The 60,948-nt window shown below is 38.8% G+C and overlaps 1 protein-coding gene across 1 annotated transcript; it reads left to right on the plus strand.

Moving 5' to 3' along the window:
* Positions 1 to 2,672: 2,672 nt before the first annotated feature.
* Positions 2,673 to 60,612, plus strand: TBX20 (T-box transcription factor 20). Its single transcript, XM_045864434.2, has 8 exons — positions 2,673 to 3,311; positions 6,637 to 6,889; positions 7,926 to 8,090; positions 12,277 to 12,385; positions 16,285 to 16,443; positions 25,084 to 25,160; positions 54,043 to 54,155; positions 55,605 to 60,612. The coding sequence occupies exons 1-8, from the start codon at positions 3,185 to 3,187 to the stop codon at positions 55,943 to 55,945; spliced, it is 1,344 nt and encodes a 447-aa protein (XP_045720390.1). The 5' UTR covers positions 2,673 to 3,184; the 3' UTR covers positions 55,946 to 60,612.
* Positions 60,613 to 60,948: the final 336 nt, after the last annotated feature.

The following is a 60,948-nucleotide window of genomic DNA, read 5'->3' on the forward strand; positions in this document are numbered from 1 at the left end:
TCAAGATTCAAAGCCTTCTACAAGTCCGATTGCACGTTCCCGTATCCGAAAGCAGCCCCCGCCCGCCTGTCGTCAGCCTGAGCAGAGCCTGGAGGGAAGTGTTAATGTGATTGCTTTGTTCCAACCCCTGTGGTCGCTCTACCTGTAACCCGCGCTAACACTGAGATTTTGAAGGGACCTCAGAACTTCAGCGCTCTCGGCTTCAGGACGGCTTCGAATCACCCTCTGACCGCATCTCTCTGCCAAGCACCGGTTCCCCGTTTTTATAGCACCATATTGACTTGCAAAGGCAATAAATCTAAGAGAGGGGACGGGGTGCCCCCCCCCCGATAATTATATTGTAGTATACATTTTACTGCCACGGTTTCAACACCAACAAGATACATAGCTTGTTAGGGATCCCCAAACGGCTCACCTCTCGCGCCCGGATTTGTTTAAAGTGGCCTTTTCAATTCCTCTGGTTTGCCTCCTGCCTCCGCGCGCTCATTTAGCTTTTTGTGCTTTCTGTTTTACCTTTAATACGATGAATAGTCGGAGTTTTGCCCACAAGAGACTCAGAACTGGGCTACCGCCGAGGCAATTGGAAAAGGAAGCGGAAGCTGATTGGGGGCAATCAGCTTTCCCCTCGCTGGGCCAATTTTTCTAAAAATGTCCCTGTCATGAAATTATTCAAATTCCATTCTAAACCATTGGGATAATTACGAAAAGAAACGATGTTTCCTCTGTGTAGAAAAGTAATGGTAAGTTTTTAAAAATTGCGGTATAATTCTGTAAGTTTTTGAAAACTAAAACCAGCAAAAAGATCTTCACCACCCATTTGAAGCATATATTAAGCTCTGGACCAACCATGACATCACCCTCACTCCGATAAAAAGTTAAAAACAAACAAAAACCCCTCTTATCAGAAATCTCCCTTTCTGAGACAGGAAAGGAACCAGTATGTGCCTTACATTCAAGAGGGAAATGTCACTGTTGCATTGAGATGGGGTATGTGCTGGGGGACGAAGTGGTCTTCAACAACAACAACGGAGGGTCTGGGTTGTCCAAAAACAGCAAAAGACTAAAGGCTCGAGAATGGAAAACAGATCCTTAGGCACACCTGGTTGGCTTAGCCTCTGTTCTTCCTGAGGTTTAATCTGAGAGCCCTCTGCTCTCAGCCGGTGTTAGCTCTATTATCAATCTCCCGAGAACAGCCCAGGCGCAGCTGCAGGGCCATCGTGTGACCAAGACAGTGGCCTGGAGTGCCGGTCTGGCGCTCTGGGGTCTGCCTCTAGCCGGCTGGGCCGACTGGAGAGATGTGCCCCTGCCAAGCCCTACCTGGTGTTTCCTTCTCAAAAGCAAATGGAGATACGCTACAGGAACGTGCAAAACCCTTCCAGCAATAAAGCCTATGATTTTACGAATTTCCCCAAATATTTGCACGTATACACTTTGTACCTGGAGACTGATAGCAGAATGCGTTTTTTTAGTCACTGCATGCAGCACCTTGTTAGAAACTATCGATACACATTGGCCAAAGTGGCTTAAATCACGACTCTCCCAGATGTCATTACTTCACTTTCATAAAAGTTCTCAACTTTTTAGCCTTTTCCCATAAGTTTATTTCAGGAGACTGGGGGGCAGGGGGTGCAGGGAAGGGAGAAAAGGGCTGGTGGGAAATGGAAGTTATTTTCTCTTTCTTTAAAATTTTAAGACCCACCAAGAGGCTCCTAATCGCCAGACCGACTGGCTGGAAAGGAGCGCAAATATTTACATGCACAACTTGAGTGTGTGTGTGTCAGCCTGAGTTTACATGGCTCCAAGTGAAGCGGATTACCCTGCGAATTCGGAGAATTTGAGTTATTCAAGCTGAACAGGGCCAACAGGACGACCCCCATAAGGCCGTGGGAAGTCCTGGTCGCAGCCTAGTTTGCGAAGGCAGAAGAGCCCTTGTCTACCAAGCTCAGGCGCTGTAAATCTCGCACTCCCCCACTGCGTGTCGCGTGGTCCCCGCAGGGTGCCGCGCCCCCCGCCCCGCGCCTTCCCTTCGTGGGGGCCCCGCTCTGCGGAGTCCCTTTCGGCAACAGGAACCCCGCATAAGTGGCGCACTGCTGTGCAGCAGAAGTTGTGTCTCTCCAGTCCCCCGACAAGCAAACAGATTTTGGAGCCCAAGGAAGGAGGGGACCAGCCCTGGGAGCTGTCCCGCGAAGAGGATCTGGCCCGTTAGGTGCTGGCTCTGTGGCGCCGGTTTCCGCTCTACTTAGAGCTTACTTTCTTTTGGAACTTTGAGCGCGGGGAAGAAAAATAACGGAAGAAGCAGGAACTCCCCCAGGCTACCTCCGGTCTAGGTTCCCGCACTGGGCCACTCCCAGAATCCCGCGTCCTAGCCGCTTCAAAAATACCCGCTCCCGACCGCGCGCACGTCCCTTCCGCCCTGGGGCTTCGAGACCAGGCTAGGGGCGTCCGCCGCAGCTTGGTGGTGACACTTTTTTCCGAACGCGCGCCAGGTCCGCGGCCGGTAGCGGCGCGAGGCCGTGCGGGCACCACGCCCGGGGCGCGCCCTCCCTGCCCAGCCCGCGGCCCCGCCCCCGGCGGCGGAATCAGGAAGCGGTGACGTGAGGCGGCGCTGACTGGCTGCGGGCCGCCGGGATAGCTGCCGCCAGCAAATTAAGGCGCAGGGCTGCGAGCGCCGGGGCGCAGTGTCCTCCGCGCCGCGCCGTGCTCGGCACGCCTGCGCTCGCGCTCCCTGACGTCCGCCCCCTGGCAGCGGCGCCCCACCGGTCGCCACCTTCCTGCAGCTTGGGCCGCTCCGGCTGTTCCCAGCGCGTGGAGGGAGGAAGGACGCAGAGGGGGTGCGGCAGGACCCCTGGGCTTTGGGCGTCCGATGCTCGTCTCCACCTTCCGGCCGCTCAGCCCGTGGTTCTGCGGAGCGCCCCGGTGTTCGCGCACCCGGCTGAGCCCGCTGCTGGTCCTCTCCTGTCCTCTCCGGCTAGTTGGAAGTCTCTGGGGCTGGAGGGCTTTGCGGTGAGGGACAGAGGCCAGTGTGGAGCTCTTGGGAGGTTGGGGCTGACTCATCTGGAGTTGCCGACTCCGCTGAGACTGCACTTGGAAACTTTGCGCTGTGTGTCGGGTTTTGTCTCCCTTGGGGAAGCTGGACGGCAGTTCGGCAGGCCCCGTCCGTGGCCAGGACCGCGCGCTGGGGGCCATGGAGTTCACGGCGTCGCCGAAGCCACAGCTCTCCTCCCGGGCCAACGCCTTCTCCATCGCCGCGCTCATGTCGAGCGGCGGCTCCAAGGAGAAGGAGGCCACCGAGAACACCATCAAGCCTCTGGGTAAGTCCTGAATGTCTGCCGTGGGCAGGGGCGGGGCTGCAGCGCTTCCGTCTGGCCCTCCGTCCCCTGCCTGCGGGAGGCTCGAGAGGGTGGCCGCCTTTCCCTGCTGGTGGCGCCTTCTGATCCTCAGGCCAGGGGCCCGGCGCTAGGCGTTGAAGACTCTTTCCTTTTCCTCCCAAATTTTCTTTGGGGACTTCACGGATAGCCGGTTTCGCGTCTCCTCTATGCGCTAGCCACTTTCCCTACCTATTCGTCTAGAATCCCCATGTCAAGTCGTACGTATGAGAGTGTGTGTAACTTTTTTGGGATAAAAACAGTCAGGGATAAATAATAATTAACCCCTTTTAAGACTCAACAGAATTTACCAAGCGTGTACACCTGCGTGTGCATTTGATGCCAAGGAGACTAAGCGACTTCACAAGGAACTAGTTGAATTTTGTTTTTCCTCTGACTTCAATCGATTAAACAGAACCAGCTCCTTAAAACCACCGTCAAGTGCTGTAGAATAAGCCAGTTCTCCCCACATGAACGATTTTCTTCACGGAAGCTCCAGACTTATCAATGAGGCATCGTTTTGTAGCTGCCATCATTTTCAGTGGAGGTTGGCAAAAACATTAGCCAGTAACCATTTTCCAAATTCCTCAACTTTTAGCTATACTGTTTATTTAACAACCTTTACCATTTATAGAAGACACGAGGCTCAGAGTAAAGGGAAAATAAGGATTATGTTCCCCGAGCACAAGTGAACTGTGTGGGAAAGAAACTGCTGGACTTGAATGTTTCAGAGTCCCTTTATAATTGACAGAGAAAGAAGTGTTATCATCACCTCTTGGGTCCCCGGGAAATAATTATTCCACATCCTGATCATCTGATAGCCCTAAAACGGTGAGAAACATCAAATAGCAAACTTAGGTAATATTTCTTTTTTAACTCTCCCCAGTGTTTTCTTTTTTTTCTCCCTGTCCTTTCCAATACTTTAACATCTCACATCTGAAACAACAATCCTAGTATGAAAGACAAAGTGTTAGAGATGAAAAAGAAGAGGGCCGGGCAGAGAGAAAAGAAACAGCTAAAATCCCGGGAGCAGCTTAGAACCAAGGAAAGGGAAACCGGAAGATCTCCAGAAAATATAATGTAAAAAATTCTCCCCTCCAAGGTTTTCACTCCCTTTCCCTGGTTCTTCCCACCTGCCCTCCTGTCGAAATCTAAGCCTGCCGAAAAAATATGGGAACAGCCAATGAAACAAAAACCCCAACTGTTTACAGAAATATTAGCCACTAGTTTCAGAGTTATATTTGTGAAACTGCCCAATGTTATCACTCCTATTTAGAGGGCCTCTGAATTCTTTATAAACACCCCCATCACAGTTTGGTAGCTAGCAGGAAAAGAGCACTTGGGGTTAAAATTCCTGTCAGAATTACAGGCAGCAGACTGGAAAACATGCCATTTCCAGCTCATGTCAGTATTGCTTTCTTTTCTGTTTCTTTTCCTGAGAATACTCACCTTCTATCTAAATTCTAAACTATAAAGCCATCCCCTCTCCCCCACCACAAACACACACAAGTCTGTAAAATGAGCATCCCTCCCCTGGGTTTTTGAGACAGGCTCTGAAAGAACCAGAAGGCATTCTTGTCCTTTCCCCAGGCCAGTTCAACAGAGCACAATAAGCCAAGGACTCCCGCAAGAGAAACACCTAGAGGTTCTGTTAAGAGAGAATGTGGTACTTGGAACATGAGAGCTGTTGAAGGAGCTGTGGGGTGGGGACTCGAAAGTGTCTCCTGCTTGCCCATTTAAACACACTAAATCTATTTAGAAGAACTGCCTTAGATCACTAGAACATTTCTTTAAAAAAAATTTTTTTTATTGAGATACAATTGACATATAACACTGTGTTAGAGCAATTCTGTATCATTTTCTTCCTCCTTCACTTTCCAACCCTGACAGTCTTTAGTCTGGGGCTTAGGGACTTGCCTTTTTCAATTGTCAGAAAATAAGAAAATTTCTGAGGCTACTTGTTGATTCCCTATAAAGACCTTATGTGAATGTGTTTCTGAAAATACTCGTTGCAAATAAGATTGTGCCGTGGCATACTTCTCTGTCTTTGAATTTGAAAATATAAGGCTAAGATAATTAATTTGGTCATCCTTAATTTAAAATGTTACAATGAGTTGGATTATTATTGTAAGAGAAGAAAAGGTAAAAAAAAATTCCGTTTCCTGCTTGCCTGCCCCAAGTCAAGGAGAAATATGGGAAATAAAATACTTTATATGATATACAGCATTTATATGTATATACCTACATTTAGAACTTGTTTCAATTCCTTGAGGGCACTCAGAACAGAGTTGTTTAGAGATCAGTTTCACATTGCAGATTCAAGTAGTTTCTTTTTTAAGGGATGCAAGATAATTGGGACAATTACAGAAGTCCCCCTGTATTCCATCAAAGTGACTGGTGTAGTCCTGGGCCCTTATCAGCTGTGGAGGAGAATGTTTGGTTCATAGGCAGTGGTATTCCAGCTTGATGGTGGATGGCGTTCTTCCTACTTTAATACTCTGCTAGCCTGGGGTCGAGGTTGTTTTCCTTACTTCCAGGACTTTTTTGAGAGAAAAATACACACACTGCCCTCAAGTAGTTGTTTCACACCGGTTCCCAAAATGGCCTGGGGAGCTCACTTGATATGTTAGAGTCTTTCATAAGATGTCAGGCTGGGAGGGATATTGTAAAAATGCACTCATATCAAAGCCTAGAAAACGGAGAGCCAGGTAGAGAAGTAAAGTAACTTAATTTTTTTGTTTTAACCACATCCCCACTTTTCTCCACTTCCCCTCCCCTTTTTCATTTTTTTCTCATGGAGGGAAGGCTCCGGATGGAAGGGAAAGTTTCTTTCAAAGTAAGGAAGGTGCTCATCTCTTCATTCCCTTGGTCTCCCTGGAGAAAAATCTCGCCTGGTTGTCAGAGAGGCAGGACTGGCACCAGATCCCACAAGCAAAGTCTGGAACTTGGGAGGGAAAACAAAAGGAATATTTGCTTTTCATCTTTCTTGATCACCTCCTTTCCCTTTATCAGCTCCTTATATTTTTCATCCCCAAAGTGGCTTTCATAATGGTGGTAATAAGCTATTAGTTCTAGAACTCATTTGGTTTAGTATGTCACTATATCGCGGGAGATAATACATATATATTGATGGGTTATCACTGCCTTCCTGGAGTTTCTGACCTTAACTTTTCCAAAGTCAAGTCCAGAACCTGTTTTAGTTGTGTTTTTCTCCTTCCTGTGTCTTTGCTTGACAGTGTTAGCTGTCATCCTCCATTCTCTTTGCCCACAGAACAATTTGTTGAGAAGTCATCGTGTGCCCAGCCCCTGGGCGAACTGACCAGCCTGGATGCTCACGGGGAGTTTGGTGGCGGGGGCAGCAGTAGCCCAGCCTCCTCCTCTCTGTGTACTGAGCCGCTGATCCCCACCACCCCCATCATCCCCAGTGAGGAAATGGCCAAAATTGCCTGCAGCCTGGAGACCAAGGAGCTCTGGGACAAATTCCACGAGCTGGGAACAGAGATGATCATCACCAAGTCGGGCAGGTAGCGGGGGTCTTGGTGTGTGAGGAGTGGGGCGGTGAAAAGAGCGCCCTGGGTGGCCTAGGGTGTTCCCAGGAACTGGGTGAAACCCCATTAATCCAGAGCACTGAGAGGAAGCTTCGCTTAATGAGGGCTTCTTTCCCCTGACTTGCTTTTGGAAAGAACTGCTAAGACAGACGTCTAAGCATTTGCTTTCTCGCGATCTGGCCATGAAAAACCCAACTTGGCCTTGATGAGAGGGGTGCAGGGACCAGTAATCTTGGGACGCTGCAATCTGAGAGGGCTTTGGGCTGCAGGGTTGGCATCTGGAGGGAAGAGGGAACTCATGCTGGGAGTACAGGGCGGGCTGCTAGGTACTTGGAGGGAGGCAGGTAGCTTCCCTTTTATTGGTCTCAATTTGCAAAAGCCGCCAGCTCCCATTAAAAACCAAAACTAAAACCTGTGCCGAAGAATGAAATTTGAAACGACCACACTCTGTGTAGGATAGAGTGCTGGTGCTGCAGGCCCCCTGATGCTGTAGCTGGCACCAGGGCCGGAAACCCCGGGGGTGCAGGCGGCTCCCCAGGCCTGGGGCAAAGATTCTAAAGGTGGCCAATGGCAGCCCTGGTCACTCCAGCTCTCTGGACCCTGGGAAATACCCCCAGGGTCTCCGGAAACCCAACCCTGCCCTAGATTTCTGTGGCTGGGACAGAGTTTTCTCTCTGCCACCCTAGGGGCTGGGCGACTTGGTCTGCTCCAGACACTTTGGTCTGGGAGCCTAACAGGCTTGATAATGTAACCTAAAGTTTTCCCTAATCACAGACCTTTGGGTATTAGAAAACAAAACAAAACTTTTCACCTAGCAATGAGGACACTGGAAAAGGTGACGCCTAAAATTATTTCTGCTTGGGAGAAGGAAGATCTCCGAATTCACATCTCTGTGGAAACAAAAAAGGGCTTGGGGGCCGGGTAGGGAGGGGAGTAGGACCTCCCTCTTTAATTCGGTGGGCTCTTTTGGCAGTATGAGCTGTGGCCGATTCTCTTTGTTTCCCTGTGTCAGGAGGATGTTTCCCACCATCCGAGTGTCATTTTCGGGTGTGGATCCTGAGGCCAAGTACATAGTCCTGATGGACATCGTACCCGTGGACAACAAGAGGTACCGCTATGCCTACCACCGGTCTTCCTGGCTGGTGGCTGGCAAGGCAGACCCGCCGCTGCCGGCCAGGTTTGTGCCTCCAGATTTTCGGGCAGAGCAAAACGCGTTTTAACCCTGAGAGCAGAATGTCTCTGGTTGGTTGCATTTTAAGCAGATCTGTTTGCACAGTGGTGGGCTCTGGTAGAAAGCATTCCAAGCCCAGATGCTCCAGGACTGACTCTACAAAATATCTGAGAAAGGCAGAGTTTGCAGAGACAGAATGTTGTCTTTAATTTTATATTTCTCGTAATTCATTTCCACGCTTTCCTAATTTCAGTTAGAATATTCATTAGAAATCTGGACCCATTTCATAGGGCACCCATCATTTCTAGTTGGCTATTTAATACCAGACTGAATACACCTAATGCTGAAGTGGTTGCCCTAAAAATCCTTTTTAGAAGAGTGCATTTTAGTAAAGTGGTTGCTTATAGTAAATATTTTTAAGTAATATGGTTATATCTGCACACAATAAAGGTCATTTTGGTGAAATGTGGTTGTTTTTGACCAATAAAGGACTCAGACATTTTAAGTAAGAAAAGCTAACTTTTGGGTGCCTGGGTGGTTCAGTCGTTAAGCGTCTGCCTTTGGCTCAAGTCATGATCTCAGGGTCCTGGGATGGAGTCCCACATCAGGCTTCCTGCTGAGCAGGAAGCCTGCTTCTCCCTCTCCCACTCTTCCTGCTTCTTTTCCCTCTCTTGCTGTGTCTCTCTCTGTCAAATAAATAAAATCTTAAAAAAAAAAGGAAAGCTAATTTTTTTCCCCCTTCTCCATAGTAAGTTCAGTAGATGCACGTAATTCAATATCAGGTTAATATTCTTTTACATGAAACATTACTCAGTATATTAGGGATCATATATGTTTATTATTATGCTATTCATTGGTAATAATGTTTTTCAAGGAGAACCCTGTTTAAAAAATCACATGCTGTTTTTTTATTGTTGCTGCTTTACCCAAATTAGCCTTCTAGGGGGAAAAGGCATGTATTAGTTTATGCAAAAAGTAGTAGCTGAAGTTATAGGAACCTAACTACGTACTTTAATACAAACAAAGGATATTAGTAGACTTTACATTTAGGGTCCTAAAACCAAGACTTACTATTTTTGAGTTGTTTTATGACTATCTAATTTTTCTAATTGGTTAGAAATTCATATCAGAATTAAGAATTTATTTACACAGATTTAGGAACTTTGATGGTTGGTTCTTTGTTAAGTATCTAGTCTGGAGTTTTAGTCAAGGCACAGAACCAACACAGACAATTTACACATACTAGTTCAGATGGAATATTACGCTTACTTAGTCATTAATCACATTACTGAGCTTACAGTATGCTAAATACACTGGAGAAGAGATTAAAAAACTCTCAGAGTTTTCCATTCCCACAAGAGACTAGGAAGGACATCTTCCCAACCCTTCCAAATCAGCATATTAAATAACAAATAACCAGACTAAGAACTTTTTAAAAGATGTTATACCTTTTTTTTTAATTGAGCAAGATTCACCAGTTTCTAGTAGTTTATAATTAGTATTCTTTACTATTTATTATTAAATAGCTGATTCACATTACTCTGAAGCTTCCTTCCAAACTTTCCAAAATCTTTTTAAATGAGAGAGAGAGAGAGGTATTTTAGCAGATTCCTAACCATTTTTACAAGCAAATCCTTCCCCGCCCCCCCCTTCCCCGAGGTCTTTCCTTTAAGAAGTTAATCGCTCTTATTTAGCATACGTTTTCTTCCTATTGAAGGTATGGGGAACTGGTGCTGGCCAGCAGGACTTTGGAAATATGAAATGCCTTGTTTATGTTACTAATCTCTTCTGGTTGTAGAAGGAAAGCGCGTACCAATACACTATCTTAACTGAAGCATGTTTAAGCTGGAATTTTAAGTCCTGGGGGACTTGAGAGAGGAGGGGCTTCCTGTATGCTTTTTCATTCATCTTACTTCAGTTTATTTATATTGATATTAGATAAAAATGTTTAGTGTGTTATAGGATAGAAATATGCTAGATAATTTAAGCAAATGTCCTTTATTGTTATTAAAAAATAGTGCTACGGTTTTTTTTGTTTTTTTTTTTTAAAGATTTTATTTATTTATTTATTTGAGAGAGAGAATGAGAGAGAGAGAGCACATGAGAGGGGGGAGGGTCAGAGGGAGAAGCAGACTCCCTGCCGAGCAGGGAGCCCGATGCGGGACTCGATCCCGGGACTCCAGGATCATGACCTGAGCCGAAGGCAGTCGCTTAACCGACTGAGCCACCCAGGCGTCCCAGTGCTACGTTTCATAGCTCCATAAGGGGAAGGTGAGGAATATGGGAGGTGATCATTTTTGTATTGATGGTGGAAATTCCTTGTGGTTCTTGTTGAAACATTTATTTCAGATGGAAGTTTACCAGTCAGTTGTTCCTAATCAGAAGAAATAATACTTGACAATATCATTTGATCTCAACAATGGGCAAGACATTATCTAAGATAATGTTGTGTTTTCATATAGAACATTTCGTTGTCTTTAAAGTAACTGATATTTAAATGTTAGACTTTATTAATGTGATTCCACATGTTGAATTGATAGAGAGGGAACATTTCATGAGCTTCTAGGAGTTTAAATATTTTTGAAACTTTTTTGGCGGAGTAGGTAGGATGTGCTGGTCAGTAAAACCATTGCATGTGTGAAGTTTTAGCCTTAGAGGGGTGTACTTGAAATGGTATTATGGTTGTGTCATCAAGGAATACTTGAATTGAAAGGCACTTTTGAGCAGTCCTCCAAAACAAACAGGCAGACAAACCCACACCTAAAGCCTTTAAAGTTCTTCTATGGGTCTAGTGAGAATTTCTAGTGCCTTTTTTGTGCTCTGCTTCTGGTGGGCTTTAGCCTGTCAGCATGGGCACCTAATTCTTAGTCCTCTGTGTGACAAAGCATGGCACAGCCTTCTTGGTTTTTTTCCATAAGTACTGCAGGGAAAGGTTTTGTGACTTCTCCCCTGACTTTGCCCAAACCATAATATTTATGTTTAATTAAAATTATAAGGAATCTGGGGCGCCTGGGTGGCTCAGTTGGTTAAGCGACTGCTTTCGGCTCAGGTCATGATCCTGGAGTCCCTGGATCGAGTCCCGCATCCAGCTCCGTGCTCGGCAGGGAGCCTGCTTCTCCCTCTGACCCTCCCCCCTCTCATGTGCTCTCTCTCTCTCATTCTCTCTGTCTCAAATAAATAAATAAAATCTTTAAAAAAAATTATAAGGAATCTATATAAAATTGAGATATAAATAACCTGTTAAATGGATAAAAGGATTTGTCCTATTAAATCAGGGGTATTTCCTTCTCTTTCACGAGTTCTGTAATCTCCCCTGACTTCAGAAAAGCTTATGTCGAGTGGATACTAGGATTAGAATTTACAAAGTGTTGTACTTTGTGTAAACCATCCCTGGTAGAACAGATGGCCTGCATTTAACTGTGAATGAGGAAAAGATTGCCTCGTACGTAGCAGCTGATCAATAAATGATAAATACTTGATAAATATATTTTTCCCATCAAAGGTTCCCCCCTCCAAAAACTGTTTATGAATAAATGCACTGAATAATTTGAGGTTTATCCAGCTTATTTTCACTGTCATTTAGTGGGCACTTAACTAGATGAAAGTAATAGTATTTAAGGTAGTGGAAGGAGCAACAGACTGTGATCTGTGGACTATTAAAAGTTAGCCACATTGCTGTATTAAAATTACTTTGTCTTGTATTTATAAACTTCAAACTGAGTCATCCTCAAGTGTAAATGAATGAATTCTCTAAAATTGTTTCCTCTTCAGTTCTTTATGCCTTCATTGCTTTTTAGCAGTATTTATACTAGGAGCTATACAATTAGTATAAGCTAGTCTGTCTTTTGAAAATACTACAACAGTAATAAAATTTTGTATTTTATGGAAGCAGACCAATAGTTGATTAGATAGATGGAAAAATATGCACCTTTTTAAAAATGGCTTGCTGAGCAGACAATAGAAAATTTACTAGGTATTACCCCTTTTAGATCATCGGTACATGAAGAAACGTATTTAGATGTTTTAGAGTTATTTTGATACTGTTAGATTATTAAATTTGAGATTATCTAGGGCAAATAAAATTCACCATTTATATGAGGTTTTTGTGTTCCTTTAGAATCAGAGTATTTTATAACCCACAGAGAACAGAGTTTTAAAAGATGTCTCAATAACATTCTCATAATTTTCTTAGGTTGTACGTACACCCAGACTCTCCTTTTACTGGTGAGCAGCTACTCAAACAGATGGTGTCTTTTGAAAAGGTGAAACTCACCAACAATGAACTGGATCAGCATGGCCATGTAAGTACAGTGCCTTGGATTATGTGGATTCCCTGGGATGGAATGGAGAAGTCACTCAGAACTTCCTCCCTCTCAATCTCTTCTTCCCCTCCCTTTCCCCATCCCATCTTCCATCTCTCAGTTATTCTGTGAGAACATTCATGTGCTGTTCAGGGAACCCTGACTGCTCTTCTTAAGAGGCCACTTACAGGGATGCCATATGCCATTTCTATGCAAGAGGGTCTGGGACCTTCGTTCGGCACTATGAATTTCCTAAGACTGCAACTACTTTACTACCTGCACCAGCTAGACAAAGGGAATGTGCATTCCGGAGGCTATGATAGTTCTTAGGTGAAACATCTGATTTCTGTCAGTGGTATATTAGATAACACAGCGTAAAGGAAATGGGGCTAACATCTCCTATGGGGATTTCCCAAAGTGTGTTTTGTAGAGCCTGTTCATGTGAGACGCAATAGAACAAAAGGGTTTTATGTCCAAATAAATTTGGGGAAGTGCTCTTTACTCATTATCTACCCCTATTGTAGAGAGTCTTATGAATAGTAAAGCACAGAGAAGTCTTGAAATTAAAAACAAAACAATTTGATTTTTTGTCATAAGGAGTTCATCAAAATATGGAAAAAGAGAAATTGGAATTCTGAGCCCATATCAATAATTAATAGCACAAATAGCCATTGACACAGGCCTTTACACATTTGATAAGACTGCTTTGTAAGGAACTATGATGTTATTCCATGCTCTAAAAGAAAGATTTACATAAAAATTGTTTTAGATTTTATACTAAGAATACTTGAGGCTTGCATACTTCTTTTTGATAAGGAGAGGACTATTTCTTTCTTTTTTCGCCTTGATTTGCCAGAAAACACATTGGCATTTCATTGGTTGCTTCCCTTGGCTTAGATATTTTGATACAATTATTCTCTGTCTTACCCCTTTATTAAGACTCTTGTTACTTAAGGTTTTCATTCTTATTGGATCTGTGCAATTTAGTAGTTTCAGAACTCTTCTCAAAAAGGGTGGTTATAAGTAGATATAAATTAGAGAGTTCTAGCCAGTGGTTTCAAATGGTTTGAGTGAAATTGGAACCAAATAAATCACTTTGGGCATTGCCACCACCCATTTGCCCACCTATGACCAAATCAGAGTAACCAGGTTAGCTCATGACTGGTGGTAGTGTTGCAGTGTTGCAAATAGGTTAATAGGTTTCTGTTATTTTATGTATTGGAAAAGATAATTGACTTTTATCTTTAAGAATGTTGGGATAATTGTCTTTTTCTGCTTTTTTAAAGAGATGTTTTCATTGATAGATTTTTTTTTTTTTCTGATTAAAAATGGTGAAGTATCTGGGAGACATTTTCTGCAGGCCAGATCATTCCTAATGTCATTCATATTAAAATTTCTTGAGTCCACTGAAATCTTTTCACTGAAATGAATTTTTTTATGGTTGTGATATTTTCCATATGTGAAGCTTTTATTTATTTATTTTTAATTTTATTTTTTAAATCATTGAGGAAAGTCTTGGAATAGTTGTATGTGTGTTTTTTTTAAAGATTTTATTTATTTATTTGAGAGAGAGAGAGCAAGAGAGAGAGCACAAGCAGGGGGAATAGCAGAGGGGGAGGGAGAAGCACACTCCCTGCTGATCAGGGAGCTGGACACGAGTCTCCATCCCAGGACCCTGAGATCATGACCTGAGCCGAAGGCAGATGCTTAATGGACTGAACCACCCAGGTGCCCTTATGTGAAGCTTTTAGAAGCACTATTTGGGTCTTTCCAGAAAGATTTGAAAATTCATTTTGAGATCAGCTGTCCAGAATTAATATGTTTTCCTTTTAATATCAACTTCGTGGGTGAACATAGCACCAAGCTGTATTTTAGGAGCTCTGAGTTCTCATCTGATTATGCCAAGATTAGACCTTGACAGATTATTTAGTCTTAGATGGTTGTTAATATCCATTTTAGCTTTAAAATTTTATTATTTAATATAACCTTTTGTCACCATAAGTAATGTGTTCTGAAAACTACAAGAAAAGATTTTTAGATCCTGTGTCATTCAGCCAAGTTCTTTGAATTAGTTTTGAAGAAGCCTTTCTTATAGATGCATTTTTCATTTTATAACAGGAAAATTCTTTACTTCAGGGAATTTATTTCTTCAGTAAAGCAAAGTTGACATTTCTATGTAGTATTCCTTAGCCTCATGAGGTCTTGAGCAGAGAGTCAAGGAGCCCTGGGGGCTGAGATTCAGTCTGAGGTTTGAGTCTCTCTGGTACCTTTTCCTGAAGGAAATTGACCTTGGGATGGTGTACGTAGGGAAGAAGGGATATTATTTAAAGCTTAGGGCTTTTTCCATTGTGTGTGTGTGTGCGTGTGTGTGTGAAAATTCTTTCTAACTTGTTAGTACAACATATAATGAATGCCCAGGTTTTTTCTTATATCATTGTTAGATATAAGATATATAAATATATCTTAGATATAAGATAGATATAAGTTAGATGTTGTCACTTTGAGTTTATTCCAGTTTTATGAGTGAGCATAAATATCTTGAACTCCCTGAAATAAACACATTATATAAAGAGATGACTTTTTTTTTTTTTTTTAAGTCTATTTCAGCTCATTTGAAACTCATTTGTTTTAGTGATTCCTATTCAGGTTTGCGACCATAAAAGGATGGCATGTTCAAAATTCAGTACCAGCTAATGCCCTGTAACTTTAAGTTGGCTTTCGTCTCAGCACAGGGAGAGACTGATTCTATATTAATCATCCCACAGTGACTAGTATTTAACTCTGTTAAAGTCAACTAGCCAAAACGCTCATCTACCACACCCATGGTAGCCAAGAAAACAGGGGCACTGTCAGTTGCAACAACACTGCATGCCATTGACCCTGCTCCTGCCTCAGTATGTATCACATGCCTCCCCTGAGAGCCAGGCTCTCTGCGAGGCCCTTGGGATGAAGGGCATGCAGTGTGAGCCCAGGAAAGACATACCCAATTTTGTAGATTTAGGTAGCTGTCTGAGTGGCAGGGGGGAAGATGTGGAAAAACTTTTATATCTGAAAGTAAATTTTGTTGCTCAGATTTCGTAATGGCAAATCAAAAGACACATGAAAAATACTGCCTTGTTAACCAAAGTACGCTCATGATTTCTAAGTATTGGGCAACTTTTACTAGCTGTGCAATGGAAGATGGTCATCACTCTCATTCATATTTGGTTTATAACTGGAAGCCAGGGATCAATGAAGCTGTCAGAAATAATAACAATAATAATAATGTTCATGTTTACTGAGCACTTCCTATTTGCTATGTAATTTATAAGGGCTACATCATCTAATCCTTCCTACAACTCTGTGAGGTATGTTTTTGCATTTGAGAAAACAAGGTTGGAGAGGTGAGATCAGTTGGCTCAAGATGAAGGAACTAGAAAGTAACAGGTTTAGCGCTCTAACTGAGGTCCAATACCACACAGCCTTTCTTAATTCTTTGTATCCCTCCCCCCCACAACCATAAATAGCAATCTGTCCTCCTAGAATGTGTAAGTTCTTACTTTAGAAAATTTGGACCATATATCCTTTGGTCTAACCAGACTAACAAAAAATACTTTAAAGACTTGATTTAAAAAACAAAAATCAACATCCTTCAGATGACTTTCCCCCCATCATTTTAGAAAGGACCGTTGAAACAACCTGTATTGTGTACAATTGTTTTGATAAAATGTGATTTCACAACCATGGCTCTGCAGCAACTTATGAAAAGGATTTGCCTTGTGAATGGAAAGGGTATATCCTAATCTTAAAACTTGAATTCGAAGCTGAGATCTTGTGGTTCTTTCTTTGCCTCATTGAACTTTGGCCTGTTTAGCAATATGAATACTTAAAATTCAGTACTTCCCATCTCTTCATCATAGATAATTTTGAACTCAATGCACAAGTACCAGCCACGGGTGCACATCATTAAGAAGAAAGACCACACAGCCTCGTTGCTCAATCTGAAGTCTGAAGAATTCAGAACATTCATCTTCCCAGAGACCGTTTTCACAGCAGTCACTGCCTACCAGAATCAACTGGTGAGTTCAACATTCACCATTCATTTCCTACATAAGGAAAAGATTTAGGAGCTTCTTTGATTTTCTTGGAGAGAAGGGCTATCCCAGTACTCAAAATCGAAGTTCACTTTGGTGAGTGCTATTGAGTATCAGCCGCAGAACCTCTAAGCATGTTGAGTGACCATGGCTCAAGGTTATTAAGGTCTGTATTATACCATCTTTTCTAGAATCTTTATACTCTTGGTCAGTTGTTCATTGCCCACTGTCCCACCCAGATCTGCCGCATCTGACTTCTCAAATTTTCTTTTTGAGAAAATCACCTGCTTCTTTTTCTCCTTCTGGTAGAGCCTCATGATGTATATAACCATACACTCATTGCTTCACAAAATTTAGAGATTCAGTTTTTCTGTGAAATTAACACACATATTCCAGCCAACTACCCAGACTACTGATACTTCAGAAATTTTGTGAAGCTTATTCAGCTGTAATTTAAGGTAATTCTAGTAGAAGGATTTTTTAAATGCCTCTTTAGATAATAAACTATAGCATGTAAGCAGTGTGTATTTAATCAACTTCAAGATATCTAATTTATAATATTGAGTTTTATAGTTTCTACTTTTTGATATATATCACATTTCAAGTTTATGCATTTCTTCATCCATAAGGTTTAATCCAACTCAATTAATAACTATCAAAGTCTTACTGAGGGCTGGGTGCTGGTCAGTACTTCCCCATATATTTTATTCTTTCATGGTCAGCATAACCTTGAAGACTGGGGGTAATAGGAATATTCTGTAGTGAGGAAGCTGAAGCAAAGAGAGGATAGTAACTTTTCACAGTCAGGAAGGACCAGAAATAGAATTCCTCTGATATACTTCAGTAAAAGGAACTCATTCAGGGGCGCCTGGCTGGCTCAGTCGGTTAAGCGTCTGCCTTCGGCTCAGGTCATGATCCCAGGGTCCTGGGATCGAGCCCCGCATCGGGCTCCCGGCTCAGAGGGAAGCCTGCTTCTCCCTCTCCTGCTCCACCTGCTTGTGTTCCCTCTCTCGCTGTGTCTCTCTCTGTCATATAAATAAATAAAAAATCTTAAAAAAAAAACAAACCAAGATATTAAAAAAAAAAAAAAAAGGAACTCATTCAGTTTACTTGGCAAATTTGGTTGTTTGTGGCCCCTCTAGGTCTTTGTAGCTTGCCTTTATTTGGTTAGTTTTAAGGTAGCCAGGACTATTGCCCTCTTCTTGTTTTGACATTGTTATATTTTGGGTTCTGAATGAGTAATTGTAAGGTGACACCTGATGGTTCAGAGGCCAGAGTGGGATAGGTCAGCCAGAGGAGATATGGTGTTGTGTCTCTTGAGAAAAGTAAGAAGGTGAAGCTGAGAGCCCAGGTAGCCCTACACAAATGAGGAAATAGGAGCCCAGGGAAGGAATGTGAGCAAGAGGCAGGAGTGGATGTGTGTCTGTAAGGCATAAGCACCTATAATTTCTGTATGACTTGGAGTAGATTTTACTTCACCACTGCTGTTTTCCTTACCTGTTAACTGGAGCTAAGAACTGCCCAGAACATCTTGGGCATTCCTGTGAGGATCACATGTGGTGCTGTGTGTAAACATGCTTTTGGAAACTGTCAGGCACCCTATAAATAAGGCATATGGCGACTATCGGACTGTCTCTGGAGTGTTCAAAGTGACAAAAGTGTCACTTTTTTGGATTTTAAAATGTTAGTGGCACATTTTTTTAATGAGCTAAATGAAGGCACAAATCATACTAATCATCTTAAAGTAAAAGCAAAGTATTAAAACTTTTTGGTTGTCGGGCGCCTGGGTGGCTCATTTGGTTAAGCACCTGCCTTCGGCTCAGGTCATGATCCTGGAGTCCCGGGATCGAGTCCTGCATGGGGCTCCCTGCTCAGCAGGGAGTCTGCTTCTCCCTCTGACCCTCCCTCCCTCATGCTCTCTCTCTCTCATTCTCTGTCTCTCTCTCAAATAAATAAATAAAATATTTAAAAAAAAAAAATTTTTTTTTTGGTTGTCTCTAAGGCAACAACACAAGAGTAGAAACTTTCAGAGAATGACCAAGCTAAAAAGTTGGGTGTAGATTGAAGCCTACAGGGGTGTAAAACCCTAATACTGTTTCACTGAGAATCTGAAACATTGACACCAACTATCCCAGTTTTTATTTGAGGACACATGTAATACAGATATAGATTCAGAGAACATTCCTAAAACATTCATTTTACATGATTTGAATTTATAGCTTTTATACTAAACGACATTAGATTTGTACTTCTACAAGAAGTCTGCTGATGTTTGAGAATAAACCAGAAACTTGTCATGTGAAAATTTCATTGCTTTTATCAAAATTCTCTGTAAAGAAAACCAAAGCAAGAATAGGTAAATTGTTTTTTTTTTTTTTTTTTTTTAATGAAAATTACAGACTGAAGAAAATTAAAGGAAAGTTTCTAAGAAACTTTAGATTTAGTTTTATAGGTGAAAGAGCAGTCCTGGATAAACCTTGGCAGGACCTCTCAGGTCATGGTACACTGGAATAGGAAGTTTTATCTACATAATTGTGATAATAGCTAATATTTGTGTACTTACTATGTGCTGGGAACCATTTAAAGTGAATTGTCTTAATTAATCTTCACAAGGATATTATAAAATAGGAACAAACAGTATTTGTTTGTTACATTTACAGCTGGGAAAATTGAGGCATGGGGTTAAATAACTCATCCAAGGTGACCTTCCTGGACCTCACCTGCCCTATTTCTCTGTGTATGTAGTTTTCTCCTTCCCTGAATCATTTGAAACTAAGCAGCATACATCATGATACTTTACCTGTCAATACTTCTACAAGTATATACTGGCAATAAGAATATTATTTTTGTAAGCACAATGTCTTTTTCACAGCTAAGAAAATTAATAAGAGTTATTCCTTAATATCTTCTAAAATTCAGTTTCATATTAATATTTCCAGGAGGGACCAACAACCTTTCCCCCCTTTGAACTAGGATCCAACTTACATGCATGGCTTGGGTTTATTACTTTTAATTTAGAAAAAAACTATCTACATTTTTTCTGAATATCTCATTTAATTCTGACACTAGTCTCCCGAAGAAGGCCCTGGGAGCCCGATTTTGTAGATGAAAAAGCAGGTTCAGAGTGGTTAATACATATGCCCAAGGTCACGAATCTGGTAAGTGACAGAACCATCTTCTGGGTCTTAAAGCCTCCTTTGGCAGCCTCATGGGAACTAGACTGCAGGCCCAAGGAAGTGACCACTGACAGTGTCAAGGTTTGGAAAATGAATTTGAAAATGTTGCTAAATTGAAACAGACTACGATACTAATAAACACACATCCTAATATTAGTTGTTCTTCTTGCAAATGTTTATTTCTAATTGAGATTATAAATGGGCTCAAAATCTAGTTACCAGTTCCTAGCTCTCATTCACTGCATCATTAAGTATAAAGATTAATAGGATTAGTATATCATTTCATTGCTAAATAACCTACAGTAGAAGTGATTAGATTCAGAAGTAATTTTTCTCAATAGGTCCTGCTGTGTCTGAATTTATTTCTTTACATCCACCTTTAAACCATAATTTCCATGCATATGTGTATATATATATATTTGAAATTCAGGTAATAGTCAAAGATTTCGTTTGGTATACTAATAAGCCAGTTTTTGCAAATGGTTTAAAACCTCATAAGACCAATCAAAATTCATGTTCAATAAACATATGTGAGATGAATAGATCAATTTGGGGGTTAGTATTTTCTTAGTCTTAAGCAATTTTCTAAACTTATCCTTGATTCTTTCTCAAGCCTCCCCACATCTACCACTTTTTCACAGCTGTAACCTTACTTGTGTACTATTTTCCTATAGCAGATATATAATAAAATAAATATACAGGAAATAAACATGTACTTAGCGTATTAGAATTTTTCCATGTGCAAAGAACAGAAAGAGAGGAAGATTTAAAAGTTCACATTTAGGATCACCTTCGTATCTCTTAAACTTTGGACAGGACTGTTATTTTTATATCTATTAAAACCCAATTCAGTTTCCAACAGACTTTGTGAAAAAGCTTCTCATTTATTGTGGCTGGTAGTTTTATTTGTGAGTAATGAAAATGGGGCATATTTTGCTATTTCTCTCTCTCTCTTTTTTTTTTTTTGCAAGGAAGTGATTGCATTTCTTTACATTATTAGATAAAACCTAAATACATTACACTTTCAACAAACTATCTTATAATTTCAGATTTAAAGGTCATGCATTGTTTCTGAGCGGGCCGACCATTGCTGTAGAGTTGAAGTGTAGGTCAGGTTTCATTTTTAAATGCCTTTGGACAGATCTTTTCCTGATAATTGGAGACATGGGCTCTGGGGGCCAATTTCACCCTGTGGCTGGGCACCCCAGCTGGGTCCAGAGTTCAGCGGTATCACATGGAATAACGACCACTGGGCGAGGCCCCCCCTCCTCGGTGCCACTGGCAGTGTCAAAATCTCTCTGGTTTTGCATACACTTGTGACCTATAGATGAAGGAGATGTTAAGAGTGAGTTTTCTGGCTAAGAAATGCATTATGTCCTATATTATTGAGCTAACAGGTGAAAAAACAGTGGCCGTGTTTTGGCCTGAATTAGTCAGTTATTTGCATATACACAAGACTGCAGGATTTCTTAATCACGCAGAGCTGCCCTGTAACGCTTTTTCCTCACAAAATGAAAAAAGTTGCTACTTTTACATGTTGCTTTTGAGTTACAAGCTGTACCTGTAGTTTCATATATATATATTTTTAACCATATTATATTGGGTAGTTGGCTACTTTGGGGATCCTTTTGCAGTTTCACCGTTGACATGGCTGATATTGTTCAACAGCGTTACACATAGTGGCAGGGATTCTGTATTAGGGTCCAGCTGAGATCACTGTCTGTAACTTGGGTCCTTTCTCTCATCAATTCGCAAATGTAGAACTTTTTCAGTTATCCCAAATAGTATAAAGGGATATAAAACTGTATCTTCAGAAATGAATTTCTTTCTCTGTTACTACCAGTTTTCATTGAAATATCCATGGAATAAAATCTATGCCTGACCTTTTAAAAATGCATGATTACCTGGAATGTTAAAATCTTGCTATTTAAAAATTATTTTATTTTAAAATTAGAAAGCAAAATGAAATGTTATTTAGGTAAACTCAGGAAGTTTTGCTAGTCCATAACTGGTAAAAAGATGAAATCCTATTTCTCATTGCTTGTCCTTGAAGCAAACTTCAACAAACATTTCTGGGGGTGCTTACTGCTGACACCCCAGAAAACTCAGAGACTAGTGATAGCACAGTGAGCATGGTGGGTACATTAAGAAGTTCAACTCACAGTCCTTGTGCTGCTAATCAGTACTCCATAAAACCTGTTCGAAATTGTAGTGTTACTCCAGGGCCCCCCTACAATTTTAGTAATTAGACATCCATTCATCTTTATTTCCTTTAACTTCCAAAAGCAGTTATTTTCTCTGGAATTAGATAAAGTGGTCTATGGAGAAAGTCTTAAGCTCCATTTCTAATTAGCACACTAAAGTCAAATCATTGCTGTAACTAACTGGTGAATCTAGGTGTATGAGAGTACCTCATTCTACTCTCGAAACTTTGCTATAGTTTGAAGTTATATCAAGATGTGAAGAAAAAGAAAAAAAGTTACCAGTGATCTGCCTGGGTATTATGAAAAAGAGACTAAAAAGAAACTGGAAATAGAAAATTCTAATAATGAAAGAAAATTCCAAAGACATCTGAAAACTTGTTGAATGTAATTCACTTCTTCAGAGTTATGGCAGTAATGGTAAATATGGTGACATACTGCTTGAACAACACACACTTGCTGGGAGTATTTATTCTCTATGACAATCGTCATATTCTGAACCTATAGTCTTTACCTTTTGGAAATAATGAAGAAAAGCAAATACAGTTTTCACAGGGGCCAAGTAGATCAAAAGTCCTTTAAGTCCTTTAATCATTACAACAGAGAGATAATACTTTCTATTCTTTTAATTTGTAAAGACTCAAACAAAATGATACAGTTCACGTCTTAGAGGAGTGGCTGTAAAAGGACTTCTTTCAAAATTACTTTTTCCATCAGATATCTGCCACTGTCTTTTTTTTTTTTTTTTTTAAGATTTTATTTATTTGACAGAGAGAGACACAGCGAGAGAGGGAACAAGCAGGGGGAGTGGGAGAGGGAGAAGGAGAAGCAGGCTTCCCGCCGAGCAGGGAGCCCGATGCGGGGCTCGATCCCAGGATCCTGGGATCATGACCTGAGCTGAAGGCAGATGCTTAACAACTGAGCCACCCAGGCATCCCTCTGTCACTGTCTCCATGCAATTTTATCTATTCACTTCTACATTTTATCTATGCACTTTTACATTTTATTAATTAGCTTATAGGAATTGAGCTTGAAAGAAGACTTATTGTTCTACCTCAGTTTCAGTTTGAAATTTTCATCTGGGTTTGCTTCACGCTTAAATCACTAACACTGTAGTGGATGTGGTGTCACCCTCTTTAGTGGCATGTAAATCACCTTCAGTTCTGGTAAGCTCTGTGTCCCTCTGCTTGTGCCTTGCAGTTTGAAGCTCCATCAGGGCAGGGCCCACGTGTTCTTTATCTCTGCACCATCCAACACTTGGCATAGTGCATGATAAGTAATCCGTCCTCATTAAATATTTGTCAATGAATTAATTTGAAAGCACTTTCATGAGCCTAAAGCGCTTCAGAAATATAAGGCATTTTAACTTTTAATTATTCAGTAGAAAGAGATGCAGCTCCTGTCTGAGGATTTAAAAATCTAGTTGGTGTTTTATAATCTTAGGACATACTAATTGCTTGTGCTTTAGAAGATGCTTACGGTTTATTTGAGACAAATAAAAATTTTCTCCTGCATCCTGAAAATGGACCTGCAGAACTAAATCGTAGTCTGAAAGATGGCTGAAACAGACTTCACCCTTGAGAAATCCACGGCTATGACCGTGGTGGCAGTGTGCTAGAGAAGGTTCTCTACAGACTCTGGATGGCCACACTTTAGAGGTAACCTCTGAAGTTCCTGTGTATTTCTTTATATGCAAATTTAAATTAGCTGTTGTTATTCACTAAGAACAGTTTTCTTCCTTCCTTCCTTGTTTATCATGTCCACTAACTAAGCTGAAAAGGAAATTAGTAATTTTTTTTTTTTTTTGGCTGCACTAGAGTGAAAAGGCTAACAATGAGCATTTGTGAGACACTGTCATGCATTCTTAGAAATTAAAACTATCAAATAATCAATCTTATAACTGGTCAGTGTTCATGACAGAAAAGGGGGGTCTCTGGATAGGATAGTGTGGGAAGTTCTATTTTAAGTGAGATGAGTAGCTTCTTTGCAGCTTGTACATTGGTTAGCTCATATTTAGAAAATTTGAGAAGGGAAATAATGCCTTTCTTTTGTAATGAAAAAGGCAATTCTTTAGGTGTTAATGATTTAAAATGAATAGCAGAAACACTCTGATCAGAGAAAACGTTGTGTTTTGGTGAGAAAGTATTTCAGGCAATCTATGGTTGTGTTTAGTGCTTATGAGGAGGACATGCCTCAACTTTATAAACTTTTCTCCAGGCTAAGACTATTTTGTGCATCTCTCTCTAAAGATTAGTGTGGGTTCTTGTTCTGAGGCCAGTGAGCTAGGACTCTTTTTTAAAGGTGTCTGTGGTTCTAATTCAGATAGTGACTACCTGTGTCTTGGTCCTTCTGGGTTCTTTTTGGCTCTAATCAGGAATTTTACAAGTCTCGAGTATCTTTTATTCAGTGTTTATTTTTTGCTTCATAACCTAATGTCTCTTTCTTTGGAGGCACAGCGCATATGATTTAATGGATCTTTTTACATTAATACTGTGGGAATTATGGACTAGCACATCTTACATACTTAATCCTTCAGACTATGATTCTTATTAGGGAATATTTTCTTTTATATAAGCACAGAGTCTATAAATAGCATTGTGTGGGAGGATAACAAAAGACTGGTTGATTCTAATTTGGTCAGATGGAAGGGGAGCAGGGGTAAATTTATATTTTGAAAGCTTTATATCATGTATTTATGTCATGTATTTCAGTACAATATTGAACATGAAGCTATTATTGTCCATTTTATCTTCTTCTCCATTATGTTATATATATATATATATATATATATGCCCATAGGATTCACAAATGATACTGCCAAGTCAGCAGGAGGCAACATTTTTGTTTGTATTCCCCATTACCTACCAGTGCTGGTCTGCTAGACAGTTCTCCCATTCTCGGGGCAACCCTAGCCTTTCACTGCTCTCTTAAATTCTTCACCTTGCAGCGACACTGTTTACAAAGGCCCCCCTCCCTAATTGTCTCTATCCATTGACCTTCGGGCTGTTTTCTAGGACCAGCCAGTCCTCAAATCCCTCATCTCTGAAGCCCTCCCTGACCAACTGTCCCACTGGCTTGTGAATCATCCCTCCTGTGAACTTCTCTTTCGCTTTCCACCCTTCTCACGACCCTGACAGACATTAAGTATTCTTGGGGCGGCATGGAAAATGAACAAACTCTTTATTTCTGATTTTGCTTCCTTGACCTCGGAAATGATATTGTTCTGTTACCCATTCATTCCTTTGCAGATAACCAAGCTGAAAATAGATAGCAACCCTTTTGCCAAAGGATTCCGGGACTCCTCCAGGCTCACTGACATTGAGAGGTAATGAGAATTTTCTGTTTACTTTTTTGTCCAGATAAGATAAAGAGAAGAGTGAGTTTGTAAGAACACACTCCTTTCAACGCCCAAATGCCATAACCCTACTGTAGATAGTCTCCGATCCCCCCAGCCCACCTTCCCTTCCACCTTGAAGCCCTGTAGACATGCAGCTGCTTAAGCTCTGACAGCTGCTGCACCTGCATCTGTTCCGCGCTGTTTCCGAGGAAGTGGTTTCTTTGGTCAGGACATTGACTCAACTGTAAAAAAGTAGGGTTTCTTCCTTATCAAAGATTCAGTCCTTTTGATGATATTAAGCTGCATCTCTTAGGTGGCAATCTGCAGAGAAATGGAATCTTGATAGTCTTAGCCTTCTGAAGTGGACATATTAGCGAGCCTGAAGAATGTGAGTAGTTTGGAACTCTGAAGCAAGGAGATGTCATTTAATTCAAGGCACATATTTTACATATGGCATAGACTACTCATATTTAATAAGAGAGACATCAGGTCTCAGGACCTTTAAGAACACAAGTGACAATCACGGGCCTGTAACTTACTCCACTTTTTACTTAATTAAAATGGTTTACACAGTGTGAGATCATCTTCATGGTGAGTAATGACTACGTTGAGATCCAGAGCTTGCCCATAGGAATGTCAAAAAAATGATGTGTTTTTTAGGGAGAAGATTTTTCAACCTAACAGATTATATGTATCTCTTACACATACTATGGAACTTTCTGTACTTCTTTTTTGTGTGAGAACATTTAAGTTCTACTTTCTTGGCAGATTTCAATTATACAATAGTGTTATCAACTCTAGTCAATATGTTATACATTAGATCTTTAGACCTTATTCATCTTCTGTACTTCTTCTTTTATGTGGCCCAGAGTCTTTCTTTGACAGGTGGTGTACCCTAGCCACCAGAACCTCTGGTGTATTTTACCTCCAGGTCTTTGTGTGATTTCCTCCCCACCAACTGCTATACATTTCTGTCACACTCTTAGTTACCTAACACATAGTCACATCTCCTGACCTCGGCACTTCTCTCCAGCCTTCCTGGAAGTGCAGTTGAAGGGGTCATTGCATATTTTAGCAATATCTATCTAATCCTTCCTTCAGCCCTCCCAAGTAGCAGAGCACAGTGGGTTTTGATTTGGAGGAAAAGATATAGAGGCTCAGTGAGGAGGCAGAGAAGCCAGCAGGAGAGGCTGAAAGTGGAGCAGGTGCTGTGGGATTCAAGTAGAAGAGAGAAATTAAGTCACTGGAGAGCTTGACAAGTGGTTAAGGGGGCTGAGATCAGGGAAGGAAACTTGAGCTTGTGGTTGGAAGTCGATTGCAGACTGCAGAGAGACACCAAATGGATAGCTCTCCAATGAGGTGGGACATAGGCAAGCAGATAGGCCTTGAGACCCAAGGCAGTGAGAATGTGGCATCAGCAGTGTGGGTGACAAATAAGTCCATTTACAAAGGCTGCTTTCATTCAGCGATGACCTTTTTCATCTCTTATTTCTGGAGAGCCAGAAGCAGTGACTCCCAACTGGATGTATACAGGTGGGATTAGAAGTGAACTTCTTCATTTCAGTCAGGTAGCAGATAAGAATGAAGACAGTGGCTCAGTGGGACAGCAGTGGTGTGTTTTTATAGTGTGTACCTTATCTTCTATCTCAGATCAGGAGGTGAGCATGATATACCGGGAGACAAACTCATGGGTTAGAGTCCCAGCTCTGCCTTGTACTGGCTGAGTGATCCTGGAGTAGTCTCCCAGCCTCTGTTTCCTTATCTAGAAGATGGGAAAAATAACCCTGCTCCTTCAAAAGTTTATTATGAGAGCCAAGTAAGGTGACATTTATGAAACACTTTATAAATCTAAAAATGTGAAATAATTATTATTTTTTGCCCCATCTAAGTGTACTTCTAATAGTCTTAATAAACTACTCCTAGAGTAAAAATAGCCCCTTATTTGCACGTGTGCTCACGAGATACGAGTCCCCAGGCTGACTGCCCTTTAGAACAGCAGATTTGATAATGCATGCAGGCACATTTTCCACTTATTGAATAAACATCCTGATGTGGGGAGCACTCACACGTCCATGAAACTGAGTAGCTTTCAATGGTCTGAGGGCGAAGAGAGCATCTTCTGTGACCAGCTGAAAGTTTGCAGGATGACCTAACTAGTGTGAAATTGGCCAAGGTTTTGGATTTCATTTCCAGGTATTTAAGTCTGAATTTTCCCTAAACAGCCTTTGGGGATGGGTCAAATCAGATCAATTGATCTTTAGAGACCTAAAGAAATTAAATTAGTCTGGAGTCAGTTACTGCACTAAACCATCTAGTAATTGAATTGCTCCTTGTAACTGATTGAAAACAGCCCTATCTGTAACAATATAGGGGACTTTTCCTTATAAGAGATCTGAGACAAAAACACATCTTTTTATGACATGATGACAGAAATTACACTTTTCTAACCTAATTGAATGTGATGTTATAAATACGCGACCTTAATGATTTCAAGTTTCCTGTTCTAGATTTACAACTTTGGTGTGGGACACCCAAACAAAAATGCTTTTGGGACTGGATCTGTTTGCCTTACACCTCCAAACTCAGTGTTTTATTTCTTCTACAATTGCACAAGCTTTTGGGATACCGTATAAGGCATTACAGTTTTCCTGCTCTCATTTTAATGGGTTCTGTTCAGACACTTGAATGTCTCCCATGCTCCGTGTGTAGCCTTACTCTTCAGTGACAGCATCTCCTTCATTTGTAAAAGGAAAACCATCTCATTAGCAAACGTAGAAAGCATTTTCATCAGATGCTTTGCACATATACCTATAATGGACAGCTTAGAAGCAAACCAAAAGCCCAAAGGAATTTCTTAATATCACCGAATTCATAATTATTTAGTTCAGAGAACGAATTACCTACTGGTCTGTCAGATAATAATAAACAGACTGTTAGTTGGTGTTTCTTTTTTTGGTGGGGGGAGGGAGGGCACTTTGTACAGTAAGGGAAAGCACAGTGTTACTTTTGAGAAAGGACAAATAACTAGGAGGGTTTTTTAATGATTTCTTCAAAATTTTCTTTTGTTAGGTTTTTTTTTTTTTTCTTCCCCAGAGAGAGTTCATGCTCATTGCAGAAAAATCTAACAAGTAAGAAAAAGAGCATAAATAAGTAACAAATCTCATTCACTCAGAGATAACCACTGGCAAAGACTTACATATTCTTCCAGGTACTTTCTTATGCATGTACAAACATTTACTTCCTTTAAGGTTTACACACATATATTTTTAATCATTTCCCCTTAATATCAATAGATATATGACTATAGTATACTTTTTAATGGCTGCCCAATTTTCCACTGTGTCCGATCACTTATTTGACCAATCCTATATATTAGTTATTTAGGTTTCCCACTTTTCATTATTACAAACAGTGCTAGGAGGAAAATATATATCTTAACTCATGCTCTTCATTATTACCATAGGATAAATACTAACAAATAAAAATGCTGGATCTAGGGATATACTTTTTTATTTTTATTTTATTTTATTTTTTTGGTGCAAAATGGTGGTTTTATTAAAGCATGAGGACAGGACCCGGGGGCAGAAGGGGATATACTTTTTTTATTCATAATGTTGTTTTTATTGTTAAAAATTTGGGAAAGACCTAAATATTCACTAATAGAAAAATGGTTTAATAAATGTGTATGGCCATGCAATGGAATTTTAAAAAATCATGGTAACGTATGCAACATAATTTACCATTTTAATCATTTTTAAGTAAACAGTTCAGTGGGGTTAAGTATATTCACAGTGTTGTACAACCATCACCATTTTACATTTCCGGAATGTTTCCATCATCCTAAATAGAAAACTTGTACTCATTAAACAGTAACTCCCTATTCCTCCTCCCCCAGCCCCTGGTAATGTCTGTTCTACTTTCTGTCTCTATGAATTTGTCTAGTTTAGATACTTCATATAAAGGGAAAGATAATACATGTTTTTAAGGTTTTTCATACAAACTGCCAAGTTTCCCTCAAGAATGATTGTCCATGGCATGGTCAAGAATACCCATTTCTTGTACCCTTGTCAAACATAATCACCATCTTTTCATCTTTGCCAATTTGATAGGTGAAAATGTGTACTTTTTCTTTTGTAAATTGGCCTGTTTATGTCATTAGCTCTTTTTTTTTTCTTTTGGATTGTTTATCTTTTCTTTTATTGATCCATATAAGCTACTTATATTAGTATTTTTATTGTTTATTTATATTGGAACCATTTTGTCAGTTTGAAATTAGCTTTTTATGTATGTTTTTGATAAACAGAATATTTTATCACCAAATCTGTTTTACTTTATGATTTCTATCTTAAGAAGAGGTTCCCGGCGCACCTGGGTGGCTCAGTCATTAAGCGTCTGCCTTCAGCTCAGGTCATGATCCCAGGGTCCTGGGGTCGAGCCCCACATCGGGCTCCCTGCTCCACGGGGAAGCCTGCTTCTCCCTCTCCTACTCCCCCTGCTTGTGTTTGCTCTCTCGCTCTGTCTCTCCCTGTCAAATAAATAAAAACAAAATCTTAAAAAAAAAAAAAAAAAAAGAGGTTCCCTACTCCAAAACTCTATAAATATGTAAATATTCAAGTACAGATTTCTGTCACTTTACTGCTTTCTAATTTTTCATTTAAAAACTCATACAGTATTTATTTTGGTATGAGATATAAAATAGACATGTCACTGTATATTTTTTTTATTTTAAATTTTTAAAATTTTATTATGTTAATCCCCATACATTACCTCCTTAGTTTTTGATGTAGTGTTCCATGATTCATTGTTTGTGTATAACACCTAGTGCTCCATTCAGTACGTGCCCTCTTTAATACCCATCACCAGGCTAACCCATCCCCCCACCCTCCTCCCCTCTAGAACCCTCAGTTTGTTTCTCAGAGTCCATAGTCTCTCATGGTTGGTCTCCCCTCCGATTTCCGCCCCTTCATTTTTCCTTTCCTACTGTCTTCTTTTCTTTTTTTAACCTATAATGTATTATTTGTTTCAGAGTGATAGACATTGGGGAGCGTATGTGCTATGCTGAGCGCTGTGAATTGTGTGAGACTGTTGAATCACAGACCTGTACCTCTGAAACTGTATATTTTTTATAAGTGGTTCCAATACCATGTATGTACTAGCATATTCCTTTCCTATTTATTTATAATTCCCCCTATCATATACTAAGTTTTTGTCTGTGGTAGTTTTGTAGTCTCTTTATTGATCTTCCAGTATTGTATTAATTTTTGTAAATTGATAAAATATATAAATATTTGATGATACTTAGATATCTGATATGGCAAACCCCAAACCTTTTTACTTGTTATTTTCAAATTTTCTTGATATTCTTTGACATTTATGCTTCCAGCCTTTGGAATCATTTTGTCAAGTCTTCCCAAAAAAGTCATTGAAATTTTGACTGGGCTTAGGTTCAATTTATACAGTAATTTGGGGGAGAAAATTGGTATCTTTATAGTATTGGAACTTCCTTCTAGGAATATGTCATGTTTGTCCTTTTATTGAAATGTCTTCTTATGTTCTTTAGAAGTTTTGATATTTTCAAGTTTGTAAGTCCTGCCCATATTTTCTTGGGCTCATAGCTAAGTCTACTAGAGCTACACTGTCCAATTTAATAAATAGCCACTGCCCACAGATGGCTAGTGAGGACCTGAAATGTGGCTTTTCCGCACTGAGATGTGCTGTTAAGTACAAAAAAACAAACCCCATGATTTTGAAGAATGAAAATATCTCAAGAATAGTTTTAAAATATTTTTAGATGTAAAAATAATATTTTGGACATATGTTGGGTTAAGTATATTAAAATTAATTTCACCTATTTTTTTTAAAATGTGACATCTAGACTATTTAAAATTACATATATGGCTCACACTACCTTTGTATTGAATAGTACTATACTAGAGAGTTTTTGGGAGGAGAGAGCTTGCTTTTGAAAGTAGAATTTTTAATTAGAAATCTACCTAGTTTAGTCTATAAAAAGCTATTGATTTCTATATGTCTTTGGCATACTGCCATTTTACTGAACTTCAAAAGAATAGTTTTAGTAGTTTTTCCTTTTAGTCTCTTGAGTTATCCAGTTAGATTGCTATATAATTTGCAAAAAATGATAATTTTATCTTTTTCTTTCTAATAGCTATGCTTTTAAAAATGTCTTTTCCTTGTTTTATTACACTGACTTAAAATTTTCCAGGATGCTATTGAAAAGTAATGATGATAGTTGGCATTTTTCTCTTGTTCTTGACTTACTTAACAATGCCTCTAATGTTTGGTCATCATATATGATTTTCACCGGCTATGGGTTTCAGGAGGATATTCTTTATCATATTGAGGCAATACCCTTCTATGCCTAAAGAATTTTTTGTTATCCTGAATATTAGTTGAATTTATATTTAATGCTCTTTTAACATCTGAGACAATTTTAATTATTTTTCTACTTTAAAATAATAATATTAATTATACTCATAGTGTCTATGTTGAACTATCCATTTATTCCTGGAATAAATCCTGTCTGGATTTTATCTGGTTTTCTTATAATACATTGCTGGATTTAATTTATTTGTATTTTATTTAAGACTTTTTATCAATCTTTGTAACAGATTTGACATTGTTTATTCTTTCCTTTTCTGTCAGTTTTTGGTATCAGGTTTCTGCTAGTTTGTTCAAATGAATTGAAATATGTTCCTTCTTTTTATTGTCTGGATCAGTTTAAATAGCAAGGAAGTGATTTTACAGTCTTGCCCATAAATTCATGTGGGTGCAGTACTCTTATGGGGAAGACTTATTTAACTACTTAAGTTCCATAGTGTTTCAGTAAATATATATTAACTTCTATCCCATTTAATGCTTTTTGTCTTGGATTCTACTTTGCCTAGTCTTATATTGCTATGCATTTTCAATTCTTGCTTTATTTGCCTTTTAATTTTTAAAAATCTCCGTCACTACAGCAGTATACCCCCCTCTCTCTTGCATCATCAAATATCCTGACATTTCTTTCATGAAGGTAAAAACAACCTTCTCTTGATCCCACTTGTCTCTTCAATTACTACTCTTTCAGTTTTTCTGCTCCTTCTCAAAGTAAAGCTGCTTAAGAGTTGTGTGTATTCTCTTCCCTTTGTCTTTCCTACCCTGCCTTTCAGACTTTCACTCCCTTTGCCACCATTCCACCCTTGTCCAGGTCACCGGTGACCTCTGCATTTTTAAATCCAATGGTCAGTCTCAGTCCTCATCCTCCTTGGCCTGTCAGTCAGGTTTGACACTGCTGTTTATTCTCTCCTAGTTTCCACCTGGCTTCCAAGACCTCTCACTCTTCTGGTTTTTATTCTACTCCATTGGCCGTTCTTTCCTCCCCTACGCTGGTTGGTTCTTCCTCTTGTCCTCCATCTTTAGACAGTGATGTGTTCTGGGCCTTGGTCCTGGGACCTCTTTTTCTCAGTCTGTACCTACTACCTGGGTAATTTGACCCAGTTTCATGCCATTATATGCTAATCACTATCAGATTTACATCTCTGCTTCTGGCCTCTCAGAGTCAAAGATCTGACTGGCTATTTCTTTTACTCTTCCCTCTCCCCTCGGGTACCTCAGATTTCACATATCTGGAACAGGGATGCCCAATCATACTCTTCCACATCTGCTCTTCCCTTACTCTTCCCATTAGTGCTGCGGACTGCTGCATCCTTCCCATTGCTCTGGCCAAAAGGCTGGCAGTCACCCTTGGCTCCTCTTTTTCTTTCATTTTCCACATCCATACAGTCAGCTAATCCTTCAAACTGTTCAGAGGAATCCAACTACTTCTTATCATCTCCACTGGTACCACCCTTATCTGCGATACTATCATCTCTTTCCTAGATGGTTACATTAATTTCCTAATTGATATTTCTACCTCTACTCTTACTGCCCTTAAATCCATTTCGAGTACACCAGTCAGAATGATCTTGTCAAAGAAAGGAAGTTGGACCGCATCACTCTTGCTCAGAGCTCTCAAATGACTCACCTTCTCAATGATGGTAAAATCCCAGTTCAGACATGGCTTGAAAGGACCTGTGGAATCCGACCCCAGCCTTCTCAGGTCTGTCTCCGAACTCTTGTACCTTTCTTTCTCTTGCCCACTTTGCTCTCAGCATACCCAGGCCCATGTTCGCCTTAGGGCCTTTATACTTACTTTTACCCTCTGCCAGGAATGTGCTGCCCTCAAATCTGAATGGGTCTGAGGCTTTGTCTGTTTTTTTTAAACATTTATTTGAGAGAGAGAGCATGCATGAGAGTGCACGAGTGGGAGGAGGGGTAGAGGGAGAGGGAGAAGCAGACTCCCCGCTGAGCAGGGAGCCCGATGTGGGACTCGATCCCAGGACCCTGGGATCACGACCTGAGCCGAAGGCAGACGCCTAACGACTGAGCCACCCAGGCGCCCTTTGTGTTTGGTTTCCTACTATATCCCTAGATAATAGAATAGTGGCTGGTAAATAGTAAACACTCACATTATTTGTTGAGTAAATAATGATGTGTATCCACAGAGTATCTTAAAAGCCATAGTTTTTTTTTTTTTTTTAAGACTTTATTTCTTCATTTGACAGAGAGACAGCAAGAGAGGGAATGCAAGCAGAGGGAGTGGGAGAGGGAGAAGCAGGCTTCCCACTGAGCAGGGAGCCCGATGTGGGGCTCGATCCCGGGATCCTGGGATCATGACCTGAGCTGAAGGCAGACGCTTAACGACTGAGCCACCCAGGTGCCCTTAAAACCCATAGTTTCAAAGATACTCTGTAACTACAGAGTATCTGTAGTTTTAAAAATTTTGTCTGACGGTCTTTGTGTTTTAATAGAGAAGTGTAATCCATCTCCCAGTATTGTAATAACTGATATGTTTGGTATTTCTGCTCTCTGTTTAATTCAGCTATTTACTTTACATTTTATTTTCTCTTCTTGTCTTTTGTTATATTTATCAAGTTTTTGTCAGGCAATGGGCTGTATGCTTTACACACTTGATTTTAGTCACTCATCGAAATAATCCTATAATAAAGAACCATTATTGTCCCTGTTTGGTAGAAGAGATAGCAAAGTTTAGAGGGACTGATACTTTATTCACACAATTTGTGTGTGAGATGAGCCTCACACCCACTTTAGTTTGTCTGAAACCAAAGTCCTTTCTCTAATGTTGTATTTTTTTAATAATTATGCTTTCAAACTCTAAAAGACATAATTGTAAAATTGATATCTCTGTTATTGTCAGAAACTATACACTTTCTTTTCTTGTAAAATAGGAGATATTTAGTATATGATTCTTCTTTCTACTATCCTTCCTTCAACCCTTAATTTTGGTTTAAATAATTTGGGATTTTAAATCCAGATTTTTATTCATGTATCTTCTTTATCTTTTTCAAAATTCTTTTGTAAGGATCACAGTGCATCAACTATAATCTTTTAGATTGAATTCTAGTCTTTCATTGTATACTGCTCATTTCTCGAGTCTCTCCAATGTTTGGAATTGTGTTCTGACTTTACTCTCAGTTATTGGTAAATGTTAAGTAATTGGCCAGGGGAGGCTATATGGCTCCTTTTCTTTATGAATTCTTGCTTATCCAAGAGGATCTGCTGCCATTATGGTCACAGTCTTTTCCCTCAGAACTCTTTCAGCTGTCCTTTGCCACCTGGCTTTTAAATACTGTGGAATAGAAGTGGGTGCCATAGCCTTCCCTTTTTTGGAAACTTACCTTTTTTCTGCCTGGATAGAATGCTTTTAGAAAATTTTCTTTGAAATTGAGAAATTGTGCCAGTATCTGTCCAGTTGTAGATTTGTGAAAATTAGTATTGCCTCTTTAAATGCTTTAAATTGAAAACTCAAGTTGTTTTTCAGCTCAGGCAAATTTTCTTCTCATTCTTTATCGCCTTCTCTTTTTGCTTCTAAGTGGTCTGCTCTACTCAGACCTTCTAAAACTCCTTTTATACATATGTGGCATCTCCTGAATCTATTCCCTGTTTCTCTTATCTATTCAATAATTTTCATCTCCTTAACTTCTTACTCTGGTGTTGGGACAATTTCTTGTGTAAGACTTCTAACTTGTTGATTTTGTTTCCTGTGGCATCCAGTGTTCTGGGTACCGACTTCCTTTAGGATGTGGTGATTATTACTTTGTCATTTCTGAGTATACTTTCCCATCCAGATGGTTTCCTTTTCATGCCTGTTAGTGAGTACCTGCTTTGTTAATACAGGATATTAAATCTTGCTGCAAATTTGAAAATATAAATTAGAGACTTAAAATCTCTCTCTCTGTTTCTTGAAACAAGTCTGTTTCCAAAGACAACACTTGTTCTGCTTTTTAAAATTAGTTTTCTTCTGGGGCGCCTGGGTGGCTCAGTCGGTTAAGCGGCTGCCTTTGGCTCAGGTCATGATCCTGGGGTCCTGGGATCGAGACCCACGTCCGGCTCCCTGCTCAGCAGAGAGCCTGCTCCCTCTCCCTCTGCCTGCCACTCTGCCTACTTGTGCTCTCTCTCTCTATCTCTCTGCCGAATAAATAAATAAAATCTTAAAAAATAAATAAATACATAAAATTAGTTTTCTTCTTTTGAATTGCTGAATGTTTTGTTAATGTCCAATTACTTTTCCCCAGGTCATCTATAGAATGGGATGTCTGTTTGCTTAGTGTTCGAAGTTGAGATTAATTTTGAATAAAAGCATGTGGATCTTTGTTAAATCTTTCAGGTGCAGACCCAAGAGTGGGGTGATAATTTAAATTTATTATAATTTGCCACTGTGGAAATATAATGACTCTGTTCGGGGTCGGGAGTTGTGGCAGGTGGGTGGACATAGTCTTGGAAAGGGAGTTTTCATTGTGCAGTGACCAACCTCCTCTCTCAGTTGGCCTCAGTGAAATCAGCTCCACCACACTTCCTTCCAGCCAGGCAGAGCAGCCTTGCAGCCCTGCTCCAGAGCTAGCCATAGTCCTGGACCCACAGCCTTCAGTATACCATAACCACTCTGTGCTGGCTGAGAGCACTGTGGTGGGATTCCTTAGTCCTCGCCTCCAGCGGCGTGAGAATCTGCTCCCAGTCAGCGACTCAAAGACCTGCCTTTATTATTAATCTCCACTGCTCCATGGTGGGGTTTAGGTAAAGTTTTGATGGAGGCCTTTTCATTTATTCCCTCCCCAGCTAGCTTTCTCCCTTGTACAGTGATGACTGGGCACACTGCTTGATGCTTCCCTCACTCCTCTCCTGTTTGTGGCTAAAATATCTAAGTGTGCTATTGGAATTCTACCTGATTTCCTGAGTTTCTCTTGTTTTCTCAGTCATGTCACTGGGACAGAGAATTCAATACATAGGCTTATCTCACCTTATTCATTCAGGATTTGTACTGAAAGTCTCAATAAAATAAGTTTAAAATCCCCTGGCATTGAATAAAACTTTCAAACACATGAAATTTGGACACAAGCCCAGTAGGAATCAGGTCTTTTTGCTCAGAGCTCAAAGCCACTCTATTAATTTAGATGAGGAGGGAAACTCCAGGAAAGTTGCAAATCTAATATTCTGGGAATTGATAGAAGTTTTATCTGCATCAAGCCATGGAGCAGCAAATGTTTTGGCAACTTTGCTAAAGAGGTTCATAGTTTATGGATAATTTCTAGATCTTTCATAATGACGTACGGTGTTAAAAAGAAAGTAGTGTTTGGTTCTAACACCGCTCTTAGCTGGCTTGTGGAGTTTCTGAGGCTGTAAGGTGGTGGGGAGCAGCGCAGGGCCAGTGGGGCCCATCTCTAAGGTAAGTAGCTTAGAGCAGGGGTGGCAAACTGCTGGCTGCTGCCTGTTTGGTAGAGTCCACGAGGTAAGAATGGTCTTTTACATTTTTAAATGGTTGAAAAAAAATATAAAAGTAACGCTTTGTGACATACAAAAATAATATGAAATTAAATTTTATTGTCTATAAATAGGGTTTTATTGGATGACAGGCACGTTTTTTCAATTCATGTATTGCACGTGGCTGTTTTCCTGCTAGAGTGACAGAGCGGAGTGTATCTGGCGGAGACCATAAAACATGTGAAGCTTTAAACATTTACTGTCTGGCCTTTTTAGAAGAAGTTTGCTGATTCCTGGCCAAGAGCTTGAAGGGGCCATGGAAATACTTAACAGCAAGGAAAACTCCAACCCAGCAATTTTACGTCCACAGGATGATTTTTTTCCTCTTTCTGGGTTAAAATGAAGAAACTCAGAATTTCATTTTGAGCTTGTTGACAAAGCTGGCGAGAAGTGATCTCTGCCAACACCTTATCCTTCCTGTCTTTTCAGTGGTAGTTGAGGCATCCTCATAGGGTCATTTCAGCACCTGTAGTTCAAGCCAAAGAAAGATGACAGAGTAGGGCAACAAAGTAACAACCCAGACATGCATACAACCCAGACTGCAGATCTCAATTATCTATGTTACTTTTATCCATTTTCTAATCTTGTACCTTAACTGTGATGAATAATTGGAAAACAGGCTGTAATTTTTTTTTTTTCTCTCTGAGCACTAGGAACTTTCAGGGTCTTCAGAGAACAATATGAAAGGATTTGGGGAAAGCAGGTGTTCTAACTCCTAAAACATCATCTGGTTTATTATGAGGGAATTAGAAAATACTTTTTCTAGTATTTTTCAGATTTGCATTTTAAAATGGCAAAGTAACATACTTGAAATGCATAAGAAGCAGGTACTCAAATTTCAAATAAGTAAAATGTGAGCCACCACCTCTCCACCTAAGCTTTCAGTTTGAAGGGGGTGTGCGTGTGCGTGCGTACTTTGAAGATAAAATCCAAAAGGAGTTCAAATGAACACTTTCCATTTAAATTCAGGGCTTTTATGCAACCTCTTAGACCTTACAGCTGTGTATCTCTTCTCTCAGGCTGAGAATGCAGCCCTCACTAATACGGGGAATGATAGACTGTTCTGTCATTACTCATTTGCTTTATCTCACAGTGCAAGATCCACAGCAATCTCACGATACGTGAATCACATACCCCCAACAATGTGGCAACTAAAAATAGCTGAAAATCTTTTTGTGGTTCTTTTTGTCCTTAGTGTAGATTCTACTACGGTGTTCGTTTTTAGTTCATTTAGTTTCTTTTTCCTTAGTTCATTACTAAAGTATTCTAAAGTCATTTGGAAGCATTTCTCTATGTAGTTATGCTTATTACCCAGTGATATACATTTAGGTTCATCTGTTTTATTGTGTTTTTTGGGTTTTTTTACATTAAAAAATGTAATTTTCTTACATGACTATTTAATAAATTATTTACGTGGTTTCAAGACAGATCTACAGAACATGGCTTATTCAGAGATGTCAAGATTCTCTCCTAATCCCCTCCACCCTAGGTCTTCCTTCTCCTAGAAGTAACCATTTTAAAAAAAGGACTGTTTATCCTTCCAGTATGTTTTTTGATATAAGCAGATACATATTTATATATTCTTTTCCTCTTTATCTTAAATGTTAACACACTCTATACATTTTCTACCTCATTTTTTTTCACATGACAGTGTACATTAATATTATGTGTTGTACATATATACTATGTAAGTATAAAATATATATAATATATATGTAATGTACATATTAATATGTTTGAATTCAGTTGTTCCATTGTTTTGTTTTGTTATATTTAAATAGATAAATAAGTCTTTTATGTAATCTCTTACTATGTGGTCTATCTTATTAGCAACCTTTTTTTGTACTATTATTTTTTGGTATCTAGCAAGGTTTGTACTCTTACTCTGTTTTCCTTTACACTAATGTCTTTTAAAAACTCCTAGTCCCCCGTTTCTAATTTTCTGTAAGTCCCCTCCTATGAGCAGAATTGAAATTAACTAGTAACTTCTCCCCCCCCACTTTTCCTGTTTTTAAGCATTTGAAGACATAACCCTTTAATCTCAGTTAATAAATACAGATGACCGACAATCTTATTCTACTTATCACTTCCCTTCCCATCCTCCTCCCATTCTTGAGAATTGTACTTGATTTACCTTGTCAGAGTATAGACTCATCACACAGGTACTCTTTATTTTTTTTTAAAGATTTTATTTATTTATTTGACAGAGACAGCGATAGACAGTGAGAGAGGGAATACAAGCAGGGGGAGTGGGAGAGGGAGAAGCAGACTCTCCGCTGAGCAGGGAGCCCGATGAGGGGCTCCATCCCAGGACCCCAAGATGGTGACCTGAGCTGAAGGCAGACACTTAACCGACTGAACCACCCAGGCACCCCTACATGTACTTTCTTATCACCATGGTTTAATCTTAGTTTTTCAAGTAAATATAGATTTAATGGCCACTGATGCATCCTATGTCATTGTCTCCCTAGTCATTTTGGTTTTCTGAAGCTCATTTTCTGCTAGATGCCTCAAGAAAGCTTGTGGGGCCAATATTCCTTGCCTTTTGCCTGAACATGACAGCTTGGGCTTTTATTTGCAAAAGTCAGTTTGACTTGATAGGCAATCCTTGCCTCACATTTTCTTTCCTGCCATATCTTAACTATGTTGTTATTGTGTCCTGATGTAAAGTGTGGCTGTCACTCTCTGATGGCATCCTAATATTCTTTCCTATTTAAGTGATGTAGTCTTTTATCTGGAATGACCAAAAGATTTCCTTGTTTTTCCTTTGTTCTTATTGTCCTTGATCAAAGGACCAAGGGCGATCCCTAGTTCCCAGAAGAGGATTACCTGGACTTGTTGTGTCCCTGTTTCCTTCACTCATAGGTGTCATTAAGGGATGGAAAGAAGGTGGCATCAGTCCTCTGAAATGTTACTCATTTGCTCCCCTTGTACCTCGTGCTTCCTTATAATGAGTAGTTGTTGGAGTACAAACTAAGTCTCTCCCTACACTAAAGTCTAGTAAGCTTCCCAGTGGAATCATTTTTGAATTATCAGAAGCTCTGCTGATAACTTTAGAGGCAGAGAGGTGGAAATTCATGGGTGCAGTGGAATGTGAGGATTATGTGGATTTTCCTTCTCTACATCATGGGTCTCCTCCAGACACCTGGCACTTGCATCATTTTGATGGACTCCGTGGTAGAGCAGAATGGATGGCATGCTCAGTACTCTCTCCAGATGTCTGATAGTACAGGTATTTCTTTAAAAATTCTCCTCTACCTTTGTTTTTTTTTATATTAATATGTTCAATTAGGCAATATATAGTACATCATTAGTTTTTGATGTAGTGTTCAACAATTCATTAGTTGCATATAACACCCAGTACTCATCACAACACGTGCCCTCCTTAATACCCATCACCCAGTTACCCCGTCCCCCCACCCCCCTCCCTTCTGTAACCCTCAGTTTGTTTCTGGAATCCAGAGTCTCTCATCGTTTGTCTCCCTCTCTGATTTCCTCCCATTCAGTTTTCCCTCCCTTCCCCTGTGGTCCTCTGTGCTATTCCTTATGTTCCACATATGAGTAAACCATATGATAATTGTCTTTCTCTGCTTGACTTATTTCACTTAGCGTAATCCCCTCCAGTTCCATCTGTGTTGATGCAAATGGTAGGTATTCATCCTTTCTGATAGCTGAGTAATAATCCATTGTATAAATGAACCACATCTTCTTTATCCATTCGTCTGTTGAAGGACATCTCATTGGACATAGTAGTTATCTTTTTCTTGAGGTTTGGTCTAGAGTGAGACTTCTTTGTGCACTTAGCTCATCTTTCCTCTCCATCTTCACTTTCCCCTTCTCAGGGTATCTGCTGATAATGTGGCCTTTCTTCTAAGCATTTGGGCTAGCTTTGGAAAAAAGAAAACTAACATTCAGGGCTCCTGAAGTCATGCATTTCGTGAAGTAGTTAGTCGAGCCTAATAATTGTTGCCCAGATAGCCAACAACATAAATTCTCATATCACTCTTACATCCTATCTTTGGAGATAGGTATAACCAGCAGAATAGATTTAGGCAAAGGAGAGAAGTATGTATATTGGGAGGAGGGGACTATACTAGCTGAAAAAATAAGTAGATTAAACTTCCACCCAGTGAATAGAGAAATAGTAAATAGTTATGGGTCATAAAGTTTGCTAATTCCCTTAATGTTTCATGATTACAGTGATACTTGAGCATTACGGAGACTCTTACAAAGTAGATTATGCAGTGTCTGTAATGATGTAAAACTGAAATATAATTTCAATGAAGTCTGCTAAAACCAAACTAAACCAAACCAAACCAAAAACTGTTCCTTGACTATTAAAGGCAGTGACTATATAAGAGGCAAGCTACTTGCAAATACACATACTAAAGATAGCAAATGGCAAAAGCTAATAATGACAGTCTCTGCCCTTTGGAGCTGCCCCTGCTCCCAGTGACCCACAGTGTTCCCCTGGGACCCACTTTGTGTGACAGGAGCCACAGAGCAGGCCAGGGCTTCTGCGATAGGGGAGGACAGAAGACCTCTGTATCACCTCTGCTTGGAGGGACATACCCCAGGAACGTGATGTTGCTCAGAATGAAGAGACAGAAATCAAAGTGTTAAAAACTGAATTTTATCTCTGAGATTATTGAGCAACATATAATACTCCAATCTTGTATAAATGAAAATGACTTTATTTTTAATTATTGGCATATAGTTCCTTCTTAAGTACAGATTAAAGCATAAGAAAAATATTTTAAATTATATTGTTCATACTGAAGTGTGCCTTGACATTTTGCGGTTAAACTTCCAAAAAAAACACTGAAGCCACGCTTTCTAGGGAGTATGTATTTTGAGGCTGGAATGACTTGGGGAGCCATCCAATTTATCTGTCATTATACCATTGAAGCAACGAGGACCCAGAGACTGTAAGTGATTTGCTCAGGTCACAGTTAGTAAATGTGGGGGTTAGAACCCAGGGTTCTTTACAACTAGTACTGGACTTTTTCAAAATAGCTATTTTTAATTTATCCTTTTTATATATTTAAGGATTCATAAATCATTAGCACCATATGAATCTTAGAGATTATCTAATCCAGCCCACCAGCTGCCTACCACACCCTCATTTTATAGAAGAAATCAAAACCCAGATCCAGATAAGGAATCCGATCACACAGCTTCTTAGGAAAGAAACACTTTTTTAAATCATCTCTAAAGAAGAGACTTAGAATAAGAGCCTGCATGCATAAAAGGAAAGCAATTTTGTTTAGTAACTGGATTAAAGTCTGCTTTTAAATAAAATCTATTAGTTGAATAAAGTAAAATAATCTGTTGATAACAATCTCAAAAAGGAAGGGATGGCTTTTAACAGAATTAATTTTTTTTCAATTTACAGTCACTGCAATATTCCTTTAACTAGCAAGCTGTGTTTCTGCACTAAAAATGTTAACTCATTTATTCACAGCTTATAAGAGGAAGCATTTATTTTACAAAGTAGTGTTAAACAAACCAGTAAGTCAGGTAGGTAGAGTAGCAGAGTTATTCATAATTGGCTTATACTTGTAAATTGTCCTCCTCCTTTTTTTTTCTCCTGCTTGTGTCTTTCTGTGTATGAAGGACATTTGTTCCCTACCTCACAATTTACTAAAGTTTATTTAGAGGCTGAGCAATCTGTACTTTGCTTGAGAGCTTTCTTCTAGTTGCCACAGCTCTAAGACTTAGAAACTAAACATAGTAGCTCCCCCCACCCCCAGTGGTCCAGTTTACTTATTTAAATTGCTAATGATAATAGAAAACCAGAAATACATATTACTACTGAAAAGAAAAACCAGTAGGATTAAGTGAAATAAATAATAATAAACTGAAGTCTAAAAGCTTCTAAAAAAATTAGTTATTTTGCTTTTCCAAAATGGATTGTATTATATATTTCAGTTTTCAAATTAAAATTAATGATTTATAATACATCTCAAGTTGTATTATCTAAAGTTTTCATTTATTAAGTACTTTGTGGAAGCTACACATATTGATATATTGTCTTCCAGTAATTTATAACATTATCTGCATAAATCTTTGGGAAAATATTGTGACAAGGAGTTATTTACAAAGGCCCAGGAGGACGACGTAAACTTGAACAAATTGATGAGCAAGAACAACTTTAAATATTTTGTTTCATATAAATTAGAATTGATTTTAATGGATTTGACATTTTCTCCCTAAACAGTTTTTTTCCAGGCCTGTATTTAGGAGAGAAAGTTAGAATGTAAATTGAAATCCTATTTAATTTTCTCCCTGTCATGCATAGTGTAGGATAGTTTAAATGAAGCCTGGCAAGTTAGAGTGACTGGAAGTCCTAATTTCATCTAAAATGGTCATGATTCTGTAACCAGCTTTAGGAACACATGATCTTGATACTCAATGATAACAGCAAGAATTTAATTTTATCTATAAACATTTATTGAATGGCTTATTATATCCCAGGTACCAATATACACTCTCCGTGTGTATTAATTCATTGAATCTTAATAATTGCCTTAAGAGCTAGACCCTATTAATATTCTCATTTTACAGATGAGAAAACTGAGGCATGGAGAAGTGAAGTAATTTGCCCACAGGCACACAACTCTCAAGTGGCAGAGCTAGGATTCAAGCTAGGCAGGTGCCAGCAAACAGACTTGTAACCATGACACTAGGGCAGTGGTTCTCCAGGTGTGGTCTCTGTGTCAGCAGCATCGGCATGCCCTTGAAACACCCAGGAGGTCACGTTCTCAGGCCATACCTCAGACCTACTGAATCAGAAACTCAAGGGGGGGGCTCCCCAGTCTATGTTTTGACAAGTCCACCATCAGGTAATTCTGATGCACGCTGTCCTCGTCTGTTTGGGCTGCTATAATAATAATGCCACAGACTGAGTGGCTTAAACCATACACCTTTATTGCTCACGGTTCTGGAAGCTGGCAGAGTCTGTGTTTGATAAGGGCCTGCTTCCTGGCTCATCTCAGTGTGTCCTCACATGGATGGAAAGCAGAAGGCCAAAGCAAGCTCTCCTGTCTCCTTTTATAAGGGCACTAATCCCATGTAGTAGCGCTCCACCCTCAAGACCTAATTGTCTACCAAAGGCCCTGCCTCCTGCTTGCATCCCTTTGGGAGTTAAGATGTCAACATGTGAATTTTGTGGGAGACACAGACATTCAGTCCATAACACACACTAAAGCTTGAGAATCACTGCCTAGCTTAAGTATTGTCCCCTCCTTGTTCAAAGGCCAACAGCATAGTGGTAGAGACAGTCATGTCAACACGTGATTGTGATCAATCTAGTAAGTACAATGAAAGAGGAATGTATTAGGTATAGTGGTGCAAAGGAAAAAGGAGAAAAGGAAGGTTTTGCTTTTTGAACGCTGAGAAATTTGCCCTCTGGTTTCAGAGACAGACAAACCAGCGATCAGTTCCAATACTGATAGAGTGTGTTGGTTTTGCTTATCTAGAGTTTGAACAGTGACTTCAAACAGGTATGAACATTTTGGCAGGATCAACAGAATCATTGTAGCTACTCTTTATCTTGCCCACCTTCTGGCTATGATAGTATCTCTCACATGTATATTATTCTTGAAATTGATGGTTACATAGTAGTCAAAGAGATCTTTTAAAAATACCTAAGGTAATAATGTCCTAACGTACTTTTTTTTGCCTAGCAAAATAATTTAGTATTTAGATATTTAGAAAGGCCGATAATGGTACTTTAGTAAATAATTTAGTATTAGATATTTAGAAAGGCTGATAATGGTACTTCAGTAATGGTACCCATTTTATTTATCTGTTAAATCCAAAGGAAGCCTACTAAAGCTATAGTCTCTTGCTTTGGGATATTAGAGAATTGAGCATTGCAAGATACTGTCATAGCTTGTGATACCTAAATTACTTAACCCATTAGGTGAGTCATCCCTTAATTTTCAGGGTACAATATTTTAGAAGTCCTTGCAATAGGGCTTCTAGGCTAAACAAATTCTTTGCACTTTTCATTCTGCTAGAAACAGGGATTAGACACAAAGTAAACAATGTGGGCTGTCTACTCTTTGCAAATCTTCAAAGAGATGGCCCTGATATTGCACCACTGTTTTCAATCACTTAAAAGGCAATAATTCAATTATGCCATCCTTTATATAAGAACTGCCATTGCTTTCAGTTCACTTTCAGGCCTGACACAAGTAAATCACTTTGATAAAATCCTTTTTTTCTCCCTCTTAGAGACGAGAATAAGTAATGATACCAGTGATCTTACCAAGGACAAAATGAATATAATGTACTTCTTATAGAAAAGCAAGATATTTCAGAAGGCAGTGATTCATTCTGTTATTTGGGAAATGATTTATCTGGGTGTGTATGTGAAAGATGTTTAAGTGATTTTATATAAGGGTACTTTTAGAGAAGTAAATACTATATTTTGGTTTTGAGCAGTTTATGTGCATAGTATCGGAAGAGGAATATACCTCAGAAATAGATCATCCAAAATGGGCTCATTGATAGCCCTTCTTTTATAACTATACAAAGAGAAAATGTTTCCTAGAGTATTTGAAGCAAGTTCCTTTCTCATGTGAAAATAACCATCTAAGTTCATTTTAAATATTAACAGTATGACACATACTCAGACTAAAAAGGACATCAGCTTGGTATGTTACAGTTTTCATATTAGTAAGGGTTGCCAAGCTTGCTTGACTTTTTTCTTAATGACCTGAGTTACCCACAAAGACAGTCACTCTCTAATATTGTAGTGAATTAAGTCCTTGAGGAAGTGACATCTGCTGTTAAGGCTGTGGGGGGTCCAACATCACCAGAGTGTGGGCATATAAAGGTTAAAGTATGGGGCAGTTGGCAAATTGATTAATTAGCATCCATATCATGCCAAATTATCCTTTCCATTAAGTTTTGCGTTTAATATATTTACTATGCCTCTTAGTATATAATAAAGTATTTTCATTTCAACAAGTCTAAATCAAAGGATTCAACAAGTCTGTTCAAGAGATTTTTAAAAATAAGTTACACTTTTAAACAAGTGATATGGATTTGCTTAAGCTTAACATTTTATGTTTTATGATAGGTATAATTTTATAGGAGAACTGCAAATAACACTGTAGTCAAATTCTCTGCTGACTTTAGTATTCTATCACTGAGAAAAAACTTCCTGTTTAGATCTCATTATTCTGTATTAGGATTATTCAGATGGGTAGAATAAATTGGAGACAAATATAATCTAAGAGAATAAAATATTTTTACCTGCTTTAGATATACTTTTATAGGTTACTAAGTACCTCCTACATGCCAGACTCTGTTTTGGCCAGTTCAAATGCCTTATCATAGTTAATCCTCACAGTTACAGTTCTTATCACTAGTCCCTGCTTTATTTTTATTTTTCCATAGCACTGTTATCATCATCTAATATGCTTCATATTTTTCTTAATGTCTCTCTCTCTCTTTTCCTTCTAGCCTACTCCCCTGTTAGACAGGGATTTTTATGTTTTGTTTATTGCTATATCCATAATTCCTAGAATAGTGCCTTGTTCATAATAAGTACTCAGTAAATATTTTTGGATGAATTAATGGCCCTGTGAGGCTGTTATTATGCTCCTCAATGTATAGATGAAGACAGATTAAGGAAGTAACAGAACTAGAATGTGAAAATGGTTCTAGATGGTCCACCTAGTCATCTGTACATTCATCCATTCGATAAATGACTTTAAAGCCCATGATATTTCCAATATACCACTCTACCTTCAGTGCATTTACTATATAAAAAATTGGCATGATAATGACAATTTTTATCAGTCATTATAAGGAATAAGTATTGGTGTTAGTTCAGCTGTTCTTTTCTTTTTGTTAATTGGTAGGGTATTACTTCCATGACATTTTTATAGCTTCCAATTAATTGTGAATGAACAATACATATGTTCAAAATTCAAAGGGTACAGGGGAGTATATGGTGAAAAACATCCATCACATACCTCTCCTTTGTTCTTAAATTTGCATTCCTATTGGAGTCACTTGGGGAGCTTTAACAATTACTGAAGCCTGTGTCTCACCCCCAGAGGTTGTGGTTTACTTGTTCTGTTGGTGTGGCCTGGGTTTTTGAATCCTTAGAAGATCTCCAGGAGGGACTTTGCTTCAGGTAAAGGTAAAGTAGCAAGGACCAAGTATATTCTATTGCCTTAAATAATTAAGAAACACACGAAATATACAAAACAATTTTTTTTTTATTATATTGGACATTAGGCAACAAAAGACAGTAATCCCCACGGGATGGGAATCAAATGAGGTGAGCCCTTTGATGGCATCAGCATATAGTCTGAGAGTGTATCCAGGCCATGGCACAAGAGCAGAGAATACAAGCAGAGCTTGGCAAATTTCCTGAGTTTAACAGTCAGAGCTAAGAGTCTGCTGAGACCAAAACAGAATCCACAGGACAGACTATAGGACAGGAGAACTCCAAAGATCTTTAGGGGATCCCTCTTAACTGTTCAGCAGAGATCCGAATAAATCGTGCATCCAAGGAAACTACCAGAGGCTGGGGGGAGAACACACCTGAAAAGATTAGAGGAAACAGTCTCTAGTATTTATACAGAAGTGGGAATATCGTGTGTTCTGACACCTAACAGATGGACTGGAAAACCTTGTGCTTTGCAGGGCATTTGATAGAATTCTCAGAAGGTTTTTGCTTCAGTGGTGAGGAAAACTTAATCCTAGACTAAAGAGTGTTCCAATCTTCCCTCAGATATCTTGAAAGCAAGACCCAAAACGATCAAATTATTTCCAGGTAACTTAATTATATCCCAGAACAAAGCTCAAGAATATTTATAGGAATACAAACACATCCAGCACCCAACAAGATAAAATTCACAGTCTGGTATCTAATCAAAAATTAACAGAAGTACAAAGAGGTAGGAAAATATGACCAATAATGTGATAAATTTATCAACTGAAAATGAAATTGACACAAATATTATAATTACAGGACAAGGACATTAAAAACAATTATTATATCTATGTTATATATTAAAAAAATTAAACAGAGAGATGGAAGCTGTCCAAAAGATTCAAATCAAAATTCTAAAGATAAAAACTATAATGTATAAAATGAAAGATAACACTGGATGGGGTTAATGGCAGAGTACACATTGCAGATAAAAAGACTGGTAAACTCGAGACACACAATAGAAACTATCCAAAGTGAAATGCAGAGAACAAAGAGAAATTTTTAAAAATGAAGCATATTGGTGAGTTATGAGAAAACTTTAAGCAGTCTAATATATGTGTAATTGGAGTCCCTGAAAGGTAGATGGGAAGTTGGGGGGGCGTGGGTAGGGTGGGAGAAAAATTATATTTAAGTAGTAATATCCAAAATTTTTCCTAATTTAATGACAACTGAAAACACACAATCCAAAGAGGCTCAAGAAACTTGGAGAAATAACATCAGGGCACATCATAATCACATTGCTCAAAAGTATGATGAAGCGAAAATATTGAAAGCAACCAGGGAAGTAAAGACATCACATAAAAGGAACAAAAATAAGGATGCCAGCAGATTTCTTCTCAGAAACAAAGTAAATAGAAAAAAAAAAAAAGTAAATGAGACAGTGGAGCACCATTTTTGAAGTACAGAAAGAAAACATGTCTGTCAACTGGGAATCCTATACTCAGCAAAAATATCTTTAAGAAAATAAAAGTAAAATGAAGACATTTTTCAGATATATGAAAGCTGAAAGAATTCACCATCAACAAACTATACTACAAATATGTTAAAGGAAGTTCTTCAGGTAGAAAGAAGATTTGATGTCAATCTGGATCTACACAAAGCAATGAAGAGCAGTGGGAATGGTAACTACAAGGATAAGTAGATCAGATTTTTTCATATTATTTCCATCTTTTAAAAAATAATTGTTTAAACAAAACAGCAACAATGTAATGTCAGATTTATGTAAAAGTAAAATCTTTGACAAGAATAGCACAAAGGATGGAAGGGAGAAATGGAAATATTATAAGTCTTAAGTATACTTGAAGTAATATCTTATCATTTGCCTAGTAAATTGTAGTAAGTTAAAAATATTTACTATAATACTAAATCAACCACTAAAATAACAAGAGTAAGTTACAGCCAATAAACCAACAAAGGAGATGAAATGAAATAATAAAACAACCTAAAAGAAGGCAAAAAAAAGAAAAAGGCAAATAGCAGATGAGAAGGTAAAAAGCAAATATAGGAATGATAGACTTCAACCTGGCCATATTAATAATCACATTAAATATATATGCACTAAATACCCCAGTTAAAGGGGAGAGGTTGTCAGTTTGGATTAAAAAGCACAATCCGAATATGTGCTGCCTTATGAGAAATGCACTTTATATCTAAAGGCAGCAGGTTCAAAGTAAAGCAATGGGAAAAATATACCATATTTACACTAGTCAAAAGAAAAACTGGAATAGCTATATTAATATCACAGATTTCAGAGCAAAGAACTTACCATGGATAAAGTAGATCATTTCATACTGATGCAGGCATACTGCATTATATTGCACATCACTTTATTGTGATTTGTAGTTACTGCATTTTTTACAAATTGAAGATTCAAGACTTCAGTGGAGGAAGTAACTGCAAATGTGGCAGAAATTGCAAGAGAACTAGTATTAGAAGTGGAGCCTGAAGATGTGATTGAATTGCTGTGAGCTCATGATAAAACTTTAATGGATGAGGAGGTGCTACTTATGGATGATCAAAGAAAAGTGGTTTCTTGAGGTGGAATCTACTCCTGGTGAAGATGCTGTGAAGATTGTTGAAATGACAACAAAGGATTTAGAATATTCCATCAACTTACTTGATAAGGCAGCAGTCATGGTTTGAGAGTATTGATTCCAGTTTTGAAATAAGTTCTACTATGGGTAAAATGCTATCAAATAGCATCACACGCCCCAGAGAAATCATTTGTGAAAGGAAGAGTCAATCTATGTGGCAAACTTCATTGTTGTCTTATTTTAAGAAATTGTCAGTCATCCCAGCCTTCAGCACCACCACCCTGATTAGTCAGCAGCCATCAACGAGGCAAGACCCTCTACCAGCAAAAAGATTACCACTTGCTGAAAGCTCAGATGGGGTTAGCATTTTTTAACAATGAAGTATTTTTTAATTAAGGTATATACATTGTTTTATTTAGACATAATACTATTGTACGCTTAATAGACTGTAGTGTAGTGTAAACATAACTTTCATATGCACCAGGAAACCAAAAAATTCATTTGACTTGCTTTATTGCAATATTCATGTTATTTTGGTGGCCTGGAACTGAATCCACAATGTCTCTGAGGTATGCCTGTAAAGGGTTTAATTCATCAGGAGAACTTACAGTCCTACATATTTATGTGCCTAATAGACCTTCAAAGTACAGTACATGAAGCAAAACTGACAGAACTATAAGGAGAAATAGAAAAATAAACAATTATAGTTGGAGATTTCACTATTCCTCTCTTAAAAACTGATAGAACAAGTAGACAGAAAATGAGTAAAGATATAGAAGATTTAAGCAACTCTGTTAACCAACTTCACCCAATTGACATTTATAAAATGCTCTGTCCTACATCAGCAGAATATACTTTCTTCTCAAGTGCGCACAGAACATTTGCTAAGATAGACCATACCCTGTGCCAAAAAACAGGTCCCAATAAATTTAAAGGCATTCAAGTCATACAAAGTATGTTCTCTGACCACAATGGAATTATGTTGGAAAGCAGTAGTAACAGGAAGATAACTGGAAAATTCCCAAACATTTGGAAAATAAATAACATGTCTGAATAACCCAAGGGTCATGGGAGATATCAAAAAGGAAATTAGAAAATATCTTGAACTGAATGAAATTGAAAATACAGCCCATAAAAACTTAAAACTTATAGGATGCTGCTAAAACGTAGAGGAAATTTATAGGCTACATTCCCACTTTATTTTTATTTTTTTAAGTATTTATTTATTTGAGAGAGAGAGTGAGCAGGGGGAGGGGCAGAGGGAGAGGGAGAATCTTAAGCAGACTCCCCACTGAGTGTGGAGCCCAATGCAGGACTTGATCCCACAACACTGAGATCATGACCTGATCTGAAATCAAGAGTCGGACGCTTAACTGACTGAGCCACCCAGGCACCCCTACATTCCTACTTTAGAAGTGAACAAAGATCTCAAATCAATGACTTCACTTTCATCTCAAGAACAAACTGAACCCAAAGTAAGTGGAAGAAAGGAAATAATAAACATCAGAATGGAAATAGGTGGAATAGAAAACAGGAAAATAATAGAGAAAAGTGGGACCAAAAGCAAAGAAGATTAATAAGATTGACAATCCCCTACCCAAACTGATTGGGAAAAAAGGGGAGAAGACACAAATTACCATAGCCAGGAATAAGAGGAGTAATATCACTACAGATTCTACAGATACTGAAAGGAAGCATAATAAAGCAGTATTATGAATGCTTAGCTTATAATTTCAACAATTTAGATGAAATGGACAAATTCCTTGAAGACAGACACAAACTACCAAAATCCATTCAAGAAGAAACAGACAATCTGATGATAGTTTTGAATTTGTAACTAAAACCTTTCTGCAAAGAAAACAAGAGATGTGAAAGCATATGTCCATTTAAAAAAAAGTATACCTGAATATGGGTAGCAGCTTCCGGTGTAACAGAAATTAGAAACAAGGCAAATGTTGGTCAACAGGTGAATAGGTAAACTATAGTACCTATAGTACATACTATAATTTGGACAACAATGCTACTCAGAGTAAGACTTAACTATTTGATATATGCTCCAACATGATGGATCTCAAAGTAATTATGCTGAGTGGAAAGAAGCCAGATTAAAAAAGAAAACATGAGAGAAAGAAAACATAAGATATGATTTCATTTTTGTATAATTTTAGAAAATGCAAACTGATCTGTAGGAACAGAAATCATGTTAGTGACTTCCTTGGTCAGACTTGTTGGGGTGGGGACCAGGAAGCATGAGGAAGCCTTTGTCAGTGGTAGGTATGTTTCTTATCTCACTTGTGGTGGTGTCACTGGTCACATAAGCCCCAACTTGTCAAATTGTACACTTTAAATATGTACCATTTGTTGTATATTAATTATACCTCAATTTAGTTTTTCTTCGTTAAGAGCCCCAGGCGACTCAAGTGGATTTGGGACAAATTTGAGAGTCAAGACAAAGTTGGGAATCATTGCTCCAGTCCCTTAAATCCCTGGTTCCACCGTACAGAGATGACCTATTCTAGGCAGTTTCCTGTAATGAAACTGGAACATTCCAGAAATATTATGCATATACAAACATATATATTCCTTGTTTTAAATCCACAAATGGTAGCACTTTATACCTATATATATCTTCTGTACTTTTTTCACTTACTATATCTTAGAGTTCTTTCCGTATCAGTGAGTATGGAATGGTTTCACTTTTTAAACTAGCTGTATGTTAATCTATTGGATATGGATCCTGATCATTTTGGCCACAGGAAGTTGGTACTCTATGCTTATTTTAAAACTCCCTTGGAATGGAGATGTAACTTGAATTGTTTCTATAACTAATTTTTCTTTTAAGTTTACTCTTAAGTCCTCACTTGCAAGCTACATAATATGACAAAATGCTTTCATTTCTGTGAGTATACAAGTTTTCTAGAAGGCCAGATTCACTATAAGTTAGTATTTTTTTCACCAGTAAAGTCTGTATATCTATGTGAAATGTTGACAAGTGTTACATTTTGAAAAGCTATTATGACATTTTGCTTTCCTTGTCCCTTCAATGTGAAATTTGGTGTTTGATTTGTTCTTCATTCAACACACAGTGTTTTAGATTAATTCTTTTTTTTATCCTTTGGTGGTTAATTCAGTATTAATTGTTAGGCCACAGCTATTCTAGAGATGTATACTGTGTAAAACCAACCTGCTATCAACTTGCATTTTTGGCAAAGAATTCTTTGGCTAAACTCTTGCTGGCTTTTTTTTTTTTTTTTTTTTTTTAAACAGCAGCTGGTCAAATGGGCCAATACCAAAATAATTTTTTTTTTAAAGATTTTATTTATTTTTTGACAGAGAGAGAGACAGCGAGAGAGAGAACACAAGCAGGGGGAGTGGGAGAGGGAGAAGCAGGCTTCCCGCAGAGCAGAGAGCCTGATGCAGGTCTCCATCCCAGTACCCTGGGATCATGATCTGAGCCAAAGGCAGACACTCAATGACTAGCCACCCAGGCACCCCAGTAATTCTTGTTTTTAAAGTTAACTGCATTCTTTAGTTGTCAGAGTATGTTTCAACAGGAAGACTACCTTCAAAGTCAAGGAACCGATTTATTTGGGGGCCTCAATTTCCTAATGGCCATTTTATGTGACCTTCACAGGTTTTCTATAATTTTCAGTCTTAATGCAACAGGAATCTCAAAGTGTACATTATCCAAACTACCCATATTGTCATATACTCTGTGCACTTACTAGGTTTACTAGTGAACGTTGAGTCTTTTTATGACTAATGATATTCTGAACTTCTGGCCAGCATTTCATCAGATGTTGAGTAAGTGCAGTTCGTATCAGTCAAGTATTTGTTTTATATTCATTAGCTGATGAAGTCAGAAGAGTCATTGCAGCTCCTCAGGATTTTCACTCACTCATTTTTCAAATCATTAAATTCTACATTCCTATAGTCTGATTTCCCAGCTCCTGTTCACCTCTTTGCCGTCCATGTTGTAGGATTTCTGGGGATCGTCCCTATCCTATCCAGTTATGTTTGCTTGTATTTGCATGCCTGAGGTCATGTTTCTGAGGGGTCTATAGCGGTATAAATGTACATGTTTTGAATGTCATCTTTCCCTGAAGTGGGGGTCTTTGGCTGAGAAAATGGTTTTACTGAGTAATAAATTATTTTTCAGACCCATCTCCATCTCCGAGTACTTTTTAGTTTATTCAGGATGTGTGCTTCTCTAACCTAGGGAAAGTGTGGAGAGCCTGATCCAGAAGCATTCCTATGCCCGCTCACCCATCCGTACCTATGGAGGAGAAGAGGATGTGCTGGGGGATGAGGTTCAGACAACACAGAATCGAGGTAAGACAGCTTCCAGGCTATGTAACTGCTGGGAGCAAGAGCACCCAGAACGAGAAAGAAAGGTAGGTGATGAAACTTGTAGTCCTCAGGGTGCAGTCTGCCCCCAGAGTCTTTCAGGAGTCTCTTGAGAAAAGGATAGCCCCTGAGGCTGATTTTCATACAGTTCATTATTTTGCTTCTGAGTCTTAAGTGATTATTCTGCCTGATGGTTTCCTGTGGTTTTCTAGTGAAAGGACATCAAGCCTCTGAGTCAGGGCTCAGGAGTTACTTGTCCGTGATCTACCACCAAAGACCTGTTGGACTCTGGGGGCAGTCCTTTAGTCTTTCTTAACCCTAATTTTATAATCTGAAAATCGGAGACTATATCTGTTCCTCGTATAAGATATTCTAGAAATATCTTATTAGGATCGATGACTAAAATGACTTTACTTTTTAAAAGATTTTGAGAGCATGTTCACACACATGAGCGGGGGTGGGGTGGGGAGGGACAGAGGGAGAGGGAGAAGCAAACTCCCCACTGAGCAGGGAGCCCAACATGGGGCTCAAACCAGGACTCTGTGATCATGACCTGAACCGAAGGCAGATGCTTAACCTATTTAACCCTCCAGGCGCCCTGGAAAACACTTTTTAAAAGAAGATTTTCTTAGTGAAGGGCATTATGTACAGGCAGTGGCCCCAGCGGTGACAGTAGGGGGATACTGAAAAATTCCTCTGTCCCAAAGACTCACAGAGGAGCACTTTGCACTTGGGAGTCCAGAGGGTGCCTAAACCTGGGCACAGGGATGTTTGTGTGGGGAAAGAGCCCTCTGTCATAATTTTATGTCTCTTATATGGAATAGCATAATCTGTCAAAATATAGGACATCTCTTCGAACTAAATCCAAATGGACTACTAGTAATTAATTATACAGTTGGAAAATTCAGTGTCAACTTTTGTTTAAACTTGCGGATGCTGTGATATAAGAAAAACTTAAGCTTGTAACTTGTCAACTATTTAATAAGGAATTATGGAATCTAGAAAAAGAAGAACATGCTTGTGGGTTTTCACAAAGCCTTTAGAAACCCAGTAACTTTGTTGAGGCTCATATGTCCAGCCTTCCTTATAAGGATGTTGTAGAGGTCAGGACAGATACCAGCTATCTGGAGCTCTTTTAAAGGGAATCCAGTTATTACTTCCAGGCAGGGTTCTAGTGTTTTGGCCATTCTCTGGGAGTATGTAGACCATCTAATGAGTTAAGTCTTTTTCTGTTTGGTAAAGTCTCTCTTCCATATATGGTAGAGATGATATCTTACCTGGAAAGGTAGCTGTGACTCATGGTTGACATGTTTGTCTTTTTAAATTGCAGATCTATTATATTTTTTAAAAAATAAGTCAATCCTTACAGATAATGTAATTCTTGATTCGCACACTGAAAGAGTTTCTAGTCTAATGAGTTGTTTTTCCTTTCAGGGTCAGCCTTTACAACGTCTGATAATTTGTCTCTCAGCTCCTGGGTATCATCTTCATCCAGTTTTCCTGGATTTCAGCACCCCCAGTCCCTGACTGCACTTGGCACCAGCACAGCATCCATAGCAACACCCATTCCTCATCCTATACAAGGTTCATTGCCACCATACAGCCGACTCGGGATGCCTCTGACACCATCAGCTATTGCCAGCTCGATGCAGGGGAGTGGCCCGACATTCCCCTCATTCCACATGCCCCGGTACCATCACTACTTTCAGCAGGGGCCCTATGCTGCTATCCAAGGACTGCGCCATTCCTCTGCGGTGATGACACCGTTTGTATGACTCTTCTAAACCTTGGAGAATCCAGATCCAGAATGTGCAAATGGGTATGGAAATATGGGACAGGGTTGGGTGGGTGGATGTGGGGTGTTAGAGCAGGAGCTCTCCAGGAGACATGGGACCTATTAAAGAGGAGAGCTGGACTCACAGTAAAACCTACTGCTGAGGGAGTGCACCACAGACCAGGAGCCATGTGTAGTTTGGGAACAGCTCTTGGGTTCGAGAGAGAATCAGTATAGACTTAGCCAGCCTAAATCCTGCAACCAATAGTATACTAACTTACCCAGGAAATTTCATAACACAAGGCAGATGAATTTTAAGGTGCATTATACCTAGCAGTTAAAAATGCTGTGTCAATGCAGTAATGTATAAAATCAATGTGTAGAGGTGTTCTTTCTGCTTTCCACAGGTCAAAAGAATCTTCAAAGAGGCAATATATATAACATACCAACCATAATGCATAATGACTAACTTAAGTCCATTTCTCCCTGTAGAAAATGAGAGCCAATAGAGAAATATTTGTAGTGTTGTAGCTTAAGCATGTTTAGTTTTCCTTTGTATTAGTTTGCTTGGGAAGGGGCTGAGATAGTGCTGAAGCATCCTGTTTTGTGGATGAATAGGCGGTAATGACTTCACGAAGCTCTTTTTGTCACAGTGAAGGGCCAGTACCTGACAAGCTCTTTTTCCCAGTCTTGGCTTCTTTCTTCCTAATTCTCTTTCTTGCAATTACTTGCCATTTATGTAGGAAAAACCTTCTATACACAATTTTAAAGCAAGAGGCTCTATGTGTTACATTGTAAAACTGAGGTTTTATTTTTCTGGGCTGCATTCTAAGTGCACTACTGACTTCCTCATGGAGGAACACTTCTAAAGCCTCTATGCGATGACACGTGAGACTTTCTCTCAGTCTGCAATAACAGAACGGTTGCCCTGTTCTGAAGGGAATTTCTCTGCCATGGGTACCAAAGGCCCCTTCATTTTTACTTCAGCTTTGGGAGATCTTTTGGATGGTAAAATGGACTGGGCCAAATTCTCATTTTTGGTAAATCTGCTTTGTTATTAGATTAGCTGTTAACCACTGATTGACAAGGATTTGTGAATGATCATTCTGAATGCCCATATAGCCACCATTTAACCTATGCTTACAAGTTGTGTGTCCATATATCTGGTTTGTCCTTCTTTCTTACTGTTCCATTCAGTGACTCCTTTACCATTTTCCTAGGCCATTATATGAAATTGTATGTCAACTCAATGACCCCCTGACTAAAACACTGGCAGTGCTTGTAAATCAATGTAAAACATTTATCCTATTTATTTTGCATTCTTACTGTCTTCTTAAGCCTTCCTTTAGTGTTTAGTAATTAATTATATTTTAGCTATATATAATCATTATATTTGGGGGGCAACATATATCTAAGCATTTACAGTCAGGGTAGTATATTTGGCGTTTTGCAACAGTTCGTTTCCCTAACAACAGAAATTTAGTAAAGTTTACAGTCCTTCAACTTTAGATTGCTATGAGATATAACCTGTCTTCTTTACAGTGTTCCCCAAAACTCTATTTTAACCTAATTTAGATTTTGTATCTACTTTGTTCTGACTGTAAAAGTACTGAATCTGTTAAAAGAGATGGGACATATCACTGCTGAGAGTAGAGATGGGAGTAAATGCAATATACTGATCACATCAGACCGCATGGAATTTTATTTGGTTGTTCTATTAGGCTTTCCCATACCAAATGCTTCTCCGGGGCATTTCTAGTCTAGGAGACGAGGCATAATGGCAGGGCCTGTCTATGTGATGCCATTGTTGCTGGACTTTGCAATGGTTTTTCTCCACTGTGGCCCCATAGTTTACTTATGGAGAAGCGTGGGCTGTGCCAACCGAGCATCTCAGAGTCCTATGGCAGACACCGCAGGCTAATTTCTAACTTCTTGCATGTTATGCTACAGTATCCACAGGTAGTTTGTTTTCAAACACAGCATAAATAATGCGTTTCTTAAAAAAGCAGCTATGACTAATGTTTTAGTATCCACAGAGCTTAGGATAGGGATTTGATACTTAATAGTTGGCCTGTTGCCAGTACTCCTTTTAATACACAGTACTGCTGCTTAGGGCAGGAATAACAAAACTAAATGCTATTTAACATGACGCTACTTGATACTCTGGTAAATTACTGGTCTACTAAAGTGAATCTGTATCTGAATTTTCTTTTCGATGAGAGTGAAAGGATCATTTTAATACTATTTAGACATTTTTCCCAGTTGATGTGTCTTAAAGTAGGTGTTTTATGTTTTTGTTAAATATGGTTTTACACCAGTATTTCCTGACTTCATAACTTGATTTTGTAATTAAGCAGAATAAGGCTAAAAATAAGTAGAGTGCTTAGAGAAAAGCAAAGACTAAGATACCAAAGCATGCTCTTCAGAAATAACACCTGAAATTCTAAATTGGATATATTCTTGAAATATTTGGCATTATTTTAACCAGAAATAAAAAGCACAGGGTACATGGAGCTTAACTTGATCAAAGTCACCCTAGCCATGAGAACCAAGGGTAGAAATTTACTCCAGCCTGGGTCTTTCTGAGCTATTCTGGTTGTTGATTCTTTAACTCTTTGGGCATTTAAGATTTTAAAGTCTAAAGTCTTTCCTACCAAAAGTAATTATTAGAATTAGATAGTTAGTGGAAAAGCCAATTGAATAATTAAGAGCATGAGTTACAGTATATTTGGAATAAATTCAGGGTTCCCCCCCCAAGGTATATTACAGTATCAAAATACATGGCTAATGTGCAGTGCTGCTAAAAAGAGGCCCTTTCAGAACTGCTTTATCTAACCTGAAGGGATTAATTCATATCTTAGTAGGTTATGCAGACCTGATTTGTTTTTAAAACATTTATCAATAATGTTCAGTTATTTCTTTTACTTCTTTTTCAAGTCTTGCCCCTCCTCTGTCCACTCTTAGCAATATTATATAGGTAAAGTATATCCATCTTGTGTCTAATATATCACAAATTATTAGGTTACAAGTTCTATATTAATGAATTTAGGTTGCACTGCTGGTCCTTTTGAGTTTATAACAAAGGTTTGTTGTTCTTCCTAGTAGATGGGCACAGAATGGGAAGTATTAGAAAGATACTAAGAAAAACCCTGTGTAGAGCTCTACTATAGGAGTTACATTAACTTCTGGGGCATTCCAAGATCTTCCCTCCCTCACTCTCATCCACGTCTCTGTTATAACACTTCTCCAGCCACAACATCCCCAGCCTCCCACGCAAAAAAAAGAAAAAGGACGCCCTCCAAAAGCCCAAGAAAAAAGTATTTTTACTTTTATTTTATTTTTTTAATTATGTTATGTTAGTCACCATACAGTACTTCATTAGTTTTTGATGTAGTGTTCCATGATTTATTGTTTGTGTATAACACCCAGTGCTCCTTGCAATACATGCCCTCCTTAAAAGTATTTTTAGAAGAAAAGGATTCCCCATTCCCATACTGCCTATGAATTTTTCAGAGAGATGTTAGGATATTTAACCCATTTCTAAATTTCATGGTTTTTCAGGCTGTCTTGCTAATATTTAAGCCGAATTATATTGAGAAAAATGAGCTTCAAATAAAATGGATAGAATGACTTTATCACCCCATTAAATATGCAGCCTAGCTTAGCCATGACTCAGTAACTAAAGTTCAAAAAGCTCAGTTATGTTATATGCAGGGTCACATATTACAAGAAAAACAATATTTTAACTCAGTCTTCCATTGAGTAAGGAAACTATTTACATTATCAAACATGTATGGAATTGATAGTTATTACAACAAAACAATATTATACCCAAAGAAAGCACTGGACAGAAAAGATTTTCAGCTGGCTCCTTTAGACAGCTTGGATGGAGGAATGGATTTTACATGTTTTTATATTATTTCAGAATGCAAGCATTTTATGTAAACAAGCAAAAGGAAGGTTAAAAATTCTTAAACCTTTAGAAAACCGTAAAATAATTTCTTCACTAATAGTCCATGCCAATTATAAAATATTCTAATATTTATCTTTCTTCAGCATGCTTAAATATGCAAAGATTCATTTATAAATATTTGATAGGCAAATAATCCATAAGTATTTTCTGGCCCTTCTTTCTCTGTCCCTCCCTCAATTTTAATCCTCTCCCCTGATAATAAGAAAATAAAAACATTGGTAAAATAATACATCTGGACAAAAAATACAATTTGTTGTATTTTACTTCTGATACATTAAAATATGTATTCAGTTTTTTCCTTATTTTCAGAAACCTAAAAGACTGTCTTTTATTTCCTAAAGGATGATTTTGGATATAGCCTCTTTAGTAGACTCTATCACAGTTCTATTGTTTGCTGTGTTCATTTGCTTAATGAATTGCGTGAGAACAGTCACTGTAATGAAGTGTGTGTGTTGGGGGTGGGGGGAAGGGCATGGGAAATGTTTTATGAAAAAGAAGTTATAAGCCTAATACTATGAAGTAACATCTAATGAAGTTCTTTTTAAGTGCAATATATTTATTTCTGCTAGAAATGTATTATCAACATTATGTAATATTTGAAGCATTACATGTTATTTGTAAACAGCTTAAAATTATATATTACCCAAAATTGTACAGAAGTACAAATGTGTGATATTAATTTCTTTCATTAAAAATGGCGTGTTTTGATATATATGCACACATTTACACCTTTCATTATCTTACACACTTGCTTCATGACTTTTGGTACCTGTTTGCTCACTTGGAAAAAAAATGGATTAGGTAAGATTAGGGGTCATAGCTGGCCACTCCCAGACCAGACACAGCCAATGGGATTACTACACAGAGTTTGGTTTTTGTCTTTTTTTTTTTAAAGATTTTATTTATTTATTTGACAGAGAGAGACACAGCGAGAGAGGGAACACAAGCAGAGGGGAGTGGGAGAGGGAGAAGCAGGCTTCCCGCGGAGCAGGGAGCCCGATGCGGGACTGGGTCCCAGGACCCCGGAATCA

This window comes from Mirounga angustirostris, unplaced genomic scaffold, assembly GCF_029215605.1.
Source record: "Mirounga angustirostris isolate CCGP_5_RB_7025 unplaced genomic scaffold, mMirAng1.0.hap1 SCAF_12, whole genome shotgun sequence".
Taxonomy (NCBI): domain Eukaryota; kingdom Metazoa; phylum Chordata; class Mammalia; order Carnivora; family Phocidae; genus Mirounga; species Mirounga angustirostris.

Excerpts from the sequence above, each read along its gene's own strand:
- TBX20 (XM_045864434.2), top strand. The coding sequence starts at position 3,185 with ATGGAGTTCACGGCGTCGCCGAAGCCACAGCTCTCCTCCCGGGCCAAC. Across the intron at positions 12,386-16,284 it reads AACTGGATCAGCATGGCCAT|ATAATTTTGAACTCAATGCA; the intron begins GTAAGTACAGTG and ends TCTTCATCATAG. Across the intron at positions 25,161-54,042 it reads AGGCTCACTGACATTGAGAG|GGAAAGTGTGGAGAGCCTGA; the intron begins GTAATGAGAATT and ends TCTCTAACCTAG.